The 70,982-nt window shown below is 47.8% G+C and overlaps 2 protein-coding genes and 1 long non-coding RNA gene across 3 annotated transcripts; 1 reads left to right on the top strand and 2 right to left on the bottom strand.

Moving 5' to 3' along the window:
- Window positions 1-25,252: 25,252 nt before the first annotated feature.
- LOC115401783 (DNA repair protein RAD51 homolog A) lies at window positions 25,253-28,201 on the top strand. The gene is made up of 10 exons (XM_030110108.1): window positions 25,253-25,367; window positions 25,919-26,017; window positions 26,283-26,420; window positions 26,562-26,679; window positions 26,766-26,857; window positions 26,936-27,030; window positions 27,104-27,217; window positions 27,298-27,427; window positions 27,537-27,658; window positions 27,739-28,201. The coding sequence occupies exons 2-10, from the start codon at window positions 25,934-25,936 to the stop codon at window positions 27,860-27,862; spliced, it is 1,017 nt and encodes a 338-aa protein (XP_029965968.1). The 5' UTR covers window positions 25,253-25,367; window positions 25,919-25,933; the 3' UTR covers window positions 27,863-28,201.
- Window positions 28,202-28,383: 182 nt separating this feature from the next.
- On the bottom strand, window positions 28,384-35,150 carry LOC115401782 (regulator of microtubule dynamics protein 3-like). Its single transcript, XM_030110107.1, has 12 exons — window positions 32,364-35,150; window positions 31,914-32,103; window positions 31,679-31,822; window positions 30,496-30,832; window positions 30,138-30,240; window positions 29,976-30,036; window positions 29,827-29,902; window positions 29,676-29,753; window positions 29,497-29,595; window positions 29,353-29,406; window positions 29,186-29,266; window positions 28,384-28,943 (listed from the first exon to the last, which is right to left on the bottom strand). Exons 1-12 carry the CDS (start codon window positions 32,602-32,604, stop codon window positions 28,887-28,889), a joined length of 1,521 nt encoding a protein of 506 aa, XP_029965967.1. The 5' UTR covers window positions 32,605-35,150; the 3' UTR covers window positions 28,384-28,886.
- Window positions 35,151-43,069: 7,919 nt separating this feature from the next.
- LOC115401784 (uncharacterized) lies at window positions 43,070-44,203 on the bottom strand. The gene is made up of 2 exons (XR_003933001.1): window positions 44,151-44,203; window positions 43,070-43,948 (listed from the first exon to the last, which is right to left on the bottom strand). It is a non-coding gene; the product is annotated as an uncharacterized LOC115401784 (long non-coding RNA).
- Between the last annotated feature and the right edge of the window lie 26,779 nt (window positions 44,204-70,982).

Raw genomic sequence — 70,982 nt, 5'->3', positions numbered from 1 at the left:
CAGCTTTAAAAATCTTCTAAAGAGCAGCTTTGGTTTCATCAGAACAAAATAGTATTATATAACTACCTGTTAAATAATCTGAGGCGATTGATTCGTATCTGCTGCCGCTGACACCAACACGTCTTCACCAACGTCAGGCCGACACATCCTGTCTGCTGAGTTCATCCTGATAAACGTCTTTTTTGACCTTCCAGATGCCTGATCCCGGTTCAGGAGCTGCCAGACGTTATGTCCTTCAGATGAATACAGTCAAAGAAAAGTAATCAATGTGTCTTGATTTACAAAAGTTCTGACGTGTCGCCAGGTGAAGCATCGATTCAGAGTAGAGCTGGATGGAGGTGACAGAGGTCCTGGACCCAGCAGTCTCTGCTCCTTTGTGCCGGTGGAACAGGACTGGTGGGCGGGCCTGAGGGCCACTTCCTCTCATAGGGCCGTCTCAATGTTCAGCTCCTTGGAGCTCGACTGGAATTTAGCATGAAGTACAATTACAATGGCGCTCTGGAATCTTTGGAGTCATTTTCAAAAGATTTCCACCAACATATCAGGAGTTGTCCAAACAGGCTCCTCCAGGCTCCGCAGTGTTTCTGTGAACAGCGATCACAGGCAGCCTGGTGCTTGGGTGGCTGGCGCTGCCTTCTCACAGCAGGACCTCTTTGTTTGAGTCTTGGCCCCGGGCCTTAAAGTGAGGGGGTCTGCGTGGTTTGGGCCCAGTCAGTGCCAGGTTCTGCTGCCACACCGAAGCATGCTGCCTGTTTCCACGGTTTTCATGGCAGTGGTACAATCGCTGGCCGACGGGCTGGAGAGGCTGAATGGTCCGAGGAGACGCACAGCATCAGACAAAAGGCTTTGGGAGGAAAGGCTGGCAAACATAAAGAAGTCATCCACAAACATGTGGAGAAAACCAACACTTTCCTGGTCCAGTCTTTGAGACAGTAGATTCTGTGGTTTCTCCAGAAAAGCCGAATTGCGAATGTGAATTTACAAGCACTTCAAGTCTCTTCTGACATCTTAAAGCTTAAATCTGACGTGAATCTCACTATGAAACAGTCCCATGGATGCCAACTCACCAAACACAAGCAGGGCTAAACACTAATTGAATTGAAAAGTCTTTTACTAATATAGGTCAGATCAAATCTGGATTCTTACTGTAATCAAAAAATGCATCTCATACACAATTTATGATCAAATATATCATTTTAATGAGTGATAATGACATTGTTCAGTTACTGTAAAAACACAGCGATGTCTAGCTGTGATAGATGTAACAGTGGTGTAGAAGATCTCTGTCTCAGCCAGTGGTGACTGCCCTTCGTCTTCTTGGCAGCAGGCAGTCTGAGGGTGGTTCAGCAGAAACAGACGTACAGTGCTGGTGTTTATTAGCCCGACAGTCACCATATATCAGCGGCTCTCCTTGCCATGACACATGTGATCAATCACAGCCGACACCGTATGAAATCCACTCGACTGCCCGGCGTCTCTGGACCTTCTGAGGTCACAGATATTCCAGGACAAGCGGCGCATGCAGCAACATAAACAGGGTCTCTGCGGGCTGCAGGGCTGCTCTGAGCCGTGTCCACAGATCCAGACGGGGCGGAGCGCGGCCCAGCCGAGGGATGATGGGAAAGGCTTTCATTTGCTCTCATTGTGGAGCTCAGACGTTTCCCTGCAGATATAAGTGGATTAAAACAGAGGCTTCGCTCAGCGTGAAGCAGCAGCAGGTAGATAATAAGATACAGCAGCACTTAGCATCTGCTTTGCAGGTCTGGCGTTAGCCGCTGATCCCCTCCTTCACTCTGTTTAGACTCACCGTGTGGAAGCCACGCGTCCTGAAGGGGGAGTGGCGGCCAGCAGGTGGCGGCTTCGCTTCCAGCCAACTGCTCGGCCTAACCCGAGAGTCTGGACGAGGGGAACGGTGAGCAGCTTGCTCCGGCTGATGAAGCGATGCTGCAGAGCCGAGATACATAATGAGTCCACGGGATGCTGCCGGGCCTGGGAACAGAGCCGGATCCTGACGGCCTGCGACGTGTCCGACTGCACATTTTCCTTATCCTCATCATCCAGTCATTAAAGTTTCAGTGATTAAAACAATACAGCCATGTTGAGGATCTTTAGGTATGAAAATATCTGTAAAAAGTATTGAGTGACGCTGCACATTGTACCTGAGGAATCTGTTATATGTACTCCTGACAGCAGAGATGTGAAAATACCCCCCTTCATCAGAGATGGAAATTAACCACATTCCATTTCATGTCCATCCACATTTCATTCTGATTTCTGCTCCAGAGGGCCTTTAATTCAATGAAAAATCCCATTAAATCGTTTAACCATAAACCCTTTCAGCATCATAGGCTTGACAATAATTTGCTTGTAGGAGGTGAGGAGTATATGGTTTATTTCATAATAATAAAATAGCAATATGACATCCCACAAATACACACTGGAGCAGCTTTGCTTTTTGTAGCAAGTAAAAAACAATAGTTTGTTTCTTTGGCATCGTTTTCCTTTGTGTTCAACTCTTTGTGACAGTGTTGTACTGTTCAGATTATCACACTGAAAGAAGCAGAACATGTAGGTCATTGATGGTGGAGTCTCTAAACCAGAAGAATTACTAACAAAAGGCTTTTAGCTTGCTTTGGTCACACAGATTGACTAAATTAGATTATTTTAGATGCAATATTGATTCATCTGGTTGTGTCAGTGGTTGTAGAGAGACACTGTTCCATTACATAACTGCTTTATCTATCCATGCTTATCTGTTCCTCCAGTAATCCGTCCAGACGCCAGGAGCCTTGACATGAAGACCCGTCAAACAGGAAAGGAAACTCCAGCCGCCGGGGCTGGAGGCGTGTGACAGTCTGTCAGGCGGCTAATGAAAGCTAATGGACTTGTTTGAGGAGCTTCACAGGAAGCAGCTGAGGACGGCGGCAGCAGGTGGCCCGGGCCACAAATACTGATGGTAATTTGACTCAACAGACCACAAGTGAACCTCAGAGAGAAGAAAGCCTGCTCCTTTTATTCATTTCACATGAAATCGCCGTCAGTGTGAAATAAAGGGACAGGAGCCGGAGCGTATGTCTGCCATAAACCCTGCACTCCAACCGGCGCTCGGCATCACCAGCAGCACTTCCTGCTGGAGGCGGAGTCTGTCTGGCTCCCTCACCTGCCTGGCTCTCTCACCTGCCTGCCTCTGAAAGGCCGGTACCTGCGGTGGGTGGGGTCCACTGGGCGGGTACAGGGTACCCACTGCCTCATCCAGGGCATGGTGGGGTGGACTACTGGGCTGCTGACCTCTGATTGGTCAAAGTGTGATTGCAGACATTCTGAACGTCTCCCTGTCAACCTGGGGACAGAGTGTGTTGTCTCCTGGTCAGGCTCGTGGACCGGGCCTTGCTTCATTGCTAAAATTCCAGGAGCAATTCTGTTTCCCAGAAGTCCGAGTGGTGGACAGGCTGGATCCAGCCATCGTGTGTCAGAGTCAGGGTCGCAGTGGCCGGACGCTTCATTTCTTCATCTGCAGCGCCATGCTTTGGAACCCACTGCCATGGGACAGCCTTCTCCAGTAGCGTGGAGTGACTCCTATCGTGGGGTGAACCTTGCGTCTTTTCTCCTTCACGGGTTTCTCTCACACTCTGGACTCTTTCTACTCTCTTTCTCTTTTCTTTCAGACATTTTTCTTTGAGAAGACATTTTCTGTTTGGAGGCATTTTTCTTACCCTGTCAGTTCTGTGTTCAGGTTTTTTCTGTGGTTCTTTAGCAGCTTTCTGTTGTCACATAGTGACATCTACTGGTCATAACTGGTACATACAGTTTATTTTAACGTATAAGTGGCTTCTAACATAAGTCACATGACCAGTCAAACAGCAACAAAAACATTAGTTATCATCCAGAAAACATGGTGTCTTTTCTTCTAAATTTAAATAATCTGAAATATTTCTTAGATTGAGAGATGAGGAATAAAAATAAATTTAAGAAAACGTTTGACTTGTCATCACCAGGCAAGGTCTTCTTGTTTTTGCAGTCTCAAAAGGGAAAATGTGAGGTTGCAGATGTGTGTGAAGCAAATGTTTTAATTCACAGTGGATTATATTGTTGAGTTTTGGTGTATATATGAATCAAGAGAAATATGAAAATATGGGCGACAGGAACAGCCAGGTCATTTGAACAAAGTGGAAAAGTATAAAATACAAACAGTTCAGGAGAAAAATTCTAAGACTCAGAAGAACCCGGAGAGCTCATCTCACATGAGATGAATTTCATGTTTCAAACATTTGCTACAGCTATGAAACTGTTTCCCAAAAAGAAAACTGACTCTCCAGAGGAACAGCTGCTGTGAATCTGAAATCATTTAGAAACTCCTCTCCTGATTTATCAGGCTTCCTCCATGCTGGTGTTTTGCAGTTATCTGAATTTTTGTTAGACGTGTTAAACTTTACGTCTATCCTGGTGTTTCGTCTTCATCTGGCAGCAGTTAAGAGCAGGAGTGTGTGTCGGTGTGTGTTACTGGTGGTCCACACTCATCCAGATCAGCATCACCGTCGGCTTCTCCCAACATCTGCATTTCCCTCACGTCTCAGATAAATTTTGGTACTTTGCACTTTGATGAGTTTCATAGCCTCGCTTGCTTTCCTGCCAAGAAGAGTTTCACAATCTCCATCTGCAACTTGAGACTGTTATCCAACAAGTGGCGGCTCTGGGATTTCTCACCTTGACCTCACATTCTGAGAGAGCAGCAGCAGCGAGGACTGGCTGTGCATGACAAGCAGCTCCGCCGTGCTCTCCAGCTGTGCCCGCTCACCCGCTCACGTGTTTCTGCGCAGTGCTTCTCCTGATCACGGCCATGCAGCGCCGATCACCGAGGCTTTCCCTCACGATGTGAAACTACGGGTTCTTTCCTCCTAACTCATCAGTCTGCAGCTTCAAGTCCGACTCCGCCGCTCTAACTAACCTGGAAAACACATTCAGCCTTCTATAAGGGAGTCAAATTGATCATAAAGCTGCATTTTTATTCTTGCAATACATATAAAACCTGCATCCTATGATGCATTTTTAACTGTCATCATTTTGAACAGTGGAGGTCCGGACACATTTTCAGAATTTTCGGGTTTGGAGCCATTTTTCGTGGCCTTGAGGTTTGATTTTTTTAATGGATTTAGTCATTTTATCCATTCTAGCAACTCTTTCATTTGTAAAAACATGTATTCTAAAACCTTCAGACATTCAAAGAAGTCTTGTCATTCTGCAGGACGAGTGAGACTGTCTCTGGGATTTTAAATCTTTTAGCAAATAACGAGGCGCAGAGTTGAATCTGTTTTTGCTTTGTTGTTTTAATAAAATTCTGAAGATGCTTTGTGGACATTTTACTGTTGAAATGAAACGTTGAAACCACTCAAACATTTCCTGAACCATTCCTGCTTTTTCAGGTTTTAATGAAAAGGTTTTTTAATCCAATTTGTTTTAAAGAGTCATGCTTCTTCACTCTAAAACAAATTTGAACCTTTGGAGTTGATGTTGTGTTTCGGCTCTCTGGAGATCAGATGACCTCTGCACTGACACCAGTTTGATCCACATCCTGATGAAAGTCTTCAGAAACGCCCGGTAAACCAGTCCGGTCGTCTCAGGTCTCGTTCACAGCGATGGGCGGAGGGATCCTGAGACCAGCTGAAGGTTAGAATCCAGTCCTGAACCGGAGAAGTCTGAGGCTCTGAGGTCCCTGCAGGACCCCTCTCTCAGAACCTCGGTCCCAGTTCACCTGACTGATGAACGGACTCTCCAGGAAGTGGGAATACTTCACAGAAGAGGTGAAAGGTCACGGGGCCGGCAGGAGAGCGGTCCTCACAGCAGCTCCGGCTCACGGAGCGCGATCGATAAATCTGACCGTGGAGGTCAGAGGTGTGCGTGTTCGTGACTCAGGCTGTGATTCGGCGGCCGTGGCGTGCCCAGTGAGCGCTCGGCGGGGCGTCGCACGGCGGCCGCCCCTCGCTGTTCACATGCAACCCCCTGCGCTCCTCCGATCGCCGGCACAAATGGAAAGCGGTCATTATGAGGCGAGATGGAAAAATCCATCGGTGCTGGGGGAGCGCGGTCCGCCGCTCAGAGCATCTCGCCCGCCGTCATTACAATTCGCTGGATTTCCCAGGGAGAACTGCTGAGTAGTTACGCTCCTTCTGGAACTCAGTGAAAAGCAATCATCCGTTTTTTGGTTGAAAATGAGGATAAATCCCTAATGTAAGCTCCAGCAGGCTGAAATGTATTTTTATCTGTACAACCCGAGTCTACACGCTGTAAAATGTCTGTTTAGCTGGTGGAGCCCATTCTACTCACTTTGTACCGCTCAACTGAACTTTATTTGCCTCCTTGGGGCAATAATCCAAAATGAGATATTCAAAAAACTCTCATTATGGAAGGTTATGTTATTTTACTTCATTGCAGGAAAGCTAATTACTTGCAAATGATTATATTCAGAATCACACAGTTCTGGTGTGATGTGAGTGATGAAGATCAGAGCGCTGCGAGGAAAACGTGTGAAGGCATGAAAACAAGACTCACACTCCTCATGGACACCGGTCAGGTGTGACGTACTGCGACGGCAGGAACTTCTGCTGCGGCAGGCGATCAAGGTTCTCCGTAGCAGGAGGGACTCCACCCATCACACCACATGACCAGCTGACTGGTGGAGGGATGGGCTCCGGTCGGCCCGGTACCCGGTACCTGGTCCCGGTACCAGGATGTCAGCAGCCGTTAACCCTTCAGCTCCTGTTGATACGGTTAAATTTGGTCTGGAAGCTTCCAGCAAGAAGTGTCGACTAGCAGTGAGCAGAGCTACAAATCCTCAGCCGGGTATCACGTTAAAAACAAACACAGGAACATTTGATGCATAAAATCAAGTTTTGAAAAAGATGTTGGAAATATTGTATACTGAGTGTTTATTTATGGGCATAAAAGCTAAAACTGTGTTGGAACCTGAACTAAAGACTTTAGGCCTGGGACTCCAAATGGGTCAGCGCACCACATGTTGCCAACATCTGCTGCCCAGGGTCCAGTAACTTCAAATCTGGCTGCGGAAACCGCCTTCCAAAGAGATGTCTGCAACTGATGGTTGATCCAAGGTGCTGGTTTCTGTGCATCCATCTCCTCCTGCGATCCCTGCAGGACGACCCTGAGGTCTTGGTCCAGGATGCTGCAGGACGACCCTGAGGTCTTGGTCCAGGATGCTGCAGGACGACCCTGAGGTCTTGGTCCAGGATGCTGCAGGACTCTGAGCAGCTGCTTAATGTGAGAATCCCTTTGAAATGGTAAAAAGGGATTTCCCGTTGGGCAGCTGTTCATAATGTTGTGGCTGATTCGTGACTCTTGTTGAGGCGAATGAAGCTGGATTAGCGTGTCTCGCGGCTGACCTCTAAGCGTGCAGCGGTCTGGACGGTGGATGCTGACCAGCAGCAGGCGGTCCTCATCTCCCATCATGCAGCGCTGCTCCCTGGCAGGCTGCTGGGCAGCCGGAGACTCTGGCAGGGCTTCACAGTCCGGCTTTGGAACGAGCTCCGACGCCCCGGCGCTCCCGGGCTGCGCTGAACTTTTGACCCGGTCTGTCTTGGAGAGCAGTGTGACGGCGCTGTAATCCTCTTCATCCTTCTCCTCCCAGAATTCATGCTAATAGAAAACAGGTACGGCTGGATTCTTGAGTCTTGATCCTGCTGTCAGTCGTTGTCTGGTTCCTCCACCTGCCTCCCCTCTCCTGGTCCGCCAGGTATTTATAGAATCTCTTTCATAGGTTGAGGAGGCAGAGCAGAGATTACGACGGTTGCTGTGAGGACCGTCCTCCGTGCCAGGCTTCTCCGCCGCCGCCGCCGCCGCCGCCTCCTCCTTCCTCCCCGGTGAGGCTGTCAGGATTTCTTCCTCCAGACGTCTCAATTTGTAAACATCTGAAAGCGTTTCCATCTCACGCTGCGACATTCTCGCAGCAGATGCAACCCGACGCCGCGAATGAAAGCGGCGCAGCATCACAGGATGAGAGGAGCGAGCGCCTGGCCTCGGATGATCAGCACTTGCAAATGGAAATTGGTAAATGGGAGCGAGACGAGTGTTTGTGTGTTTTTCTCTGGTTTGACTCTCTGCATTAATCGCTGTTGATTGCAGTTTGGTTTGGAAATCAGTGGGATGAAAACACGGCGTGCCGCAGACAGCGCCGCCTCTGAACGCTGCCCTAATTAGCACTTTGCTGCACACGGCCACGGATCTGACTGCTCGACTGCCGCTGCCCCAGTTCAGTGCTGTAGATGCTGTCAGAGCAGAGAGAGGCAGCGGGGGCCGGGGAGGGACACACATGGAGTTATCACCAACACAGAAAAACCCTAACACCCCATAATAATCTAACTGAGCGAGGTCATTCCAGTGTTTGTCATGCTATTGAACTTTGACCCCCGTGTATGTTTCTCGCCGAACGTCCCAGCAGTCAGAGTATGTTGAGGTCAGGGGTGACGTTTAACCCTCATCCTAACCTGAACCATGTGACCGAGCCAACAGCCCGTCGGCTGCACCTGGAAGAGCAGTTCCACTGGATTATGTGTGCAAATCTGGGAAAAATTAAATAAATGCCAATTAAAGCGAAACGTCAAAGTCAGAATTGAACTGAGCTGATGTTCCTGTCGCCCGGCTCAGACGTCTCTCCAGAAAAACTCCAGATGTTTGCTCCTGAAAGACGAGCTCCGTGTGAGAAAGAAGAATTCTCATCAAATGCTATCTGTGTGTAAAGTGCTAATCTTTCTAATCCGCCGGTCGGATCGCCCTTTCAGCAGAGTGACAAACACATCGGGTGGATTAGGAGGAGAAAAGGGCAGCCTGGTTCCACCGGAGGAGACGTGAAGTGAGCTGTCCCCGGAATCAACAGGCTTCTTTTGTAAAACCTGGAGACCGTGAGATTGTCCAAACAGAGAATAACAACGTATTCATGGCAGGATCTCCAATGAAAACAGTGAAAGCAGTAGAATTCCTCTGCAGCGGAACGTTTCAGGATCAAACGGATTCATTCAGGAATCTCTCCGGCTCCACAGCGTCCTCCGACTGAACGCTCACTCCAGTCGCTCCAGAAACAAAGTTCAGTCACATCCGTGTTACAGCGAGAAGCGACACTAAACACCCCTGAAGCTGCAGCGTGACAGTGACTGAAGCGCCGACCTTTAGGAAACAGAATCTGAATATTTAACATTTTCGTCACGGCTTCACAGCAGCCATGTTTGGTTTGACTTAAACATCAAAACCAATGGAACAGATATTCAAACGTCCTTTTTAATAAGAAATCATGGGAAATAAGGAAAAAAGTAAGGTAAATAGTGTTTATTAAATTGCAGTAATAAAATAACTGAAGTGTGCATAAATGTGTTTTTTTAAATCACATTTATTTTACTGGGATTAGGTACTGAGCTGACTTAGGAGCCTGAAACAAATTATCCTTAAAGTACAAAATGTAAATCATTTTAATGTTTAAGAGAAGTTAATTAGATGCTTGATGAAAGGCACACACCCTGTCCTGCTCCTTCATCCTCTCATCCCTCCAGACGTCCAGCGTTTCTTCTCCATGAAGGATCCGTGAAGGCAACCTAAATCTCTCTTTTTGGTTGTTCTGTGAATCGACATTCCACAGTTTAAAGCTCAAAGCGTGACGTGTGTCAAAGGTCACGGCCTCAGCTCGATGTTTTCTTCAGGCAGCAGTGGTGCTGAGGAGCAGGACCAGGAGAGACCCTCCCGGGGGGGCGGAGCCTGCACTGCAGATGGAACATATTCAGTAGATTCATTCCATCTCAGTGTGGAATAAAGCAGGCTTCAGAGTTTTCTCTCCAGGAGTCTGCAGATCTGTGCGCTGAGCTCTGAACGGAGGATCTGCTGAAGGGTTCCTGACCCTGATTCGCGGGTCTGAGCTTTGATGAAGGCTCCGTCTCCCCGTGGAGAAGCCTCAGATGCAGACGGGCTGCAGCTCCCCGGGCTCTCCGGAGCCACCCGGCCCTCCCTTTGGATGTAGGGATAGAAATTACAGTCTGCTGCTAATTGCGGCGGCTCAAAGGGCCGGCCGGCCACGGGCCGAGCGCCGCCCGGCCGTCCAGACTCTCTGATTAAAAAATAATGACTGTGACGGCTGCTCTTCACATCGCTCCAGAGAAAGAACCACGTTAGACTGAAGTAGTCTGAGAACCACAGATCAGCCGAACCGGAACACTGAGCACATTCAGAAACAGTTTTAAACACAAAAAAATAAATGTGCAATAAAAACTTGATGAATGAAGAACTCTGCTGTTTCCCTCCAGTTGTTTTCACCTGCCTTCCTCCGCCTGGTGTTACATCAAACCAGGTCCTCCAGAAACCACATGGGAGCAGCAGTTCTGGCTGCTTTCAGCAGAGTTTCCTGTCAGAGTGAGATAAAGCCACCCCTGGTCTGAGTTTCAGTCCTGAGTGCTGCTCGGCTACTGGAGAACCCGTTCTGGTTTTATGGTGTTTGAAGAACGGTTCGGTTTAATTGGGACTGAGACGCAAATCAGATCTCATTTAATGACCACATTATTTTGAAAACTAAAACGTTTCAGCGGTTTCTGGGATGTGAGCCTGTCACATTATGTGTGTGTGGAGTGATTTCCTAGTTTTTAAACACACACACAGAGTCGGGGGACACGTGGAGACGTCCTTCGCCGGGTCTTGATGAATGACTGTTCCCAGCTCCGCTCGCTTCACTCTGAAGGTCAATTATTTCCTGTGATATTACAGGCATAAATTAAAGCCTTGTTCATTTTCTTCAGTCTCACGGAGGAGGGGGGCGGCCGTCTTCGGGATATTAGGACTTGATTTAGAAGGACCAGGTGAGTGTGCGTCCGGCCGGTGAGGAGAGGAGAGCGGGTATCGATACCCGGCTCGGGTTGATCAGGGAGAAAAATGAGCAGATAATGTTGACGGTGCGGATAATTAGCCGGGTCATTAGCCGTGTTAGAGGCTGCTCAGGTCGCACCCTGAAGCCGCTCTGAGGCCGTGAAGGGGGGGTCGGGGGCGGAAATCAATACTATATTACCTCATTACAGGATCCCCCCCCCGGGCTCCGCCTCCACCTCTTGCAGACGCTCCAGGAGGGAATCCATGCCTTTAAAGTACCGGCAGCTGCGGCGTTTGGGATGCGTGGCGTTAAAAGTTACTGGAGATGAAAAACGTAAGGCGAGCTCGACGTTTGAGCACCGAGCGTCCCTCCTGGAGAAGGAGCAGGAGCTTCCCCACTTTGAGGAACACGAGGCTCTCTTTAGAGCTAATTACAGCCGATTAATCAGCGTGATTGATGACTAAACGGCCACCGACGCTGCAATAACATTCATCCAAGGCCCATCTATTTTTCTAAATATGTGTTCATTAGTAACGGCTCCGTTCTGACTCCGCTCCTCACCTGACGTTCCTCCGCTTGACAACGCCGTCCGGCCCACACCGGCGTGATGGACGAGCGGCGCCCGGCGGAATGATACGTGCTCCAGATTGCTTCGCCTGGAAACGCGGCGCCGCTATTACTTTTTAATTTGATTTATTGCGCTTTACTCTGAGCATATGCGAGGGCTGAAGGAATCCACGCCCACGCAGAGGAGCACCTGCTACACACACCCGGACGCCTCCTCACACCACACACACTGAGCAAACACGCCGGCGAACAGGAGGAGCCGGGCGCCGCTCCAAACCCCCGTGTGGTCGTCAAACGGCGTCAATCACGCTCTAAATGTTGGGAGAGCAGGCCGAGCGTGGGGCGTGAGGCAGGGGAGGCGTCTTCCTCAACGCGTCGCCGTCTCGCTCGCTGCTGGCTCATCAGGATGTCCTCCGGGGTCGGGAGGTCAGGAGGTCGGGGTGGCCTGTAGAAGCGTGAGGCCTGCAGGCTGCAGAGCGGCAGCTGACCACCAGAGAGCTCTCCGCCGCTCCGGCTCGCTTTGATACCAGCACTGATGGAGCTTGTAATTTGCATATTTGAAAGAGGCCATCGCTGACTTTTGATGTACAGACCTTCATGCAAATGAGGCAGAAGATCCAGGCCCCAGCAGGGACCACATCCCTTTATTCTTCACTCTGTTTTTTTTCTCCCTCTTTTTAATAAATCGAAATGAACTCTTCACACTCCCAGTGAGAGCCCTTCTCTCCACAGTCCAGCTCTCCTGCCTCCACATGGTGAGAGAGAACAGCGGATCCAGGAGGACTTGGCAGCCGATGCAGGATGTGTGGCCCAGAAAGGCCCACTGGACCGGCGGCCATGAGGCCAATCGTGCACGGCGTCTTGGGACTAATCGGCATGAGCTGCTCAGTTACCCTGATATTACTCAAAGGGACGCTGTAGTTTGACTCCTGCTTGCTCCCAAAGACGAGCAATTAACACAAAGCATTAAATGCAGCCAGACTGAGCTACTGGCTTCATCAACCTCTGTAGCCTCTGAATGGACGATCAGGCGGAACCAAGCCCTCCATGAGAGCCCAGAACTGAGCAGCAGGTGAAAACTAGCATCAGGCTTCACTGTGAACAACAGCTTTCAGCTGCACTGAAACTCAGGGAAAGAGACTGGATTTGCTTTTAATTATAGTTTGAATGCTTGATCTCAGGGGTTAAAGTTCAACGCCTAGCTATAGCACCACCCACTGGCTCATTCAGTATTTATCTCTACACACTTGCAGACCTCAGCTGCAGAGTTTATGTCTTGCAAAGAGATTATTTTTCTATCATCTCTTACAGAGGTGACCGCCTCTTCTACTTGAGAGAATCTTTTAAAATCTGGATAACTAGTCCACCAGTGGCTAAGCTAACAGTGGCTCATTCAATATTTATCAATATTTATCAATATTTATCTTCAACTGGACAGAAGGTCACTCCACCTCCGACAGAACTGAGGCTAAATGAAACTTCTCTGTGTTGCATGCTTAAAATCAACCTTTATGTTTGATGCGTAAACCAGGAAGTATTGCTTTGTCGTAGACCACCACCAAAAATCTACCAATTCTGTTTATTGTGAAGACACATTTTTAGATGAAACATTTTCAGTTTGGATGTTTTCCTGAGTGCACCTTGGCTCAGGCCTCTTGGAGATGCTGTAAGAGAACCCGTCTGTCGCACTTTATAAATTTCTACTGGGCAGAAAGTACGCAGTTGGCAGCCACTTCAGCTCTGCTCTAAAGATGAGTGTGTTCCCCTGCAGATATTATCCAATAGATTTCCATAATCCTCACGCTGAGGACGCTGAATGTGAATAAGCTCCTGTATTTCATAATAAATGGCAGCTTCATTGCCAGTCTATCCCCCGATGAAGCAGCTATGAAAAATAGATACAGGCCGAGTGGACGACCAAAGATAATGGCTTTAATGTGAATCAGGTGTACTGGCAGGACATTTCGTTTAGCCTGACATTCTTTCTCGGGTTCACCAACTTCCAGCGGCCCTCCCACACAGGACGGGCAGCAGTCTATTTACAGGCCGTGGAACCGCAGGCCCGGGCTCGCTCATGCATAAACATGAATCCTGCAAAGTATTGCCACATTTTGATGTATTGATACAAGGCTTGTGGAGAAACAAAGCGCCTCTGAGAGCTGACCCCTCGTTTTCTGACAGTTAGCCTGCAGCGCTACATGTCAAACACACTGCAGGTTAGCATGGAGAGCAGCCTGACGTGAGCGCGCTCGCCGCTGCAGAGCCTCCAGGGTGGAGAGGGCTTCTGAAGCCGAACCCACTCGCTCTGAACTGTGTGAACCTTCTGCACGTATGAATTTGCATAAGTCAGTGTGAGTTCACGTGTCACGGCTTGGTGGTAAAATAATATCACAGCCTTTTCAAAAATGATCCTGAAATTAAAAACCTGACCCTCGATTATGGAGGGCTCTGAAATGCTCCACATTCCTGCTTGATTTCTTTTCTGCTCCCACACCGTGCAAAGCTTGAAAATGCTCAGAAACGGCTCCTTCGAACTGCAGGGCCACGAGTCAAAAGCAGCACAGTGAGAGTAATTACAGGTATTGATTCACAGCTTCAATTATAAAAGGGAAATCTGACCCCGGCAGACTTTGCAAGTTTCCCATTAATTCCCCTTCAGTGGATCCTTTTATGCAACGCCAGTGATCCACAGAGAGGTCTGGTAGCTTTGAGGAGATGCTTATTTTTTATTCTGTGGCAGGTCTGAACGAGACACATCTTTGTCTCATAAAGTGTCTCGACCGCAGAGATGTCTTTTGGCTACATGGTGAAAAAATAACAAAGGAACACAAATGTGTAAATGACCCCCACAGTGGTGTGTGCGATCAGGACAGAGGGGGGCGGTGTGAACTGGTAACAGGACTCTGATTTCACTGTATTCAGCATGTTAACCACCTGAGCCATCCAGTGTGTCCCCAGAGAACAGCAGATACCACACTGCTTTCATCGTCTATGAAGTTCAAAAGCTAATATGGTAACTCCATTTCCTTTTAATGAATGTGTTTTTTATCTGGTTGAATGGCTGGTTGGTTGACTGGTTGGTTGTCAGTTACTTTATTGGCTGGTGGTTGGTTGGTTGGTTGGTTGGTTGGTTGGTTGGCTGGTTGGTTGGTTGGTTGGTTGGTTGGTTGGTTGGTTGGTTGATTGGTTGGTTGGTTGGTTGGTTGGTTGGTTGTTTGATTGGTTGGTTGGTTGGTTGGTTGGCTGGCTGGTAGTTGGTTGGTGGGTTTGGTGGTTGGTTGGTTGGTTGATTGGTTGGTTGTTTGGTTGGCTGGTTGGTTGGCTGGTAGTTGGTTGGTGGGTTTGGTGGTTGGTTGGTTGGTTGGTTGGTTGGTTGTTTGGTTGACTGGTTGGGTGGTTGGTTGGTTGGTTGGTTGGTTGGCTGATAGTTGGTTGGTGGGCTTGGTGGTTGGTTGGTTGGTTGGTTGGTTGTTTGTTTGGTTGGTTGGTTGGTTGGTTGGTTGGTTGGTTGATTGGCTGGTTGTTTGGTTGGTTGGCTGGTTGGTTGGTTGGTTGGTTGGTTGGTTGGTTGGCTGGTGGTTGGTGGGTTGGTTGGTTGGTTGGTTGGTTGGTTGGCTGGTAGTTGATTTGTGGGTTGGGTGGTTGGTTGGTTGGTTGGTTGGTTTGTTGTTTGGTGGGTTGGTTGGTTGGTTGGTAGTCGGTTGGTTGGTTGGTTGGTTGGTTGGTTGGTTGGCTGGTAGTTGGTTGGTGGGTTGCGTGGTTGGTTGGTTGGTTGTTTGGTTGGTTGGTTGGTTGGCTGGCTGGTAGTCGGTCGGTTGGTTGGTTGGTTGGTTGTTTGCTTGCTTGATCTTTTGTGATGGTTACGTTTTTAACATTTGGATTTTTTTCTCACATTTACTCAATATAGTCTGATTACACTGATGGTGACTCCTTGTAACTCTCCTTGTTTGATGTCACTTTTCCTGTTGAGGTCAGTTTTTTGGGAACATGTTTGATGTATATTAGCCAGATTCCCTCTCATTTTGTAACTTTTGAATAACTGTTTCTGACTCTTGGTTACTTTCAGGTCACTTCCGGGATAGTTTTTGTCATATTTAAACTTTTGGGGTAGTATCTGGTTACTTTTGATCATTTTCGGTCCTATTTGTTTAGCTGAGGTACATTTTGAGAAAGAACAGTGTCTTGAGTTCTGTTTTGTTTTTCCGATGGCAATAATTACAAAGAAACTGCTTCAACTCTTTCTCCCACCACATAAGATTAAGTTACAGCCACACATCAGTCTCTTATGAAGTATCACTGTCATATGGGTGTCGAGTTGGTTTCACTTGGCTCTGGACTGGAAAGAAGATCAGTGGTATCACACATCCGCCGGCTCTGGGAGGTACGACGACTCTGTGTACGGCTGAGCCGCAGAACAACAGAAAACCCTGAGATGTGGGAATTCTGGAGCCTTCTCGGGCTAAAGCAGTTCTCCAACCCCGCCTTCTTGCTCCAGTTGGTTGCTAGAGAACACTCCGTCTCCTCCAAATGACTTTTCCTGGTTTGTACATGTCTGTGATGATTTTTCTTTTTTTTTTATCTTATGCATAAGTCTGGGTTTCACTGTGGTCATAACTTGTCTGAATAATTTGAAAACGATCTTTTTTGCAGTTCCTATCCTGCTCTGCCCTTTAATTTTTGTTTTGTGTATTCCTTCTTGCCTTCTTGTCCTTTTGCATGTCAGTGAATTCTTATTGTAGCTTTCACTGGTCAGATTGCATCTCTTCATGACAGCATGATGAACTTCCCAACAGGCGACGCTTCATACAGGAGCCACAGAGCTCTGAGCCGGCGCCCAGCACTCCGGCTCGGTAATGCATGTGTGCTGTCAAGCCACAGATCCACATGACTTAAACATGAAGACCCAGCGGTGGGCAGGCGCAGGGTGCGCACCGCCACCTTAACAGGCGTAAAAATAGTGCTGTCTGTCAGGGAAGTAGCCTCGGACGGACTCTCCGGCTGCTCACATGGCCGGTCAAGAGAAACCTTCAGCAAGTAGCTCAGGAGCGGCGATGACATGCTGGGACGGAGGCAGCGGCGTCGTCACCGGAGGGCGCCGGCCAAGCTTCTGAAGTTAAAGTGCCACAAAAACTGGACCCCAGTGGCTGTGCCAAGTGATGCGTGTGTGTGTTTCTGTAAGCTCAGAAACTGAAACCAATCAGCTGGCCCTTTAAGCAGCTCTCTCTGGTCTTGATTAGGTCTCACTGCTTTTGTAATCTCATAGTTTGATGATACTTTCAAGGCGGCGTCAACAACAGGGAAATCTTCTGGGAGCTCTGTGGCTCCATTAAGCTGAAGTAAAATAAAAAATCCAAACAGGACAAGGACTCTGGACAAGGCCGTGATCTGCCCCGCCGTCATCCGGAGCACAATTGATGAGCCTCTGAGCGCAAATTCATTCCACGTAATTGCACACCAATAAAAAGTGAGTGTGACAGCAGCTAGCTGCAGCTCTGGGTGTATCAGTGTTGGTGAGGTTAGAGCTCAGAGCATGCTCTCTTCTCTCTGCTGTCAGTCTATGGGAGGATAACAAGCAGCTCAGACACTGCTGTGCGGGAAATTCATTCTCTCCTCAGTAAGCATCTTAATCATCCATCTTCTACGCTGTGTCGCAGGTTCAGTAGCCAATCCCACTTCACCACATACCCAGAGGAAACATGCAAACTCCCCACAGAAAAGCCAATAAGTCCAGTCTCATATTTAACATTTCATTATGTGGCAACAAAGCTGTCCGTTAGTCCACCATGAAGTGTCCATGAAGTCCACCATCTTGAGTCTGCTGTCTTTGTGCCCTTGGGCAGTAAAAACGTGGAACCATGATTGTTTTAGATCAGATGATTCGTCCCTCCTCAGGTACATTTCCATGAACCATTCCCCCAAAAAGCAGAGCTGCTGAAAGGAGGCTCTTGACTTTGCAGGTGTGATGTATCGGCACATCTCTAATCATCCAGAGGGTCGTTCACAGAAGCAGTCTTGAGGGCTGCAAGTGGAAAACATGGTGATTTGTTAATAACACCTGTAAATGGCTGCATTGTGTGTTTATTTACATCCTCCTCACTGACCGGGCTTTTTCAGAGTCGGGTTTATAAATAACAAGATTGACAAATCTGCACATGTACAACATCCCAGCCTGTTCACAGTCTGCTGCAGCACCAGGACAAGCCCCTCAGAGTTCTCCGTCTGCAGCCACATAAAGTTTTACAGGAAAAGATGATTTGAAGTGCTACACTTACAGGAGTTTTCCCTCAAACGGCTAATTCATTAAACCCTCCGATGTGTTATTCAAGCAGAATAAATGTGGAGTTCCTCCAAACAAAGAGTGAGGCCGATCAGTCCTTTAAGATAACAGCTTATTGATCCGGGAGAGGAAGATCAATCGCTGCAGGAGCAGCAGGATAAGGGGGAGCTTTTGGCTCTAATTCCAACCCGTCATCAGCAGCAGGCGGTGAGAGCTTCAGCCCAGCCTGAGTGAACCGACCAGGCATCCCTCACATCGCGACGCTGTCTGCTTCACCTTCCAACGGGAACAAGAGGAGCATCTCCAACAAACCAATCCGCACAAACAGCAGCGTTTTGCTGGACAACTGACATGATGGAACTGGAATAGTCACAAAACGATTTCAGTAAGAGGCACCGATATACACTGATTTCATACACACACACACACACACACACACACACACACACACAGCAACAATATACATGAATAACATGAAATTAAACTGACCAGTGCTGTTTAGTGGCTGAGGTTTGGGTGAATTTAAGTTCGTCCATCAGACACCCTTCTTCTGAGTATCGGATCTGAGAAAGCAGTTTAGTTATCTCTGAATGTACTTTTGTGGAGGCAGGTTTCTTCTTTTTATGTGTGAAACATGTATTTGTTTCTGACACGTGATGGATTTATTTCATCGGTTTGTTCACTATGCATTCGTTTGTGACTGATTTTCATTTGTAAATCACACTGAGTTTGTTTGTGAATCGCTGGGTCTGAGTAAATCGTGTTTTGTGTGTTTCCTGAGGTTTGGGCAGGATTTTAACTCCGTACACTCATACCTAAATATATATGTCAGTGAAATTGCTTGTCTATATGTACTAAAAGTTAGCTTTATTCAACCAGAAAAGGTTTTCTTTGACCAGAAATGACACAATGTGTCTCCCAAAAGACAACACAGCCATGTACAACTAGCATTATTATGGAAAAAACACCTCAGCTTTTATTATATTTCAATAAAAAGTGTTAAATTCAAAATTATTGATTAATTACTTTTTGAAACCTTTTACAATCTCTGGAAAAATCCAAAGTTCTAAAACATTCCTGATAGTCCAAGCAGTTCTAAAGCATCCTAATTCCCCTGATTCATTGGGAATCATTTTCATCAAGTCGACAGGTGAAAGTAGCAGTTAGTTACTGGACCTGCAGCTGCACGATGGGCTGCTCACACGTCAGGACAGGGTCACAAGGTCACATCAATTCAGTGCAAAGTCTTACCAAAATTAGGCGTTCAGCTCTGAGGAAAACCTCAGAGGACTTGGTCAGAAGCCAAACCTGACACCTGCGACGCACAGGAGGAAAGTGAGAGACGTGAAGAAGAATCCGAGGATCAGCGCCAAGACCGTCCTGGAAAATCTGGACTCTGTTGGCTTCAGCAGAACTCCTGATACTGGCAGCAGACAACTGACCACATTTAAAGGAGAAGTACTGACTCCAGTCTGATGGTTCATATAATGTCAAGTAAACCCTCTCAGGTTTACAACACACACATCTATTTTCCCGTGAAATAAAAATCGAATCAAGAGCTGAAAAACTCAACTTTGCAACGATGAAGTACCTAAAAAAGAGTGTGGTCTGCATCGGTTTGACAGGAGACTGTGTTGCTCCATCGTCTGAGACAGGAGCAGCCTGGAGATCCTGAATAGAAGTGGCACCAGAACAGAGCCTTGAGGAACCCCGCTGGAACTCAATGAAAAGATTATTTAGCTTCATAAAACTGAGAATTTGTTGAGAAACAAGACTTGAGATTTTTTTTCCTCTCATGCAGGCATAATTCTCCCTGCATCCCTCAACTTCCCTCACCTCTCGCTCCATCTTCTCCTCAATCAAAGTCCAAAATGGCGAGCGTCCAGGTTCGCTCTACGCGGACTGAAGACGTGTTCTGCGGTGCTGATTGGCCGCTGACAGGCTGCAGAGGCAGGCAGAAGGACAGCAGGGAGGATGTCAGGAGGCAGAGGTGGAGGAAGTCCTGAAGCAGCTCCGCCCTCCGTGAACAGCTGCTGTTATAGCCAGCAGGAGGCGCTGTGGCTTCAATCCGTCTGCAACACCACCCAGCTCTGCTGCCTCAGCTGAGTGGACAGTGAAGGAGTGTGTCTCACAGCCTCCACCGACACTCAGGGAATCCATCCGTGTTGAACGTGAAGGTTGTGACTCTGACTCTGCCTGCCGTAAACAACCTTCAGTGAAGAGTGTCGACGGCGTGCCGGATCCCTCGTCCCCGGCCGGCGTTCCTCATCGCTCCCACCTCCACGATCCAGATGTCATGTCTGCTTCTAGAAACTGAAAGCTCATTTTTCTGAGCTCTCTGTTGGATCCTGCAGGACTTGAGCTCCTCACGGCTCAGCTGGTGATTCACACATATGAGTTTAAATAAAGCACATTAGAAATCATGACATTTAATGAAGAACTGGTTCTCTCTGCTCTGCAGGAGGCACTGAGACCTCATAGTCCAGGAAATGTCAGCACAGAACCCGTCAGCAGTCAATCCAAATGACAGTAAGACACTGGAAGCACAGCACACACACACACACACACACACACACACACACACACACACACACAGCAACAATATACATGAATAACATGAAATGAAATGAAACTGACCAGTGCTGTTTCATGGCTGAGGTTTGGGTGATTTAAGTTCACCCTGAGTTCAGAAGAGCCGGAGAGGAAGTCAATGCGTTGTCCAGAAAACTTTTTTTCATTTTTCACACTAAAACTAAAGTATTAATGGGATTTGAAAAACGGTTCAATGACAGATCAGCATCTGACACGCTGAAGGTCAAACCACAGCAGACGTCCCTGAGTCCAGGCCCTGGTGTGACCTGTGGCTGACCCCTGCGGACCGGCGGGTCGGCTGGCCCGCCTCCACTCCGCTCACTGGGGAGCTTCAGATTATCGGGTCAGCAGGTCGGCGTGGAGACAGCCGGACCTGAAGCGGTGCCAGCGGGAAGTGTTGACAAACCAGGGGAAACTTTCTGCGTTCTCAGGAAGAAATCCATCTCTGCTCCAAATATGAAGAATGCTGCAGCCTTCACCACAGCCTCAGTGCCTCATCCTGCAGAGGGAATACACTCAGCGCCGCTGACCGGTCCATCACTGGAGGACAAAAGCTCCATTCTCCTCCCAGAGAAAAGCTCCTCGGTGTCCTGTCCTCGGCCTTTTGTTCGCTTTCTGTCGAGTCAACAGAAAAAAGACATTCTGTGAAATGTAATCTGGAGATGTTAGACCCAGGTTCTTTAACAGGAAAGCGTCTCCTCTTTATCGTCCAGAGATCAGGTCATCCAGATGTCGGCGCTGCAGGGTGACCTTCACTGGACGCCAGCAGAGCTCGCCGTGCCGCGGCGGCGAGGGTTTCCTTCAGTCGCTGAGAGGTTTGAGGAGGTTTGGAGTCTTCATCAGTCTCTTCATCAGTGATGGAGAGCTACTGATCAGTGGTGAACCTGTGGTGTGCTGGAGCTCAGCGGGGGGCGGGGCCTCGGGGGTTAATCAAACACTGATCAGCAGCTGGTTTATTTTCCGCCCTGTTGTTTTTCCTTTCAGGTCCTGTTTGCATTTTTGGCTCATTTTCTACTAATCATTGAAGGATCTTCAACCAAACAGTGGCCCAGCCAGCCTCTCTCCACAGTGAGTGATACCCATGAATATCCACAGCGCAAAATATCGTCACTGCAGGAAATCAGCTCTGAAATCAAAACTTTGACACCATTCACCACAGTATAGTAATATGAAGACTGGCGAGGTGTGGTGTCAGTGGGCGGGTTTAAAAGGTATTTAGGAAAGAAGTGGCAGTGTGTTCAAATGGGAGAGCACAAATCAGCCTGCGGTGTACCTCAGGGGTCAGTGTTGGGCCCACAACTGTTTATTTCACACATAAATGAGACAAGTCAAGTTTTGAGAATGTTGAGATCTGTTTTGTTGTTGTTGTTGTTGCTGGTGACAGAAACATTTTCGGGTCTGGGGAGAGTTTACAGCTGTTTTTGAAATAAATCACTGGTTCAACTGAAGACGTGGTTTGATAAAAAAAAAAAAAAAAAAAGTCACGAAATTTGAAGAAAACTAAATTTGTGTAATTTTTTGAAAACCAGCAGAAGGTGTGAAAGCTTCAGCGTCTGAAGTGTTTCGCTGGACTCTCACGTCATTCTGTAAACAGGAGCGGCAGCTCTCTTCCCGCTCTGACGGCTTCGCTCTGGAACCAACCAGCTGGAATAGCGTTAAAATAAGGAGGCTTCTCTTGATATATGTGCCGACCTTATCACACCTCTTTATATTGCAATCAGCGCGTGAGCCCGAGGCGAGAGGCTCTCTGAGGCGGCTCTCAGCACTCTGACCTGCCGGGGCCTCCTCGCCGTGGGCGAGCAAACACTTTTCACGGCTGACTCCTGAAATGGGTCTGAAAGGACCTAAATTGAACTTGGAGGAGAGCGCAGCCTTTCATTAAAACGCTGAAGGAAGGATTCACTGTTTCCTGCTAGTTTGTTTCTACACAGCGTCAGTGGATTCTACCTCCATCCCCGAATCCTGCGGCGGCTGTCAGAGAGCCGCCTCCGCCCACGTCCACCTGGAGGGACGCGACGGAGACGAGGACGGCGGCGTCGGCGGCACCGGAGGCTTCAGAGCTGCCGGGTGTCAGAACCGGGCCTCGCCGCTCTGCTGCTATTTTCAGCCCCGGGAGACGGAGACGGAGTGAGTCACAGCTGGACCAGACGACAGCGGAGACGTCCTGGATCCACCTCGCCTCAGATCACCTCGCCTCGCCTCGCCTCGGGTCCATACAGCGACAAATACCACACCGCCATTTCCAGAGAAAACCCAACGATTACACACAAGTTCTTAATGAGTGTATTAACCATTCTGATTCCTGAACGCCATGTGAAACGCTTCACATCGGGACACGGATCGCGGCTGGCGGCCATTACTGCCTCAGTCCTGCCAGATCTTTTAGGAACAGCGTGGGGAGACAGACATCTGAGAGCTGCTTGATCACATTGAAAAAGTTATTCATTAAAGACAGAAACGGTGAAATGAAGGAGCGCTGAGACAACAGCTACTCAACTGACCTGAAGATGTTTGGAAACATTTCAAGGTTCCGGGTCCTGAAACGCTGCGGCGTCTCTGAACGGCTGCTGGCTGTAAACACTTCACAGCGCCGTTCAAAAGAAGGAATCTGAGACTCAAAAACACTCAAACTGAAAGAAACGAGGAATTCAGGAGGCAGATCTGCATGAATGGAGGGATGATTGAATGAAAATCTGCAGATTTTAATGCATGTGAACATCTCCACTTGTTTCTCCTCTTTCATGGACTCTTAAGAAAACAAGCAGGATTCTTATTGAGCGGCGTCTTCAAAGCTTCACGCCGAGGAGAGAAGAGACAAACGTGTTTACTCCCAGACCTCGGCTTGATTACAATTCAAAGCCTCCAGTGTAGAAACACGACCTACATTCTGTCAGGAACTTTTATTCTTCCTTATCAAACGCTCTCCTCTCCGGTTTAATTCCTTTTGGAGGACTCAATTAGCTCCGTCTTGTCATGAAGCTGCTTAAGTCTGAGATTGAATGGAGGGAGAAGACGGCTCTGGCGTATAAACCGGCTGCTGGAGCCGTTCCTCTGGTATATTTCAGGTATATTAAAGCGTGTTTTAGGCATAACAGCTCAGAGAATGAGGGCGTTCAGCATCACAGGGCCATCATGCAGAGATATAAACCCGCCGGCATCTGCTGCTTCAGGAAGGCAGAGTCACACTCTTCTCCGCTCCAGGAAGCATCAACCAGCAGAGCCTCATATCAACAACCATTTCTGCTCCACGGCTTTAAATGAAAAACATCAACAACAAAAGTGAAGGATGTTCTGAAGAGAGAGTTTGACAAATGTCTATTTTTCTTTATTTATGAGTGTAAAATCCTGAAGTGCATTCATCCAGAAGAGAGCAGCAATTAGTTTGTTAAAATGCTTCAACACAGATGAAAATATTACAATTTCTGCCTTTAAAAAAAAAACATTTTGAGAAATAACAGCAATGTCTGTGCTGCTTGAGCACTGAGGCGACCATCGTCATCTTCATCTTCCTCCGAGTCCAGACGCTCCTCTCCAGTTTTTACTTTCTTCTGGAAGGTTCTCCGCCCACATGTTCCAGTGTAAACCAGTCCTCAGTAACGTTCTTTAATCTGATGGTTTCCTTTCCCTCCATTCAAACAGCAGCTTCAAGACACTAATTACATGCAGCCAGGTTCATATAATACGTCCCTGAGTTTCAACAAATCTATTTACAACTTTCCTCCTGATTGTCAGACTTGGCTCCGGGGTGCTGATTCGCTTTGTCTTTTCTCTCACGGAGAGTGTGAGTTTCCAGCCGTCTCCAGACCGCGATGGCGAGCGGTGAGGCCCGGCCACTTTCCACGCTCAGATTGTGCTTTTTTAAAAATTAACTTGCAATTAATTAGCACGCGGGCCTGCGGTGCCTGTGAACATGACATATAATTAGAGCGTTTCAGTGGCTCTTTGCTGACATGATGGAGCGTTTTATTCAGCACCATCTGCTCCAGACCTGCAGGCCCATGTGCGGTGGTCTGCTGCCCCCTGGAGGTGCAGCCCTCACACTGCAGCCTGGAGGAATAACAATCACCATGACACATTCAGAGTGTGAAAACACCAGGAGCAGTGAGTTATCTATCTATCTATCTATCTATCTATCTATCTATCTATCTATCTATCTATTTGTTAAAATGATCTATGATCAGAATCAGAAATTGCCAAATATAATGATGCCTTGTTATTATAATTAATACATCTGTTAAAAGAGATTTTCTTTGGTTTGAAAGACTTTTTTTCATGTAATTTAACATGTTTTGTGTCGAGTCTTTTTCTAACCACATAAATAAACTTTTAGCTAACTTCCTGAAACATTCACTGAAGTTTATACTGGTGGCTCTCGGGATCCTGATTCAGGAAAAGCTGGTTTTGCAGTGTGACAGAGCCAAAGGTGTATTAATTCAGAAGAGCATCAGATAATTTATCAGTTTATACAGTGAGACTGTTGTGATCAATACAGGACAGCGAAGGTTTAGAGGCCTCAAGAGAGGGAAGAGCAATAATATGTTAAGATTAGGATTAGTTAATATTTTAACCCGGCTCAGGGTCGCTCATACAAACCTTGACAAGACATTAAACTGACTGAATAAACACCGGTCAGGGTGATGTGAGCAGTGTCATATTGAAGAGTCAGAGGAACGACCACTTTTAATAAATCCACCAGGGAAAGGTGGCCATGAAAGAGGAGAGTTTCCTTGAGCAGAGAGGAAATGGAGCTTAAAGGCGTTTTAACTAACGAGAGCCGCAATTTCCTCAAATATTTAAGAGATACTGGCTTCATCAAAACAACTATTTTAAAGGTGAGCGCTGAACTGTGAGCACACTCCAGCGCAGACGGTGGCAGCAATTCACCTCACCCGCCAGCAAACTGAAGAAGAAGAAGACGCTCACTTCCTGTTTTGATCCGCAACGTGCTGACGTCAGACGTCTTTACATCCGGTCGATCGCAGCAGCCCGGGAGATTTAGTTTCCTCCCGCAGCGCTGTGGACAGAAAGAGGACAAGACAGGACAAACCCCGATAAAACAGGACATCGGAGGACAGCAGACAGGTAAAGACCGAGCTGTTTCCGCCACGCGCGTGCACTCTGTGGACAGACGTTAAGGTTAGACCGCCGCGAGGCCGCTTTTCTTCTGAGCCGAGGGTTAGCTCCGCAATGCTAACGAGCTAACGAAAAGTTACGAAATAGAAAAAAAATTACACGAAAGTTAAGGTATAAAAGCCAGAAGCGAACTCTCTGACTGCCAGACTCCCCCGGTGAGAGCCCGGCGGGGTTTAAGCTCCAGACCTTCTCAGTTTGAACCGTTTAAACTCTGTTTCTAAAAACTTAAAACACTTTAAAGCAAAGTGTCATTATGGGACGGATTGACTTCATTTTCAGCTGCTGTTTGAGAACAGCCCAGGTGTGTATTATACTCATTTGTAGTACTCTTTACTTTGCTAATATTGGATAATCTCAGCTGTTGGATTACTCGGATAAAGGATACGTCCTTTACCTGTCAGTCCAGATCCAGTCTGCTGGCCCGTCCAGGGTCCCGGACTGTGAGGGGGGTCTGCTGTGTGCATCCCAGAGGGTTCCCAGCTGCCTCTCTGTCTGTGCAGGTTCACCCTCACGCCATGGCCATGAGGAGCGAGGCCAGAGTGGAGGCCGAGGTGGAGGAGGAGGAGAACTTCGGGCCACAGCCGCTCAGCAGACTGGAGGTGAGTTTCATGGTTGAAGCAGGCTCTCATCAGTACAGATCCACTGCAGGGAGGGGGAGGGGGGATGTACTGCAGTGCAGATGCTATCTAAAGAGGTCTACTTTAGAAGGTCGTCTTTCCGGGTCTCCCAGCTGTTGCTTCAGTTGCTCTCACCTTCCGGCTCCTCTTGTAAAGCCTGAAAACACTGAATTCCTCCACATGACCTTAAACCGCAGCTGGAGTCTACGTGAAGAGTGTGACGGGCTGTTTGTGTGGCTCTCTGCAGCAGTGTGGAATCAGCGCCAGCGACATCAAGAAGCTGGAGGACGCCAGCTTCCACACCATCGAGGCCGTGGCCTACGCTCCCAAGAAGGAGCTGCTCAACATCAAGGGCATCAGCGAGGCCAAAGCTGACAAGATCCTGGTAAGAGACGCCGCCCAGCCCTCCAGCTGTTCCCCACCCAGCGTTTGCTCCGGCGCAGCAGCTCTGGGAGTCTTCAGGAGGCTGCTGCTGTGGATGTGGTGCATGACGTGGTAGAAAGCTGCTTTGGGTGTTTGCTCCCAGACAGAAGCTGCCAAGCTGGTGCCGATGGGCTTCACCACGGCCACCGAGTTCCACCAGAGGAGGGCGGAGATCATCCAGATCTCCACCGGCTCCAAGGAGCTGGACAAGCTGCTGCAGGGTAAGATATCCGACGGCGCTCAGAATCCCGGACCGGACCGAGCGCCCCCTTATGTGTGAACCCCCCTCCCCCCCTCCCCCCTGCAGGCGGCATCGAGACGGGCTCCATCACGGAGATGTTCGGGGAGTTCCGGACGGGGAAGACTCAGCTGTGCCACACGCTGGCCGTCACCTGTCAGGTGAGTCCGCCCACCTCTGCGGCACTGTCCCGGGACTGAAGACGCAGAGTCTGGAGGGTCTGTTCCTTCTGCCCGCAGCTGCCCATCGACCTGGGAGGGGGGGAGGGGAAGGCCATGTACATCGACACGGAGGGCACCTTCCGACCGGAGAGGCTGCTGGCCGTGGCTCAGAGGTCCGTCTCCGTCCCCACACCGTTCTGGGTTCTGGGGTCCTCGTGGTCCCTGATGGCCCCCCTCTGTGTTCAGGTACGGGCTGGAAGGTGGAGACGTCCTGGACAACGTGGCGTACGCTCGAGCCTTCAACACGGACCACCAGACTCAGCTGCTCTACCAGGCTTCAGCCATGATGGCCGAGTCCAGGTCTGGACGCACCTTCAGGCTCTACTGTGTGGAGCTGCACACACACACACACACACTCACACACCTCTCCTCTGTTCCAGGTACGCTCTGCTGATCGTGGACAGCGCCACCGCCCTGTACAGAACGGACTACTCGGGCCGTGGCGAGCTGTCGGCCCGGCAGTGCCACCTGGGCCGCTTCCTGCGGATGCTGCTGCGCCTGGCGGACGAGGTGCGGCGCTCTGCTGCCACACGCTGACACCTGGTGGCTCCAGGTGGTATCACACTCCAGTCTGAACCCTCTCTCTAACATTATGGTCTGTCCGGCTCTGGCGCTGCAGTTTGGCGTTGCCGTGGTGATCACCAACCAGGTGGTGGCTCAGGTGGACGGAGCCGCCATGTTTTCTGCCGATCCCAAGAAGCCCATCGGAGGAAACATCATGGCTCACGCCTCGACCACACGGTGGGTGTGTCCTTCACCTCCACCACACCGCCACCTCTTCCTCCTCCTCCTCCTCCTCATCATCATCACTCTGTCTCCAGGCTGTACCTGAGGAAGGGTCGAGGAGAGACCCGGATCTGTAAGATCTACGACTCCCCCTGTCTGCCCGAAGCCGAGGCCATGTTCGCCATCAACGCCGACGGAGTGGGCGACGCCAAGGACTGAGCCGGTCCCAGTCCCAGTCCCCCTGTCCGGATCAGGAGGTCAGAGGGCAGGAAGCTTCATCCCTTTTTAAAAACCCTCCGACACGACTCCAGAGAAGAAAACCGAGTCGTCCAAACTAGAAACTTGGTCTTTCTGTCTTCATTCCAGCAGGAGGATTTTAAAAAGCTTTGGAGCTGATTTCTGACTTCCTCCTCAGGGCTGTTTTTTTTTTCTCCCCTCGGTCCACGTGATGAACATGAGTGAATGACTAAATGTTTAGTTCTCAGTAGTGATTTCCTGTGTCTCCTTTCTGTTCGGTGTCTCTGTATATACACAAAGATAAATTAAATTTGTTTTTCTATTAAAGCCACGCCTCATTGGAATCATTTAAACCGAGTGAGGGATGCTGGGTTTCCATTGTTCTTCTGCAGCGTTCTGACTGCAGGACAGTGTTGAGGTCCAGTGCGTCGTTCTTCAGCCTGCTGAGCAGCGTCTCCACTGAACCAGCAGGTGATCGATCAACCAGGCACGATCGCCACGGGAGCAAAGATTTTATTAAGAAAAATATTAAATACGTATATGTGATATCTCACTTCTGCTTCACTGCAAAATGAACCAAAAACACAAACTGAAGTTAGAAAAGGATCACAGAGCAGGTCAATAAATATCAAAGTCTTCACAGCTCAAATCAAATCAATCCATCGGTGACTCACTACAGCTACGGTAATCGAGTGTCTTCACAAAACAAACACTGAAGGACATCTGAGGCGGAACTCCGCAGCTTCTAAACAACTTGTGCTGTTGAAGCTCCGGAAACGGTGTGTGAGCCAGCTGGACCGGGCCCTGGACTGACCCCTGGATTGACCCCTGGACCGGCCCCTGGACCGGCCCTGAAACGACTGCTGTATCCGGTGCTGATATGAATAAAGTTAATTGAAGTGAAGGTTCCTCAGTTCAGGTAATGATCTCAAACACAGGTTAAACACCACAGACGGCACTCAGAACGCTACGAGGGAACCAGGAAGCGTGGTTCTGCAGGACGTGGTCACGGCTTCTTCTCCGAGGGCCGAAGCTGAGTCAGCAGCTCCAGAGTCTCTTCGTCCTGAGGAAGAGGAGAGCTCATCAGCAGACCGCAGAGGCTTTCTGTCACAGTAAAGCATCATCAGTACGGTTCAAATGTAATCAGAATGTCTCAAATTATACAATCTGGATCTAAAATGGTGAAAAAAAATGAAAAACAAACATTCCTGAATCCAGATGGAGTGAATGTGTCAATAATAAAAAAAGAAAGTGGAGTAAAGTGAGCTGAAGCTGAAGCAGGTGAGGTGTCCAGAGTGTCCTCACATCCTCCGTGCTGCTGCTGGTCCTCAGAGCCAGCTCGGTCCAGCGAGAGCTCTCGTACTGGTCGTCCAGCTCCTTGTAGCACTACGGGTCAAACAGGTTAACTAGTAACACGACCAGTCAGTCGGATTAACTCGTAGCAGTAGCAGTCACTGCATCCAGCTGGTTACCTTGGCGATGTAGAGGCGGAGCTTCCTGCAGAACCCGGGGCTGAGCTCCTCGGCCTGCACAGGTTACAGAGAGACCAGAGATGAGAGGCTGCCTGGGGGGTGGAGCTGGCGGTTCGGAGCTGTTCCGGTGAGAACCGGCTTCACCTTGTGGAAGTTGCGCAGGGCGTCGTGCAGCGTGGCGCTGGGGGGGCTCTGGTAGACGGTGCTGGCCCCCATCCTCTCCAGCCAGTCCATGGTGGCGACCTGCAGAGGGGCAGAGAGACGCTGAGGCGGCGGCGCCGTGCCGGCGGCGGCGGCCGGGAGGCGGCGGGCCGACGTCTCACCACGTAGCACCAGCGGCCCAGCAGGTAGAAGACCACCGGGTCGTCGTCTCGGAGGGCCAGGGCTCGGTCCAGGTGCTCCTGGGGGGCACAGTCATGGAGTCGAGTCACTCTGCGGCGGGGCGTGAAGCCCGGCCGCCGGTCTGAACGCTACCTTCAGGATTTTGGTGCTCTTCATTTTGCCGTGTAAGCTCTCGTGCTGCGTGGTCAGGCCGGTCGCCAGCGCGAACCTGCAGCACAGGGGGACACCTTCCTGTCTGTCTGCACGCGGTTAAGACGCGAGCGGCGTTTCCGTCTCGTTACCATTTGTGACACTCTGCAGTCAAACCGTTCTTCTGCAGGGCCTTCTCCGCCTCCTCTCGACCTGCAACGCCACCACAGAAGAAGAAGCTCAGCCTCGTCACATCACAGCCGGGCCCTGCTGCAGCGCCCCCTGCTGGCAGTGTGTGTGTGTGTGTGTGTTACCTAGCTGTCCGTACATGACCTTGTCCTGGGGTCCCTCTGCACACTCGTACATGTCTCTGTAGGCTCGAGCCAGCCGCCACAGGAACTCCCTGCTCTCCCCGTACTGGAACACAAACAGCAGCAGGACCGTTTGAACCGACGCTCCAGAAATAAAGCTCAACTCAACTCAAAACCGAACTCTTAAAAACATCACTTCTAAAGAAATCAAATTGGTCATACAATTTCAATTTACATCCAACACACCGCCACAGGCGGAGACAGGTTTATATGCGCCACCTAGTGGCAGGAAGTAGACTGACAGTGTATTCCTGTGTTTGTTCTTCATCGACAGCAGTTGCAGCCGGAGCTGCAGACTGACCTCCTCCCTGTTCTCCAGCAGCAGCCGGTAGCCTTCCGCCTTTAAGCTGGCGTCTCCAGTGTGGAGGACGTCGCTCTGAGCCAGCAGCAGGGCCAGCTCCCCGCTGGGACCCGGGCTCCGCGGCGGCTTGGCTTCTTCATATCCCTGCTCCTCCTCCTGATCCTCCAGGCCTCGCTCCTCCTCCTCCTCCTCCTCCTCCTCTCCCAGACGCAGCGTGACGACGGTCGCACAGCTCTGGTCCTCCTCCTCGTCAGAATCCTGCTCGTTCTCCTGCTCTCCCTCCTCTCTGTCCGTCTCTCGATCCGTGTAGTCCGACTCCGCGTAGGCCGTGGAGTATCTGAGGACACAGACCCAAGACCCTCCAGTCTGCAGAACCAAGACCCTTCAGTCCACAGAACCAAGACCCTTCAGTCCGCAGAACCAAGACCCTTCAGTCTGCAGAACCAAGACCCTCCAGTCCACAGAACCAAGACCCTTCAGTCTGCAGAACCAAGACCCTCCAGTCCGCAGAACCAAGACCCTTCAGTCTGCAGAACCAAGACCCTCCAGTCCGCAGAACCAAGACCCTTCAGTCTGCAGATCTAAGACCCTCCAGTCTGGATCAGCTGGTCTGCAGAGATGCTGCACACAGACTAGTAATCCAAGGTCAGAATGTTGGCTGATGTTCAAAATGTGCAAGACTCATTAAAAAATTCATTTAAAAACCTCTGAGCCGTCAACGTTTACTACCCAGACAGAAAATGAGGACAGGAAGGTCGAGGAGTGAAACTGAGATTTAAAGGATTAAACTCCTGAACATAATGACGCCGGGCGACTTTCTCCTCAATGACTGAATGAGGTTATAGATTAAACTGATTAAACTGAGTCTGTGTTGCTCAATTGAAATTCTTTTTTGAACTAATTGTGTTCTCCAAATAAATAAGTGGATGGTTTTCATTCACCTCCAAGTCTGAGAGGTTACAGTAGTTTGTTCAGCAAGTGAAAGTGAAACAGAAACCGATACTGACCCACAGCGTTCACACACCGACCATTTCAAATGCACTGAAGTCAACATTGAGCCAATATGGCGTGCACCATGAAGACCCGGTCTGGGAGCTAAAACTCTGACTGCTGCCATCCAGATGTGAAACATCAGTGACTGACTGACAGACTGCAAACAGCCGACACGGCAGAGAGAACACACCCCCCCTCGCTGGTCTCCTCGTACGCGCTGGCGGCTCCCTGGCTGGCCGTGAAGTAGATGGAGCTGGAGCTGGTGGAGTCGGTGCGCTCCCTGTGGAGGACGTGACGGCGCCGGCGCAGCCGCTGGCTGTCCTCCACCCCCTTCCTGCAGGACGGAGACGGAGGGGGACGGACGGCGTCAGTCTCTCAGCGGCAGCCCCTCCTCCCCCCACCCCGGGCTCGGCAGCCGCACTCACTTCACGTCCTGGATGATCTGCAGGGCGATGTCCTGCAGGCCTCCCCTCAGCTCGGCCACCTCGGAGCGCAGCGAGGACACGCAGCTCAGGACCTGGTCCAGCTGGTTCCGGAGCTCCAGCTGGTGCTCCGGGGACAGACCCTGCACCGCCGCCTCCACCGCGGCCAGAGCCTGGGCCTGGGCCTCGCCCTCTGCAGGGGGTCACAGGTCAACAACAGCACTTCAGTCATGCTCCCACCTCTGTCTTCCTCATCGGGGGAAGGTGTGGTGGGGACTTGTGATCAACTCAAACACGTGATGGGGTTGGGGTGCATCATGTTAATGTCTGAGCGCTTTCAGAACCGTTTCTCCTACTGAGCATGATGATGACAGCCGGAGACTGGATCACCTTCTGGATCAGGATCAGGATTAGATCTGTCACACCTGGAGGACACATCGGGACCAGACTCACCCTGAGCGTCCAGCACGTCGCGGAGGAGCGCCGCTCCGTCCGCCGCCTCCAGCCTCCGGAGCGCGGCGGGACGCGGGGTCCCCTCCCCGGCCGGCCTCGCGGCCTCTGTCCCGGCCAGCCGCAGGCGTCTCCTCCGGCTGACCGCCCGGTAAATGATGAACGTGATGAAGCTCAGGCCGGCCGCGGCTCCCAGTCCCACCGCCAGCCCGACGAGGCCCCTCCTCCCGAGCGGCGCGTTCATGTCTCCCCCGCGGAGCGGCGCGGCGTCAGTCCGAGGCCCGGGCCGCCCTCACATGCCCCCCGCCCGGCCGCTGGTGGGGCGGTTATCAGCCGTCAGATGGCTCGGCTGGCCCGCGTTCAGCCGTCCGGCCCCGGAGATAAGGACGCGAGTCCGGCTCCAGAAGCTTCTCTCGGCTTCACTCAGCAGGCTGCTCGCGCCGCCCGGCGCCGGTAAAACGACGAAATGATAGAACGAGAAGGTAAAACTCACGAGCTCCGCTCCATCCGCCGGAGCGGCTAACAGCTGGGATGCTACCGCGACGTCACTGCATCAGCACCGCGTGCCAAGCCCCGGGAAAACCACACTACTTCCGGTCAGAACCTACAAAATAAAGACACCGGAAGCTGCGTGTCTTCTCCACAAAAATATTAAATAAGATATAAAAGCAATCAACACACAATCAAAACCTGCCATTCTGGGGAGCTTCTTTGACACCTGCATTAAATATCAACGTTTTACTTAATTTTGTATTTAAATTATATATAATTTATATCTGTTAGTGTATATCTGTTTTTCATTTAATAATTTATTTAATTATGCTTCTCTTAGATTTATATGTAAATTATACTTAACTGATATCTGTTAGTTTATATCTGTTATTTAATTATATCTGTCCTAAATTTACATTTAAATTATATTTCATTGTGTCTGTTAATTTATATATGTTACTTAATTATAGCTGTCCTACATTTATATTTAAATTATATTTAATTTTTTTGTGTATGATTGGGCTTTGTAAATTTTCACATTTCGGTTAACAATACATTTACTGATGCTCAGACTTGGACACATCACCAGTGTTGTATTGTAGATTCATCGGGTGTTTCGGGTCTTGCAACAGACACCCTCCTCTAGGCGACCCGACCGAGGTGATCAATTCTCAGCCTGTGTCCAAGTGGCATGCTACCCCCACTACAACCACTGTAGGCTTTGCTCAGGGAGTAGCTCGCAAACCCCCGACAGCCTGCCTCCACTGGCATACACCTGGTCTTCCACCCGTTCCTCCGACAGTCCTCCACCAACTCCTGGTACTTCTCCCTCTTTCTTTCCTGGGCCTCCTCCATTCTCTCCTCTCATGGAACCGTAAGTTCCAGGAGGAAGAGTTGTTTTGTGGCTGAGATCAAGATGATATCTGGTCTCAATTTGGACTGGGTGATTTGTGGTGGAATCTTCAGCTGCCTCTCTAGGTCAACTGTCATCCCCCAGTCTCGGGCCGTGGAGAGCAAACCCGCCGAGCAGTCCTTAGGTACTCTCTCCAGTCTCTGTCCTTCCCTGAAAAAGCAGATGGTATTGGCTGTAGCTTGGGTTTATCTGCTGTCCTTGATCCCCTTGTTAATTGCCTCCGCGATGGATTTGAGGACCTGGTCATGCCTCCATCGATACTGACCCTCGCTCAGCGCCTTGGAGCAGCTGCTCAGGATGTGTTCCAGCGTGCCTGTTTTGGAACACAGGGGGCATGCAGATGTCTCTATTTTGCCCCATGTGTGGAGGTTGGATGGGCTTGAGAGGACATCATATAACCCCTGGATCAAGAACTTGATCCTCTGAGCATTCCACTGCCAGAGGTTCTTCCAGGTGAGTCTTCGCTCCATCGCCTGCTCCCACTTCATCCAGGCACCCTGCTTTCGCATGGCCACTGCTATGCTGGTTCACTCTTACTTGACTGTGGCTCGCACCTCTTCCTGCACCAACCTCTGCCTCTCTCTTCCACTGGCACAGTTGAAACGACTCACTGGTTGGCTCCCAAGTCCAGCCCTGCCATGTGCCACTGACCCCAAGATAGCCTTGTGCTTTAGCCATGACTCTGCTTGCTCGACCGCATCGGATGCCCTCCACTTTCTCCCTGTCCTCACGACAATCTCTGCCCCGGACACTTTGGCATCTCTGGATCTAGAGTACTGCAGGTGTTCCTGTGCCCGTGTTACAATAAACTCCTCCCTGACTGAGTGGAAGGGGAGCCTGAGTTTGTTGGTGTTGCCATACTGTAACGACCACGGAGGTCCCTACATGTTTCACCCAGCAGGGGTGATAAAATGTGTTCCTGTGCTGTCATTCTAATATTTAAAACTTGGTTCGCTGGGGATGTTTAATCTGGGGCTTGGTTTGGGTTGGAAAAAACACATGGGCGCTGTCACCTGGACATTGGTATCTGGGTTTAAGGAAGACAGTGCACCTGCGGCGGGAGGGGAGTGATGTCACACACCATCCTGAGCAAATAACCTGCCGGAGGAGCGAGGCCGTAGAGTGTTTGCCAGGTTGGATCTGCACCAGTGTGGAATATAACTTGGTGTTCTTTTGTGGGATCTACTGGATTAATCTGTCTTTTCACCACGGAGCTACCGGACTGGTGAGGAGGAGCTACGAGGATCAGTGGACTGAGGATTGTACTGGCGTGAGTAATTAACGGCCGCCGGCCAGTCTTGACTTCCCACGTTGTGCGGCGTTTTCTGTTTAATTTATAAGGAGGAGCGCCCGAGCGGCGGGTTGCTTGTTTTCTGTTGGAGGGGGTTTTCCAGAATAAATGTTGGTTTTTGTTACCAATCTTAAGGTTGTCTTCTGCCTATTAATCACTCCTGCTGATTGGTGTTTTTCGCCCGTGACCTCTTTATGCGTAGTGGCAAGATCGCCTTGGAAATAATAGGTGAATTGTTACAATACAGTCCAATGCTGCTCAGACTGCGTGGCAATCCTAGCCATCTTCGCAGATATAACTGCTCACTCTCTGCTCAAAGGCTTCCACCACCGTCACGGGGACCTCGTAGATGAGGAGAGGCCAGAGGACTCTTGGGAGGATCCCGTGCTGGTAGACCCAGGCCTTAAATCTTCCTGGGAGCCCAGACTTATCCACTGCCCTTAGCCAGCTCTCTAGGTCTGTACTGTTGCCTTGATAGAATCTGCATCCTTTAGACTGCAGTTGAAGACCTTACCTCTTCACTGGCCTCTCGGTGACTGATGGAATCTGGTTTTCTCCCAGGCTGAAGCAGAATTTGTCTGTGACTCTGCCCTTCTTCATTACCAGGGACCTGGACTTTGCCGGTTTGAAGCTCATCCGTGCCCACTTCATGACACCAACCCCTGGAGGATCCACCTGGCTCCTGGTACAGCTGTTGTTGTGACCGTGAGGTCGTCCATGAAGGCTCTGATGGGAGGTTGCCACACTCCTGACTTGCTCAGAGGACCTCTACATTCTGGTTCAGCTGCCTTGACCAGTATGTTCATTGCCAGCGCAAAGAGGGTCCCTGAGATTGTGCACCCAGCGATTATTCCAACTTGAAGTTGGTGCCAGTCTGATGTCAACTCACCAGAGGAGTGAACTGAACTTGCTATAGTAGTCCAGGATGAGCTGCTTGACCTTCTGGGCTACATGATGTCTTTCTAGTGCTACTTCCACCAGCTTGTGGGGTATCGAGCCACAGGCATTGGCGAGGTCCAGCCACAGCACCGCCAGGTCCCCTTTCCCCTCTCTCGCTTCCCTGATGAGTTGCGTTACCACGTCTGTGTGTTCCAGACAACCAGAAGCTCCCGGTATTCCTCCCTTCTGTACTGACGTGTCGATGTAATTGTTGCTCAACAGGAAGTTGGAGAGTCTTTTGGCTACAATACTGAAGAAGATTTTGCTCTCAACACTGAGCAAGGAGATAACGCGGAACTGGTCGATGTTCTTGTCCTTCGGTATGTACACTCCCTCTGCATACCTCTATGAATGATCTATCTTCCCTCACCTCCAAATTACCTTCAGAGCCTTCCAAAGTCGATGTCTAAGCTTTGGGCATTTTTTATAGACCTTATATGGAACTCCGCTTGGGCCTGGGGCTGAGTTTGCCCGTGCCCTCCGCACCACCTCCTCTACTTCACTAAGGCAGGGCTCCTTGAGGTTGAACTCTGATGTGGGCTCTGGTGGTACTGCCAGTGCATCACATGGACCCAGATAGGGTCACTTTACATGGCCTTGAGGTGCTCGTTGATGGCATCCTTGGAGCAGATAAGGCAGCCAGACCTCTTTTGGCCAAGAAGCTGCTTGGTCAACTTGAAGGGATTGGCCAGGAAAGCACTTCCCTTCCTGGCCCACTCCCTCCGCCTCCTCCTGTGAAACTCTGCCCTCCGCAAGGTCAAGAGTTGTTGCCTTAGAATTGCTCTCAGGTCTGCTAGGCCAGCTCTCTCAACTTCCCCTGCTGACCTGAACCGCCTCTTTAGCAGCTTAAGCTCTTTCCTGAGATCCTGGATCTTTCTTACTCTGTCGTTAGAAGCATTAGCCGATGGCGTGGGCTTGGGACCACAGTCCACAGTTCCGAAACGCTCAGCCACGATGTTTACAATGAGAGTGGCCATTGTTTCTGGTCGACAGTCCATGTCCCCTTTGGCTGTCACTCCCAAGACATGATCTACATCCTCATCGAACTGCTGCCACTTGGATCTCTTTGACGATTGGGGCCACTGGATCCTCTGCCTGGCTGAAGGTGGCAGGCCAGTTGTCCTGGTTGAAGTTTGCTGGTTTTGGAAGCTCTGTGGGTTGCCTAAGGATGATGCTGTATCTTGGGAGTTTAGCGTGGCATGATGACACTGGGAGGCTCAGGGCACTGTGGGTTGCCTCCGGGCCTAGCTCCTCCTGCATCTGACCAGACGTATCTTCTGTGCGTTGTGTCATCGTTGTCACTGACAAACATTCTCATTTGTATTCCATTTCTGTTTCTTTTCTCTGTGCTGCTGGCACACTGCAATTTCCCTCTGTGGGGTAAATAAAGGACTTTCAATTCAATTCAACACATCCACAGGATAGAAATATGATGAGAAATGTTCATTCTTTCTTTCTCAATTCATCCAAAGGTCTCACTCCCTCCCCACCCTCCATTGCAGGCTGCTTCATGGATCCAACCCCATCAGAAAGTGTGCAGAAAAGAGAATTCCCTTTCAGTAATGATGAGCACCGTGCCGAGTCCCAGGAGAACACAACTTCCAATCACAACCTACAAAATAAAGACACCGGAAGCTGCTGTCATCTCCACAGAAATATGAAATAAGATATAAACCCAATTCATACACAGTCAAAACGTGTCCCTGTGGGGAGCTTCTTTGATTTCAGCGTTACATATCAGTGTTTTCATCAACACATCCTCGGGCTAGAAATATGATGACATATGTTCATTCTTTCTTTATCAATTCATCCAAAAGGCTCTCAGATGTAAAGAAACTGTCTGAGTTTGATTTATTAAGATGCTTCTGGAGAGGACTCCTCTTTTTATGTCCAGGTCAGTCATTTTGTCCTCAAACCAGTCATCATTTTTTCACCATTCATCTTTAACTACACTGAATTTTCAGTCTTGGTTTCTTGTCTGCACTGATAAAAATCAACAAGTACATAAAGGAGTGGAGCATCTTTTCTAATCCCTCTGTACTGTATCCAGCATGTTCTGACCTGTTCCTCTACTCCCTCTTCAGACTCCACTGCAAACCTGTACAGGGATCCAACTCCATCATCAAGTCTGCGGACGACACAACGGTGATCGGCCTCATCAGCAACAACCATGAGACAGCCTACAGGGAGGAGGTACAGCACCTGGCCACGTGGTGCGCTGACAACCCGCTGCTCCTGAACACCAGCAAGACCACGGACCTCATGGTGGACTTCAGGAGAGGAGGAGACACGACCAACCAGGTCCACATCAACAGGGTGGCTGTTGAACGTGTCTCCAGCTTGAAGTTCCTGAGCAGACTGAGGAACAGCTTGTTCCCCAGAGCTGAACTCTGATCCCACTGACCCCTCTGCCCCTAAATGTCACCTCACACCTGTCACCCCTGATCTGTCACATTTTTTTGATCATTCATTTATATATAATCAATATATAATCATATGCTTACTGGTAGCATGTTACTGTAACAGACAGTGTGAAAAGACGCATATGCTGCTGCAGAGCTGCTTCAGACCAGCAGGAGGCACTGCTTTTCAGCCCCGAAAAGGTGTGTGACTTTATTTTGGCCTCATCAGTTTTACACAATATCGTACTGGCCGACTTTAGGTGCACACGAGGATCCAATGTGGTAGCCTGGCATGCCAGACAGACTTTATTTATGTGTTCCACACATATAAAGACAGACTGGTACCGCGCCATTGGGGCAGCATTTCAAACAGGCTGACGAGAGGTGGGACTATTGAGCGGAGAGAACCAATCCAAGAAACAAGGCTGTGACGTAACGACAACGCGATGTACGCAGCCCTCCGTTGTAGCTGTTTTGTAGTCCAAAACATGGGATTGTGGCATGGAGTTTTACGCCCGTTTTACCCCCAAATTCCACCGGATGCCAAAGCGCTGCACCGCGCCGCGCCGCGCTGGCGTCTTGTTCCTGAAGTCAATCCACACTGGGAGCGCGGCTCAGCGCTGCGCCGTTTAGAAGCGGCGGCGCAGAAGCGAATCACCAGCGCTGTGGCGCATGCCTCCGTTCTGGTGATCTGTCGTAACACCGGCGCTTCTGGGATGCAGCGCGGCGCTTTCACGTCCGGTGGAATTTGGGGGTTAGAAAGAAAAGCCTCCAGAGCAGATTCTTGCTGTTCGTTCAAAACTTCAGACAAAGCAGTGATAAAATCTCGTTAAGTTGCAGCCGCTATCATGATTGTTTTTTTGGGGGGGAGGGGAGTATAATAAGACGCATCGCTAACTCCCGCCTCTTGTGGGCTATGATTGGCTCGGTAGAAGTCTGCCGGGCAAAAGCCAGATTCAAACGGCGCGATCCCAGACTGTTTCCCCATGTATCCCTGAGCATGGAGAAACCGTCTGGCGTGCCAGGCTACCGATGTAGGACCCAGCAGATGATGAACCGCTGCTGAAATGTAAATATACTCTAAAGTTGATCAAATGCTCTGTTTAATCAGTGATTTGAAGCCAGCAGCCTAGAAATAACGTCTTAGCTGAAGGGAGATTAAATCCGGACAGTGGACGTTTAGTCCAACCTTTTATTCAGACTTCTAGAAACTGTCTTTAATTTTGTTCAGTCTATTATTGGTTATTGGTTATTGATTCCCTCCAGCGTGGTCACTACTGCGGCCAATAAAAAGCTGATTTCTGTTTATCTTTCTCTGTCATGATGACGGCCAGCATCTGAAAGAAGAGTTCTGAAAGTGCCTGCGAGCGGTGGGTGTGAGCACAGATCAGAGACCCCGTTCTTTTCCTGTTCAGCTTTCTGGACGGTTGGTTTCACGAAGAGACTAGGATCAGAACCCAGAGCCCTGTACTACTCTGTTTCCTCAGTACTGATTAAAAATGTGGACTGCCCACACAGAAGATCGGTTGGTGCGTCGTATCCCTTCAGTCAGCTGAGACTAAAGAATCTATGATTAGGAGTGAATTCACCTCAACACTCTGAATAGAACCTGGTGAGGCTCCGGGTTCTGAGTCCATCAGAATCACTCACTAATGTATTCCACCAGCAGAGAAAATAACTCGCTGTTTGATTAGCAACAGCTAAAGAGTTATTTTCCAGATCTCACATAAACATTCTTTACAAATAGAGAGAGAATCATTTATTGAAGGTGAGGAGAGAGTCCACCCTGGGCAGGAGAGGACAGGGAGATGAGGACAGGGTCGTTTTTTAACATTTTTTAAAACATTTGAGATTTTGCCTCACCTGCCTCCACTGATGAGAGGCCACCGGTGTGGAATCCAATATGGCGGCGTTACGGGCGCCGCCACGTTAGACACACAAACACTTTCACGAGCTCTACGCCATCAACATATTTGAGACACCAGAGGCCCGAGGTCAAGACCATGAGGAGACCAAATCACTCTCTGCTCACTCCAAGTCTTCAGGAAGGCTGACAGTTAGATCATGGGCAGGATCTTCAGGAAGGTCATCTACATCTTCTCCAGCCAGTATGGAAGCAGCACGAGCACAAGCTGAAGCACAGGCTGCGGAAGTCAGAAGAGCCTACGCTGAGAGAGAAATACACACCAAGACTGAAAGGGCACGCTGAGAAGCAACTCTTGATGAGCTTCAACTGCAGGAAGCAGCTGATGCTGCCATGGCCAAAGCACAAGTCATGGAGTCTGCTGCTGACTGTTTGAAAATGCTCAGCAGAGCAAAGAGGTGGAGTTCTGACCCATTCAAGTAACGCCAGAGCAAAGAGTGAGTGAATACATGAATAAACACAACTACACTGAGCTTAATCAGGGACAGAGAGACAGTTCAGTCCAGCGTGATGATGCTGTGTGTCAGCACAAACAAATATAATCTTCACCAAAGCCTGGATGGATCGGAAAGAAGAACCGAGGTGGAAGTTCAGAGTTTCTTCAGAAACATTCATTCATTAGGACCCATAGTTTAGGACAGAAATGAGACAGGAACCTCACAGAACAACCAGATTCTCATCAGATTGCGTTGAACATCATAGTAAATAACATTTTTCTGTCTATTATGTCCACAAATGGTGCAGCAGATAACTGTAAAAATACTTCAAATAGTGATACAAGCAACAGATTCGGCACAAATGCTCACTAGAACCTACTTTTTCAGAGAAGGGCGTTAGCCATGCAGAAATTCAAGATGGCGACCATTTTTCAAGATGGCCACCATCCACAATTAAGATTTGTTGCATAATGGTCTAAATTCACTCAAATATGCACAAATGTTTGACATAGAACCCACTGATTGGGGACATACATTGCAGTGTACATTGTCATTTCTTCAGAGAATCCATATATGTGTAAAATTCAAGATGACATCCAAGATGGCCACCGCAAAATCTACAATATCTAATATTTCAGCAACTAATTGAGATGGAAACATTATTTTTGTCTGGTTTTTATGTTGAAAGTATTCAACAAAAATGCTTAATAAACTGCCATCAAATAAAATACTACCACAAGGAGTGTTAAACAGGAGTGAAAGAAGCCCATTCCATTCTGTCACTCAGTTAAATTTGACCCATTGCTCATACTTGATCTACAGTTCACATTCGCAAGTATACAAAGTGAAGTGTAGGGCTGCACGGTGGCGCAGTGGTTAGCACTCTTGCCTCACAGCAAGATGGTCCAGGGTTCAATTACCGGCCAAGGCTTGTGGAAAGACTTGATGGCAGTTTAATAAGTGGAGTTTGCATGTTCTTTCTGTGTGTGTGTGGGTTCACTCCGGGTTCTCTGGCTTCCTCCCACGGTACAAAAACATGCACGTCAGGTTAACTGATCACCCTAAACTGCCCCTAGGTGTGAGTGTGAGTGTAAATGGATGTTTGTCTATCTGTGTCAGCCCTGTGACAGACTGGAGACCTGTCCAGGGTCAACCCGCCCTTGCCCGCACAAGCTGGGATTGTGTGGCCGGGGGTTATGAAACGGAGATAGGCACCCAAGGCGCTTGTGCATAGGGAGACTTTGATGGATGGATTTAAGCCTGGAACACTTATATCTGCCACTTGCACCACATTTGGTCAGTTGCTGTCCAGAAGACCTGCGAGTGTCCACCTGACACTTCTGCCATCCCCAGTCAGCAGGGCTCTCTGCTTCAGGCTGACTGGGTTGCCTGGCCCCACACAAAACCAGCCTGGTAGGCAGCACACTTGGCATGTTGGAGAAGAGCGGCTTTGGTTGGTGGTATTTCATAGGGCCGCTGTTTCCTGGCAAAGAATTCCAGCCTGGCCTCATCCAAAGTGCTGGATCTGGCAGACCTCTCCAGGATGTCCATGTCACCATGCCATATTGTTTTTTTGCTTGGCTCATGCCCTTTCTGCAAAAACAGGACTATGAAGAATATGTGTGCCAAATCTGTTGCTTGTATCATCAGTTGAAGTATTTTTATGATATATTTCAATTACCCCCTGCACGAAAACATCAAGAAGTCACAGGCAAGAGCAGAACACACTATGGCACATGTTCAATCCAGGAAAGTTTATTCATCAATTCAACAAAAGATTATTTTTCACCCTGAGAAACACTTGTTCATATCCCCACAACGATCCTGATATCAAACAGAACGGTCACATGATCATAAAGAGAAGCAGTGAACTGAACTCTGGGAACCATCATGGAGCAGTTCATTCAAGCTGCTCTTCAGACTTTTGGCCACCAGGTGGCACCAAACAGGACGGTGTAGAAAAGCTTCCATCCAGCATCAGAGCTTCAGAAAGCTTCATTTGTCCATCAGTGTTAAAAAGAGCTTCACTTCCAGCCTGTCAGCAGACTGACAGACTCAGACTCTCAGTCAGACTCTCCTTCAATCAGTCCAGCTGAGACCAGACTGGTCCAATCAGGACCGGCTGGGCTGAACCAAAACACAAGCACTGTTTGAAACACAGAAAATGAACCTTCACCACATTTTAACAGGTTAACTGGATATTCAAGTTAAAAGAAAATAATGTGGAAGTCGTCAAGGAGGAGACAGACGAGTGTCTTCTCCCACAGTGGACGCCACACCATGACATTACAAAGAAAGATCAAAGAACTTGTTGAGTTTTAACTTCAGGAACTCCTAAAGGAAATGAAATCAAGGATTGATTTTTGGTAACTTGCACAAGAACACTGATTCAGTTCACATTTACAATCCAACATCAACAACTCAAACGTCAAACTGTGATCAGAAGAGTCCTGTCCTCATCGTCTCCACTGTTGCTGACAAAGACTTGAGGAGGTTAGAAAACGTCCTGAAACTTAAACTGACCACATATTTACAAAGTGTTGGAGGCTCCGTCTGTGAACCCTGCTGAACTCCACTGATGTTCTCTGATCTCTGATTGGTGCTGACAGGACTGCTGTCAGAGACAGAGACCGTCCTTCCTACAGAGGACACAGACTCACTGAAGAACCGGAACCAGAGTTCCAGAGTGAAAATCCAGCACAAAGAGGTTGAGAGAATGTGGTGTTGAAGGTGTAGAGGAGGATCAGAGAGTCAGAGGAGACTGTGAAGAAGGACAGAGAGCCAGCAGGACAGTCCACATACACTGCTACTCTACCAGAGGAGGAGGAGGAGGAGGAGGAGGAGGAGATGGATGTTTCTCTTTTATTGTGCCAGACAGAGTAACCTTTATCAGAGCAGTTCAGATTCCAGGACTGATCATTCGCTCCAAACAAACACTCCTTCATGCCTCCTCTCCTCCTGATTCCTCTGTAACTCACTGATATATAAACCCATCCACTCCACTCGACCTCCCAGTAACATCGACCACTCAGATCATTTCTACACAGCAGCTGAGGAGTCCAGCCATCAAATCTGTGTGGATGATCAGGATACGGCTGCTCTTCCTCCACATGTGTCACCTTCCTGTTATTGTTGGACAGTTTGAGGAATCTGTTCATTGAGTTTTCATACAGTTCAAGTTGAGAGAAATCTGATGGAGAGAAAGAGAGAAAAGTCATCCTCTGACACGTGATGGATTTCTTCTCTCTGGACTTCCTGACATGTTGTTCATTCACAGAAAGTTTAAGAGGAAACTTGTTGTCAGACTTCTCTTGTCAGTAATGTTTGAATGAATCAAAACCTTTGATTGAAAGACAAACAGACACTGTTTGGTCCTCATCAGTCCAACTTACACTTCCTGGGACCAGGTTTTAACCTCTGCTCTCCACCATGGTCCACCCTGCAGGAAGAAACACAGTCAGAAGGGTTTTCTCTCCAACAGGAGTCCTAACTGCTGCTCAACATGAAGCAGAGCTCCTCAGAAACAGGCTGAAAGAGCTCTGAGTCCACACTCTGGGACTGTTTCACTCAGGACAGCAGTCAGCTCTGGATGGATGGATGAAGAAGATGAAGTGATGAATGAAGCCTCCTCTGATGTTTCAGCTCACACTGACTCATTTCAAAGGTTCAAACTTGGTTCAAAGTCTCTGTGGAGACGTTTGGAGGCTGAAAGTGTTTCTGCTGCTTTGGATCAGTGTGATGAAGATGAAACCTGTCGGCATGTTTCTGCTCCTCTCCTCCTAAAGACAGCTGGAAAAGGAGCTTTCAAAGGATCCTTCACACTTCTGGAGTTTTCACTGAAAGACTCCGTCTGCCAGAGAAGAAGAGAAGTTCTGTTTCTCTTCATCAACCAGCTCCAACACACACATGGAGAAAAGTCTCCATTCAGCCAAAACACACAGAAAACCCTGAAGATCATGTTGGAATGGAAAGTGGATGAATTCTCATCAGGATTTTAAGAGTGAAGAGAAAAGCAGCAGTTTGATCAAAGGATTCAAACTCCAGGTCCAGATGTCTGAACCACATCACAGAGGCTTCAAACTCTCATTTCTATCATCAGGGTTCAGCTTTTCTTGGTCCTTGTGTCATAAAAATCACTGTTAACAATCAGTGGAGACATTTTGTAGACCAGGAGTCTTTAACTAAAATGTTAAGAGGCTCAGTTTGATATTTCTTGAAGTAAAGGTCCAGAAGATCAGAATGTTGAACTATTTAGTGTGATATATATTTAAATTTCTGTCAACATCTGTATGTAATCAACACCTGAGTGTCAAATCTAATTCATTCAGTGAAATTCACAAAGTGTTTAATATTTATTGTCATGAAACATGGAACTGAAAATAAATGTTTGACTGTCAATATAATGTTCTGTCATTTACTAAATAAAAGTCAGGCTCATTTTCAAAATAAGACAAACTAATCAAATGTTCAGCAGCAGTGCTGGACTTCAGAACAATAAACCAGATCTGACAGATCATCAGTGTAAAGACAGGTTAACTCCTGGAGAAATGCTCTCTTTCCTCCTCAGGGAGAAATCGGAGCTCTTGCTTGACCTGCCAAGATGTTCCAGCTGGACTTCAGTGGAGTCAGAGTCTTTCTCAGACTCAGGTGGAGCTGCTCATTGGTGAGCCTGGAACCAGGTGGAGTTTAGTTTCCTGCTGGAGAAAGCTGCCTCTCAGCTGTGTTGGAGCCAAACATGGTCCAGAGGGAAGGAGGAAGAAAAACTCTTCATTCTGGATGAAATGTTCTGTTTTCACTGTCAGCTTTTCTTTTGAGTTCCATTTGGTAACTATTGTTCCTCAGCTTTCTCTGTCTCAGTGGACTTCCTCTTTCTCTCCACTCTTCTCATTTCCAGCATGAACTCTCACGTCTGTCTGAGCTGCAGAACCTTCATGTTTCACCCTGAAACACTCAGACTTGATGGTCTGCCTGGTTTCATGTGACGCTTCACTCACACACAGCTGGTGTGTGTGTTTCCTCCTCCACTGAATCACGACCATAAAGACTGTAAAAGCTGAGCTGCTTCAAAAAGAAGCTCCGTCAGCTTTGAAATCAGAACCTGCTGTTTTAGCTGTCAGTGCCGCGTCTGCAGGGCTGGACAGTAACCAAGGAGATTTACTTCAGTACATTTTTTTAAGGACCTGTACTTCACTTAAGTATTATTAATTCATTCATTTTCTGCCGCTGCTCCCTTTCGGGGTCGCAGGTGGCTGGAGCCCTGCCTTCTGCTATGGGCGAAGGCAGGGTATGCCCTGGACAGGTCGCCAGTCTGTCACAGGGCTGACATATATATATACACAGACATACAACCATTCACTCACACATTCATACCTAGCGACAATTTAGGGTGATCAATTAACCTGACATGCATGTTTTTGGACTGTGCGAGGAAGCCGGAGAACCCGGAGAGAATCCACGCACACACAGAGAGAACATGCAAACTCCACACAGAAAGGCCCGAGCCCCGGCCGGTACTTGAACCCAGGACCTTCTTGCTGTGAGGCAAGAATGCTAACCACTGCACTACTACTGCACGGCCTTTGAGTATTATTTTTTTGTGAAAATTTACGACTAATTTGAAATACGTTACTTTTAAGAATAGATTTGAAGTCAGAGGATAAAAGTTATTTTCTGATTCATCCAGGTGGAGTTGTGGTAAAAGACAGGAAGCGCAGAGCAAATGTTGGAAAGTTGGTCGTGGTAAAAATGGCGACAGCGACAAACTACAGTTTAACACGGGAGAACAAACCTCGAGTCAAGTCAAGTCAACTTTATTTATAGAGCACATTTACAAACGGCTTAGCCCGCATCAAAGTGCTTCACATCGTGCAAAAAAAAAAGACAATAAAAGTGCATAAAAATTCATAAAAACAATCAGAAAAGCAAACTAAGACCAAGTTGAAGGCCAGCGAAAAGTCTTCAGGTGAGATTTGAAAATCCCTACGGACTCGGCTGCTCGGATGTGGGGGGGAAGGGAGTTCCAGAGTCGAGGGGCCGCTATAGAAAAGCTCTGTCCCCCCTAGCTTTCAACCTCGACCTGGGGATGACAAGAAGGCGGTGGTCAGCCGACCGTAACGCTCTGGTTGGGGTGAAAGGGAGGAGAAGATCAGCCAGGTACGGTGGGGCAAGGTGGTGCAGAGATTTAAAGACTGTTAAGAGAATTTTAAAATCAATGCGGTAGTGGATGGGGAGCCAGTGGAGGGAAGCAAGAACCGGAGTAATGTGATCGTGTTTTCTAGTGCAGGTGGAGTCGAGCGGCCAAGTTCTGGACTAACTGCAGGCGGTGAAGTTGGGCTTTTCCTATGCCGGTGTATAGACTATTGCAGTAATTCAGGTGGGATGAAACCTCAAGTCCATGTTGGAGTTCTTTGAAATGAAGAATGATATGTATCGTTTTAAAAGCTGACTTTGTTTGCCACGCTGAAACTTAGAAAAACTCAGAAACATCTGATGGAAGCAATAATATCTTCAGCCTGGATGGAGGATTTCCTGGAGACTGCATGTTTCCTTCTGTCACTGAGGAATGAATGACCTCTGACCTCTTGAAAAGACACTGAGCATGGCCGACCTGAAGACAAACCCTGCTCCTCACTGCAGCAGTACAGCCACACAGCAGACTGAGGATAGAACAGAAATGTGTGTTAACACTGTCAGTCCGGCTCCTGCTGCTGCTGGACTGTAGAACTACTAGAGGAACACAGTCTGGACTGATGGAGCTGATCCTGAGTCAGACTGTCAGCAGGTTTAGAAGACGTCATGTTGTTGGTATTGATGGGGTCAGAGGTCAGAGTTCAACATGTATTGATAATCCTCAGAGCAGTGTGTGTTTGCTGTGTGTAAGAGTTACACTACACAGAGGACGACACACTGTATTGGTCTGAGTCTTCATTCTTATGTTTGCTGGTGAAGTAATCTAAAACTTACAAAGAGTAATGTTGCTGTTTATTGAAGTAGTAAGAGTATGTTATTGATTGCATTTTTTGAAAAGTAACTTGTAATTGTCCCAGACTCCATGTTTGAAGCAACCCTCCCATCCCTGATCACCTCCTACTAAACTCCCTGTCCAGCTGGAGAAAGCCTGTGGAGGTGAGATGACGAGTCAACATCTGTTTCATTCCAGATCAGTATTTTAAATGAAGCCTCCTGGACTCTGAGGAACTGCAGTTTGATGTCAAGGTCAGTGAAATGATATTTGATCCTCTACTTTGTCCCACTGGGGCCAGTCCTGTGTGGATTCATCACTTAGTTAACCAGATAGTGAACAAACCAAGTTAACTACAATACTTGACCAGTTAGAGAAGGTTTTCCAGCAGCAGTAATCCTGACAGACTGAGTAACTTTATTTCTTTACTCTTTTTTACTCAGTATTTCTCCCACTGTCTGATCTGCTGTAAAGCCTGATAATGGTACAAATCGGATTTTCTTTTGGAGTCGATCGGTGTTAATCTTCAATGTCTGAATTTTATGTTCGGTTGTGAATAAATAGAAAAAAATTCAAACGAACATAATAACTATCCTTTTGTTAATTCTGTTGTGTTTCAGCAGGAATCTCTCCAGGTGTAACGACCGGGTAGGTCCTCACCTGTTTCACCCAGCAGGGGTAATGAAATGTGTTCCTGTGCTGTCATCCTAATCTGTAAAACTTGGATCACTGTGGCTATTCAATATGGGGCACGGGTTTGTGTTTGGAAACCGTGTCAAAGACGTAATTATCTGGTCATTTGTAGCTGGGGGGGCGGATACTATTTAAGTGGAAGCAGCGCATGTGCCTAGGGAGGGGAGTGACGTCACACGACGTCCTGGGGAACTCACCTGCCGGAGGAGCGAGGCCATGGAGCGGTTGCCAGGGTGGATCTGGGCCAGAGTGGATTATAACTTGGTGTTTTCTTCTTTGGGATCGACTGGATTAAACCGTTTCTTTTCCACGGAGCCACCGGGCTGGAGATGAGGAGCATTGGAGACCAGCGGACTGAGGAGTGTCCCGGGTGTGAGTAATCCACAACGCCGACCCCTCAGTCGGTCACCTGCCGGGACGTGCGCCCCAAGCTGAGGAGGAATTTGGGGGGTAAAGGCTTGGACTTTGTGAATCTTTTGAGTTTATGTCTGGACTTCCCGTGTGGTGCGGCGTTTTCTGTATAATTTCTAAGGAGGAGCGCTTGAGCGTCGGGTTGCGTGTTTTCTGTTGGGGGGGGGGGGGGGGGGGGGTTCAGAATAAATGCGGGTTTTTGTTGTCAATCTAAAGTTTGTCATCTGCCTGTTAATCACCCCTGCTGATTGGTGTTTTCCGCCCATGACCTTTTTATGCAGAGTGGCAAGATCACCTTGGAAGTGACAGGGGGATTGTTACACAGGATCAGCAGCAGATTCTACCAGTTTTTATTCCACAGCTTCAATCAGCAGGTCGATGCATTCAGTAGATTGTTTCAGTGGTTTGGTTGTGTTCATTCATTCTGTAACGATGAAATAATGTTTGACATTCAGATGAAAATGTACTTTTATGACTAAAGTATTTTCTTAAAGCAGGTACTCCAGTACTTTAACTTAAACAATCTGACCTGACAACTTTCTCTTGTATTGGAGTAATATTTGACCAGGAGTATCAGAACTTTCACTCCAGTCATGGAGCTGAGGACTTTGTCCACCACTGAGGGTCTGTATGGATGGCGTCTTGGTTCAGACCTGGACCACAGTCCACCTATTGAGGACCACTGCTGTGGACAGTCTCAGTGTCCATGAGGAGCTCCTGCTGTGTGTCCATACCTGAGAGTGTCCAGACTGCACTGTGGATCCTCCACTGCAGCAAACAGCTTCTCCACTCCTGAGGCTCCTGGATGGTTGTAGCTCAGGTCCAGCTCTCTCAGATGGGAGGACTTGGAGCTCACAGCTGAGACCAGAGAAGCACAGCCTTCCTCTGAGACCAGACACCCTGACAGACTGGAGGCACAAACATGGCATCAAGTCAACCAGGAAGAAGGAAGATCCTCCACATGATCAAGCAGCAGCTGGATCCTGACCTGAGAGCTTCCAGTTTACAGTGAGGACTCTCCAGTCCAGAAGACAGTAGCTTCACTCCTGAGTCCTGCAGGTCGTTGTTACTCAGGTCCAGATGTGTCAGACTGGAGGACTGAGAGCTGAGAACTGAGGACAGAGCTCCACAGCTTCTCTCTGACAGACCACAGCAGCTCAACCTGGAGAAGAACCAACAATGAAAACCAGATCAGTGTTTCTCCTGGACTCAGTTCTACAGATTTGCTCTTAAACCACGTACAGAGCTTTGCTGGAGGCTTTGACCACTGGCAGCAGCTTCAGAAGAGCCTCCTCTGAAGCAGAGTATTTCTTCAGGTCAAACTCCTTCAGATCTTCTTCTGATGACAGTAAGATGAAGACCAGAGCTGACCACTGGGCAGGAGACAGTTCATCTGTGGACAGACGTCCTGATCTCAGGACTGTTGGATCTCCTCCACCAGAGAACCATCATTCAGTTCATTCAGACAGTGGAACAGATTGATGCTTCTCTCTGCAGACAGACTCTCACTCAGCTTCTCCTTGATGTACTGCACTGTTTCCTGACTGGTCTGTGAGCTACTTCCTGTCTGTGTCAGCAGACCTCGAAGGAGACTCTGATTGGCCGGCAGTGAAAGACCCAGGAGGAAGCGGAGGAACAAGTCCAGGTGTCCATTTGGACTCTTCAAGGCCTCATCCACTGCTCTCTGATGGAGAAGGTGGAGAGTAGGTTTCTGCTTCCTAATATTTGACCACCAGGAGGTTTTCTGTTGTTCTTCCAGCAGGTTGATTCCAGACTTGATGAAGGTCTGATGGACATGAAGAGCAGCCAGAAACTCCTGAAGGCTCAGATGGATGAAGGAGAACACCTTGTCCTGGTACAGGCCGCTCTCCTCTCTAAAGATCTGGGTCAACATTCCTGAGTACACTGAGGCTGCTCTGAGATCGATGCCACACTCTGTCAGGTCGGGTTCATAGAAGATCAGGTTTCCTTTCTGCAGCTCCTCAAAAGCCAGTTTTCCCAGAGACTCCATCATCTCCCTGCTCTCTGGACTCCAGTGTGGATCTGTGGCAGCTCCTCCATCATACTTGACCGTCTTGACTTTGGCCTGGACCACCAGGTGGTGGATGTACATCTGGGTCAGGGTCTTGGGCAGCTCTCCTCTCTCTCTGCTCTTCAACACCTTCTCCAGAACTGTAGCAGTGATCCAGCAGAAGACCGGGATGTGGCACATGATGTGGAGGCTTCGGGAGGTCTTGATGTGGGAGATGATCCTGCTGGCCTGCTCCTCCTCTCTGAACCTCCTCCTGAAGTACTCCTCCTTCTGGGGGTCGGTGAACCCTCGGACCTCTGTCACCCTGTCCACACAGTCAGCAGGGATCTGATTGGCTGCTGCAGGTCGTGTGGTGATCCAGAGGCGAGCAGAGGGAAGCAGTTTCCCCCTGATGAGGTTTGTCAGCAGAACATCCACTGAGGTGGACTCTGTAACTTCAGTCAGGAACTCAGTGTGCTGGAAGTCCAGAGGGAGTCGACACTCATCCAGACCGTCCAAGATGAAGACCACCTGGAGGTCTTCAAAGCTGTAGAGTCCTGCTTCTTTGGTTTCAGTGAAGAAGTGATGAACAAGTCCCACCAAGCTGAACTTCTTCTCCTTCAGCACATTCAGCTCTCTGAAGGTGAATGGAAATGTGAAGTGGATGTCCTGGTTGTCTTTGTCTTCAGCCCAGTCCAGAGTGAACTTCTGAGTCAGGACTGTTTTCCCAATGCCCAGCCACTCCCTTTGTCAGCACTGCTCTGATTGGTTGAGATCTTCCAGGTGAGGCTTTTAAAGATGCCTCCGGTCTGATGCTTGTTTCTGCTCTGTCTGCTGTCCTGGATGCTGCTTCAATCTGTCTGACCTCATGTTCCTCATGACCTCTGCAGCCCCTCCCTCTGTGATGTGGAGCTCTGTGTAGATCTGGTTCAGGAAGGTGGACTCTCCTGCTTTAGAGACTCCTTCAAACACACACTGGAACCTCTTCTTCAGCCCACATTTCAGCTTCTGTTGGCAGATTGGAGCAGAAGTTCCTGGAATAAAAAGAAATAAAAGGGTTGAGTGTATTAGACACTGAAAGTGAAGATGAAAGTGTGTTGTTGATGTTTCTCCTCCATCAGATCATCCAGCTCTTCAGTAGAGACCAAACAGCCTCTGATCTGATGGAGATGTTTGCATGATATGAACAGCAGAGCTCAGGAAGAGACATGAGACCATTGTTGTCTCCATGTTTGATGATTGGGGATGTGGACTTGTGGGAGCTGGCCTCCCTTCCTGTTTCCTGTGCTCCCTGTACTGGTTGGTATCAGCTGCTCTGAGTGGAGCTCTTCAGCTCTCAGCTTCTCCTTTTCCACTGAGCTGCTTTCAGGACTCATTCAGAGTCAGAGACTGACTTAGCACCAGTTCTTTGTTTCCATCAGCACCAAGTCCAGACCCTCAAAACTGGTCATCAACAAGCACCAGCTCCTTGGTGGACCAGAGCCAAGCACAGAGTACGTCAGAGAGAGCAATTATTGTGACCAACCAGGACTGGTGGAAACACAGAACCTCCAGTTTTATAACAGCCTAGAGGGAAGATACATTTTAAACTATCTCAGCATGGATGCTAAATAAAACAGCAGTGGACTGAAGATGAGACCCAGAGCTTCCTGCACTGTGGTGCTTGTCCATTACACAGTTCAAGCACTATTCCACTCGCCTGGATTCAGTCTTGGTGATTTTCATTCCACTAGAGTACCGGGTTGGCATAGGTCCAGTTATTACAACTCGATCCAAACCTCATGTAAACATCATTTGTTCTGTGGCACATTGTGGGTACCTCCCACTGAATCCTCTCAACAGCCACCAGACAAAGAAATGTCTGCCCTCTGTCATCACGCCAGTACCTGGAGTCAGCAGTGGCGTTTCTACGTGAAAATACTTGGTGGAGCAAAGATGTAGTCATGGGTGCTGTCATAGGCATATGTGTGTGTGTTTACTATCAATGTGTGCATGCATGCATCACACTAACTGTATGCATCAGCTTTAACAGCGACACAGAGTTCAATCCATTGACTGTATATTAACAACACCACTGTAAAGCACTAAGAAGGACAGAACAGTCTTACTCACCAAAGCTGAGGCTCACTTTAAAAGAAAGGTGGCTCAGCGGTTCTTCTTTTGGATACACTTTTCAATGACATGAATTCATTTTGATTTCCATTTGTTAGCTTTAGCTTTAGCAGAGCTGAACTGTCATGGCTCCCTCAATCCGTCAATCACTAATCAGTACCTGTCTACACTGGCAGCAGCCAATCAGCTCTCCATTTGAAATGACGTGATAGTGGGCTCCAAGCTTGAGGGAGCCTGTTGGACCAAATCTGTGTTTGATGGAATACAATGGGAGATGGCAGCAGGACACCAGCGGAGACTCGACCAGCTCCTCAACTCAATGACTAAGTTAAGGAAGAACTCCAGAAACAAAGACAGGGAGCTGGGACAAAGTGGCAGCTAACAGAATGACTGCTGTTGGGTAAACAGCTACATAAAGAGCCATGTACTGACACACAGTAGAGCTGCAACGATTACTTGAGGAAATTCAATCCTTTGATTATTAAAAAAAAAAGGCATTGTTTTTTGCCTTGAATTTTTGCCATTTAATATTAATCACTTGCATTGCACAGACTGTAAACAGTGATGCAGGTGATGAAAGTTGGCTCTGCTGCTGAGAGCAGAGGGATCAGAAGAGATTAATGTTGCACCAAGTGGAGTAAATATCCGTCTTATTCCACGAGCGACATCTCATTACAGTTTGAATGGCACACACAAAAATGATGACTCAATTAATTGCTGAATATTAACAGAATACCAGATTTCTTAAATAATTGACAGCTGCAGCCCAATACTGACACAATGACTTGGCTCTGCTTTAATCCTGGATCATGGAAACATTTCTGTGTCATCGCCATCCTGTGAAATGAGATCAAATCCTCTTACTGCTCCTCAGACGCTCAGCCAGCTCCTCCTGCTTCATCCTCCTCAGGAAGTCCAGAGTCATCCTCACTAATGACTCTCTGCTGCTCCTCTGCTCTTCATCCTCATCCTCTCTCTCACTCCCAAAGCATGCTGGGTAATCTGGACTCAGGAGCTTCTTCATCTTCTTCAGCTCCTCCTTCATTAAAGCCACCATGTTGTCCTCCAGCAGCTGGAACAGAGAAACATCTGGAGTGAGACAGATGGAGATGTGAGTTGTAAAATCCAGGATGACAACATGTGAAGCCGAGTCACTCTTCATGTGGATCTCCAGCAGAAACAGCTTCAGCATCAGTGAAGGCTGGAAGCTGGATGAAGGTTGGACTGTTTCACTCTGGACCTGAATGGATCTAAGAAGCTGAGAGTCTGCTTCATGTTTCAGCTGGAAGTCTCCACAACTTCTTCTGTCTCACTGATGTGACAGTAAAGTGTTGAATGGAGACTTGTTCTCACCATAAAGATGGAGTCCAGATGTGTTGATGCTGAGGGGGCGGACCTCCACGGAGAGCCTGGGAGCTCTGCTGGCTGACGCTGCAGAAACATGTTGACTTTGTTCAAGCTGCTGTAATGATGATGAATCCTGACACAAACACTGATTCTCACCCCTCATCAGCTCCTCCTGCTCCACATTTAAAGTCAGTGGGCTCTATCTTAGACCGGTCACTCTTCAGGACACACAGCTGGATGGAAACTCAGAGTCAGAGCTGAAAACAAACAACATCAGGAACAGACTGAGTGGAAACATGGAGGAAGACTGGAGGATAAGGGAAGAGTGAGAGTTTCAAACTTTGATGATTCTCTGAGTGAGAACTAATGAACAGTTAGAAACTTAGGAGGATTCCACCGTCAATAACGAGTCTGAATCATTTTCTCAAAGACATGAAATGCAGATGACAACAGGAAATAAAACTCACTGTGCTTTGAAGTCTATCAGTAAGTCCTTGGACCGGTCACTCTTCAGCGACACACAGCTGGGTTCAACTTCAGACTCTGACCTGATACAAGACAGAGGTTTTACACACAGAGACACAGAGACAGACACAGACACAGACTCACACAGTAACATGACGTGAAGAAGACTGGCGGACAGTTACAGATGGAGTCTCACCTCTGAGCTGTGGTCTGGTTCTCATGTTCTCCACACAGAGTCCTTTTAGAGGGAGGGACTCCCTCCTCTGTCCTCACACTGATCCATGGCAGAACACACACCTACACACACAGAGCAGCTGTGGTTCAGTGGGGGAGAGCAGTCACCTCTCAATCAGAAGGTTGTTAGTTTGATCCCGTCAACCCCTGTCTGCATAACAAAGTGTCCTTGGGCAAGACACTGAACCCTAAATTGCCCCAGTGGATGGACTGAGCGCCTTGCGTGGCAGACGCCTCCACTGGTGTGTGAGTGTGAATAGGTGAATATGATATTGCAGTGTAATGCGCTTTGGGCTCTGTCAGTGCAGGGTAAAAAGTGCTATATAAAAAAAAAGTGCATGCACACACAGTTAACATGACCATTTTGACGACCTGTCTGATCTTCAACTACTGATGAATAATGTTTGTTATGGAGACCTGATTTCTGTCCCCATTTCTGTGTGAAAACACATTTGTGTGTGTGTGTGTGTGTGTGTGTGTGTGTGTGTGGGGGGGGGGGGGGGTTGTCAAAGTTCATGAATTCATAAATCATCTTAAATTCTCAACAAATTGTCTTAAAATTCAGAAAACCTTCAGGATCAGCCTCACACCAAACTGACAGACCTCAGACTCTTTGTCCTTCTCAGTTTGTCTCCACAGAATGAGGCTCTGTTTAAATCAGTTCAGCTTAAACTGGTCCAATCAGGACAGACCGGGCTGAACCAAAACCTCAAGGGTCCATCTGGAAATGGATTCAGGGTTTTGACCGGCCGCTCCCAGAGGGTGAGAGTAGGACCCCAGCTGTCCTCAGCATGGAGGACCACCGGCTCTCCACAGGGCTGTGCTGAGTCCCCTCCTCTACACCCACAACTGCACCCCCACCCACCCAAGAAACTCCATCACCTCCTCTGTGGTGGGGCTCATCTCAGGAGGTGAGGCTGCTTCCAGGGTGGAGGTGCAGCGACTGTGGGTCTGGTGCTCCATCAACAACCTCATCCTGAACATCTCCAAGCTGAAGGAACTGATCATCAGGAGCAAAACCGGACCTTCAGCTCAGAACAATCAATGGGGACAGGGTGGAGATGGAGCCAGACTTCAGCTTCCTGGTCTCCTCCATCAGTAAGACCTGACCTGGACAGCTAGCTCCACCCTGATCCTGAAGAAGGCCAGCAGTGATTTCACTTCCAAAAGGACAAAGAGAAGAGCAACAGACTTTAATGAACAATAGTCATCAAAACAATGTCAGCAAAGTGGACAGTAAGTCCATGGTGTGTTGGGGAGGTTCAGACGCTCATGTGTTAAGTGAAGGATGAAAAGATCCAAGCTGGGGCTTGACGGTGCCACCCAAAATTAAAACTGTTTTTTAAGAGCAAATAGGGTTGATGGCAGAACACAGAACCCGGTGGACTTCTGTTCTTTACCGTCTCCTGATTTCCCCGCCCACCGACACCGGTATCCATGGAGACAAAAGGGCAATGGAAACCCAACCAAACCGAAGTCGAGTCGAGAAGAGTGGGGAAGAGCAGAGTAGGGTAGGTGGAAACAAGCTATTAATGGCTGTGCGGCCAGAGGGACCTCAGCAAGATGGCCGCCTCACAGGCACTTGACTCCAGTCAGGGCAGCTGAATGCTGCGTCGCGTCATGACATCTGTGGCCCCGCCCAAACCGCTATGGATGACGTCACATAGGTTTCGTCCCTTTTTTATAAACGTTCAATGATTTGGATCAGAAAGTGACTGTCCCTGTTCAGGCTCTGCCACTGATGAGTTGAGGAGCTGGACAAGAACAAACCTGAGACTGAAATCATTCACAGAAAAGAGACGAAAGAAAGAACTGAAGTGCTTCAGATCAGCTTTTTACTTTCACATTCCACACGAGTCTCATTTCTCAGTTAGAAAATAGAGATAAAATAAACCAAGCAAGGCAATTCAGAGCAGATATGAAGCAAGAAGCATGAAATCAGTCCATCCGTCCAGTTTCCAGCTCTAAATGACTCTAAAGCAGCTGAACCTTGTGACACTGGGAGACAGTGAGGCACATTAAAACTCACCGTTTGTCCTCTGGACCAGTCAGATGGAGCAGAGATCCAAGACACAGACGAGATTTGACTCTGATCTCTGCAGTCAGAACGGCGGCTTCATGTCAGAGTTGTGATGAAAAACCAAAAGAAAGCTGTAAAGTGACGGAGCACACTTCTCTTCAGTGGAACAGGAAGTGGTTTGAAAGGAAACGCAGCTCTGCTCTACTCCGGAAATGCAAACACGGATTGGCAGGTCTGACAGTAAATCAGCCCACAGTTCAAAACAAACACACCAAGTCCAACAGTGCTGCAAACACAGGTGTGTGTGTGTGTTGTGGTGTGAATCTGTCTGTCCAAATTGCGAGCTCTCAGTGAGTTAAATAATTTATCAAGGTGACCCACAGTCTTCAAAAGTCTTCTCAAAAGTGTTTGCAATAGGTTTTCAATGAGTAAAATAAAAGAAAAAATCAGCCATGTAATTAGTAAAATTGATTAATGTAATCAGACTTATCAACACATCCAAGATATTCAGAGTTGAAAAATGGACACATTCCAATTCGACAGCTCAAACAGCATGTTTAGAAGGTTGCTGCTGAGCCAGGTTTCTACCTGGACGATGGGAGACAAGTGTCCCGATGACCACCGAAGCCAAAGACCTGCTTTTTTCCAGCCCTCTGGTGTCAGGAGTCAAGGGGAACCCAGAGGCAGAGTGGACACCAGGTCGCTGAAAAGAAGAGGGATTACCAGGCAAGTCAGGCAGCGGGAATCTAAGCAGAGTCCAAAACCAGGATGAGATGAGGGAGACCGAGGTCCATGCATTTTACCGTTAAGTAGGCACCACAGCCACATCACATCACCGACACGGTCTAGACCTGTGTCTTCTTCCACAATCAGCCACACCTGACAGCCTCACCTGCCTGATTAGAACACCTCTCAGCAGCTCTCAGCAGGGAAGCCCCAGTGGAGGGAAGGTCTCAGTACAACACATCAACAGAAGTAAAAATAAAACACATTACCCAGAAATGGCTCCTCCACAGGATAAGTGACCTCCTCCAGGCCCTGGAGACCCCCTACCTGCCCTGAACCCCCATGATGAAGAAAACTTCTGCTCAAACCAGCTTGATTGTGTTTTTAGTTTGTAATTATTACAATGAATTTCATTCAACGCAGCTTTATTTATACATCTCCAGGTACAACAAGTCATTGGAGCTGATCAACCAGACAACACGGTTTGCTTCAGAGTGAGGATCACAAAACATAATTCCTTCCTTGAGGTGACAATCTTGAAATAAAGACGCCATGTTTTCAATTGACATGTCGCACAGAGGACAGCATCACCTGAGCAATATGCTCCATTTGTTGAATGCTGGAAGAAAAAAAAACACTCAGGCATCAATCTTTCCTATAACATCATGAAACACTCTGGACAGGAAACGTCTGAGGAAACCACATTGTACCTCCCTCTGGCGTGATGAAACGCCAGCACAACTGTTCCATCTACTGCTCAGGGTTTATTCATCTCAACACCCAAACCCCAACGGAGAACTGAAACATACAAACATACATATTAATAAACAGAAACTTATACAGTAAACATACACATTGCACAAAACAACTTTAACCTTGAAACAGACACTATAATCCTTGTACACAGTGAAATGTTTTTCTGAAAGCATTGTTATTATAGAGTAAATTGCTTGTCTTTGTCTTTTAAATCTTTTGACTTTTCCATTTACAGCATGTGATCTTAAGTCCTTTAACCTGCAATCACACAACCCATATTTACAACCTCAAACAGGCACATGAAACCGACATTGCAACACAAACATTCACCCAAGAATGCACATGAGAAACATGAGACACACCAGCACCCCAGCTGCAAAGCATATTATACTTACCATCAAAATAATGATCGACACAAACACCAAGCAAAAACGGAAATATACACACCTCTTGGCTGCACCACCCTATAAGAGAGGTAAAGGCCTATTCATACTCCACAAGAACAAGAACAAAGTTCGGCAAGGAGGCGGTGCGAGAACAAAATGACGTCATTTTGTTCTCGCACCGCCTCCTTGCCGAACAAAATTTCGGCAACCTCGCGCCCTCCTCGTGTAAGAACTTTGTTCGGCTGGTGATTGAGAAGTCGTCTGTGATGGTCAGATTTTTATGAGCGGTGTCCGCATTCTGGCAGGAAGCAATCAATTAGCGGCATATATGATCTGTTAAAATGGATGCGATCGAAGAGCAGCTGGCGGAGCTGGTGCGCTGCTACGAGCACCTTTATAACCCTACATCTGCTGGCCATAAAGACACAAGAATGTGTAACAATTCGTGGGCAGAAATTGCCCAAAAAATGAGGATGAATGACAACGAATGTCGGAGGAGGTGGAGGAGTCTCCGCGATAAATTCGCCAAGGCTAAACGCCGCGTCACCCACAAGAAAAGTGGAGCGGCCGGCGGTACAAAAGCACAACCAGCCCTATTCACCAGTCTGCAGTGGCTGGAAAAATACATAAAACAACGACCGACAGCCACAAATAGACTATTCTGCAGGATGAGGTAAGCACAGAATCTCCAAACGAATGTCGCTATAATTATGTCGACATGATCACTTCGAGGCCGCTGCTCCCCGTCTGTGGAACGCTCTTCCAGACCACCTCAGGGCCCCACGGACAGTGGAAGCTTTTATGAAAGGACTGAAAACTCATCTTATCATAAAGTCTTTTATTGTTAAGCAATAATTTCTATCTTATTTTTAACTGATGTACTGTATTTTATCTTTTATCTGTAGCACTTTGAGATGTGGAGTCAAATGTAAAGTGCATTATAAATAAAACGAATTATTGCCATCATATGAGCAAAATTACAATACTCATAATTAGGGTTATAACTTCATTTTAATTTTATATAACATAACGTCTAAACCTTTATTTTATGAGTATGTGGGTTTAGCAAGTGCAAACATACATGTCCCATGTGAGTATTTCTGTATTTTGGAGGTCATTGATGATCCCGGTGAAGGTCCGTCCGTTAGCCAGGCTCCATCCACCGCCAGCCAGTTTCCCACTATATGCCTGGAAGACTTTGGCAGCAGTCTCGTGTCTCCATCGCCATCAGGGCCACCTCCATCTCCTGCTGAAGGAGAAATTTCAACCACTCCACCACCTGCACCACCCACTCCCAGGTCCAGGAAGAGGAAGCGGGCCTCTTCTGATTTCAATTTTGAAGCTGCCCTCGCTGCCCTGGACAAACGACGGGCCGAGCGAGAGGCAGCAATGGAGGCTGTGCGGGAGAGACGGGAGAATGTCCTGCAGCTTCCTAACGACCCCTGTGGGAGATGTCCTGCATGTGGCCGATGATGCGGTCTCTCCCACCTCATCTGCTGCCAGAGTGCAAATTAAAAATCAGCACTGTACTCTATGAAATGGAACAGAAAGCTGCCGAATTTTCACAACAACCATAAAGGCAGCAGCTTGTGTACATTTGTAAATAGTAGTTGTAGTTCTCCTTTGTCAATATTTAATTTCTATCAATAACTCCCACCTGTTTGTCCAATTAAATTTTGTTGCTGTTCACACAAGAATGGTCACTTCTGTTTATCCATACATTTAATTCTGGACTGTGTTCGTGCTTGCGATGTGATGTTGCTGACTGATCAAAACAAAAAAAGTGAAATGTGTCTTAAAGATGTGACTTCTATATTGGCAACGTACCAAAAAACAGAAAAAATAAGACAAAAGAACGACTTTCTTAATCCTCAGAAAATTAACGGACCAGGATTAAACTACAAGAACATTCCGAAGTGACATTACAGAGCAAGACAAAGTATTTACGTTGAAAACCATATTTACTTGATTCTTCATTATTTAATCAAGACAGCCCCTTCTCACAATTCCCTCCTGCCACGGTACAATGCCTTGCGGTGTCTGGAAAAACTCCATAAAGTCATTTCTCGTGGCCCGGGCCGCCTGAGATGCGCGGACTGTTGATAGTCTCCCTGGGTCCTGGAGGTTGCTGTGTCCCTCCACCTGTCTCCTCCACTCTCCAGGCTGCAACTCGCCAGAAGCAGCTGTGGAGTCGGGGAAGTTTGGCGGGATGTATCTGGAGGCCGGTGCGTTTGCAGCATCCGTACAGGCGAGGTAATTATGGAGCGCAACGCAGGCCTTCACCGTGTCTCCGACCTTGTCCGGCAAACACTCCATCGGCCTGCCAAGGATCCTCCACCTTGCTGCCAGGATGCCGAAGGCATTTTCAATCACTCGCCGGGCACGAGAGTGGCCGTAATTGAAGACCCGCTCCTTCACCAAAAGATTCCGATCTAGACAGGTATAAACACAATGTGTGGGTTAATTGAATGCCCTTTATTTGTCCCACAGAGGGAAATTGCGAGGTAAAGCAGGACAGACAAAAAGAAATATGAATACAAAAGAAGTGCGAAATGTGGGAATTTACAAGACCCACCCATACATAGGAAAAATGTACTATACATGTAGGATAGCTTTTTTAAATAACAGTTACAAACTAAACGACATAATTTAAATATAGTTTGATTATAAATTTGAGACAGACATAATTCATTAATTTTAAATCAAACTGAAGTGCTGTGCCTACATATGTCTACATTGATTATTTTATTCATATAATATTTGCGCAAATTGTAGAGACATAATTCAACGAATATGGCCAGAATAATGTAAGGATGTGAGGTAATACTGGACCGACATACTTTATAATTCTGCATGCTAATTTGGAGGGACAATATTTGTCAGCATGGCCTTCTGTCCACAAAAATAACGTGGACAATAGTGAATGATGGTCAGTTTGACATGACAATATTAAATACGTGAATATACACTCAAGATTGGATAAAGGAATTTGGAGTAAGCTCAATTCTGCACCCGTCAGATGTATTTACCAACCGGCCTTGCTTGTAGCCATAAAAAATAAATAAGTCATTTACAGATGTCGCACAGTAAAAATGGGGAACCCCAACGTCCCTTTGCTTATTTGTCTGTACTTTTGTATAGATTAATATTTTAATATACATTAATCGACAACATACCTGAATAAGGACGTATGAGGTTTGTGTGAAGGGGGAAAGCTGCGTCTCCCACAAACACATGAGGAGCCTGGGTGGAGGTGCCAGGGAGTGGAGCTGGAGGAGGCAAAGCCAGCCGGCCGTTCTTCAGAGCTGAACCAAAAGAGCTCTGCTCAAACACTCCTCCATCACTCTGCCTGCCGTAGGCCCCGACATCCACCATGGTGAAGCGGTACCTGGCATCACACACAGCCATCAGGACAATGGAGTGCTGGCCTTTATAATTGAAAAAGTCACTTCCAGCTCTCGGTGGTGCTCTGATAGTGACGTGCTTGCCATCGATGGCACCGACACAGTTGGGGAAGTTCCACAGTCTCCAGAAATCCCGGGCAATGTCCACCATCTGTGCCGGTGATGGGAAGGAGACAAACTCATCCTTCAGAGCTGCCCAGATAGCATCAGTTACTTCAGAGACGATGGAGCAGACAGTGGAGAGTCCCATTTTACAGCTCGCTGCCACACTGTTCTGAGAGCTACCAGAAGCTAATATGCGAAGTGTGACGGCCAGCCTCTCCTGGATGGAGATGGGGCTGCGGTGTGTCTGCGCATGCTGGATGAACGGCTGGTCGCACGTTCCACCTTCGTCGCCTTTTCTTCTTTTGATGGTGTATGGCGAACATCAATAACAAATCCTCCTCTTCGGCTTGAAACATGTGTTCTTCCATGTCTTCATCCAATTCCTCAATCCATTCACCACAGACGCCATTGTGACACTGAGCTGCGCATGTACTGACAAGGCCAGCTTGAGGGGTGCGGCTTCGGGGGGGCGTGCCTCGGAGTTCTCGCTTCGGCTGGAGTATGAAATGTCATCCGGCAGCCGAACTTTCTTCGGCAGCTTGATGACGTCATCCTGCCGAACTTTGTTCTTGTTCTTGTGGAGTATGTAGGGGCCTTAAGCCTGTTAGGGGTGAAACAGAGGCTCTGATGTAGATAGGCAAACCAACACAGGTGGTCGGGGTTAACAGGTTTATTAACTTGGCCAGGGGTCTATTTCACCAAGCAGGTTGAAAAAACTCTGAGTGAAATCCTCAACTCTGTGTTGATCTAACCAGAAATAGAAAACGCTGGGTTTTCGGTTTCACAAAGTTGATTTGAGTTGGGTTACTCGACTTCAAGTAGTTTCACCTGGAGTTTAGCACGTGCACAACAACTATAAAAAGCCAGCATTAATGGAGCGCAGATTCGACGAGTCACCATGGCAACAGAGACAGAGAGCGATATATGGTGAGCTGGAACCATAGATCATTGATATAATGGATATAGCTTTCGTGACGTCACCCATTGCGTTCCTAAATGCGTTCTGAAGACTTCAGCGAGTCCAGCAGGACGTCTCCATAATTGAACATTTGAAACCGGATGTAAATGTGACTGGTCCAGCCCGTCACGTGACCGCATCACATGGACAGAGGAGGCGCTGTGATAGGGCGATTTATGCAAAACTTTAACTAGTAATATAAAATCAACTGATGATTTATGTGAAAATCAGTCTGGTGAAGCAGCAGGTTGTAGAAACTAGTGATAGAGACCAAAATATGTCCTGAAACCGGAGATTCATATGTTTATTTTCACTGTGAAAATCGGCATTTTTGAATGAGTTCCAATGAGACCGGGGCTCTTTTTGAAACCAGCATCATCGCCCCCTGCTGGAATTTCCCCGGAATTACAGCTTTTTTGCACTTCTGCATTATCTTCATGTTTTATGAGCGGAGGTTGGCGCTTGGCTGTAACACATTTTTAGAAAAAAAATGCAACACCGCTGCAGCAGCGAGGGAGATGCCATGGCAGAAAATTGCTGCCCGTGTCAATGCGTAAGTTTAAATGTAGTCCTTTATATCAGAATATTATTGAATATTAAATATTACAGGGAAATTGTTCGACTGGTCACCAACTAAGGTATTTCATTTAGTTGTAATCCGGCGGGGGAGAAGCGCACATGGCAGCAGCTAAAGATGAAATATAGAAACATTGCTCAAACAGTAAGACCTCGGCATAATCTCATTGAGGTTCATCATTTTAAGCATGTTTAACATTGTAAAGTAGCATAATATTAAAGGTGGAATACAACATTTTCTCGAAAAGACGAAGCCCCACGTCTGTTACTGACTTTTTGAACAACGCGCATGCGCCAGACCATCCGCCCTCTCCTGCTTCTCCCAGAAAACGCGGAAGTGTACGAGCGCGATCTCCTCTTCTCCAGCGTGCACGGCTCTGTACAGTTTCTGCGATCCGCCTCGCTCATAAATAAAGCTTTTTTTTTCCGAAACAGTACAGTTTCATTATGTCAGACTCGCCATCGGTACGTACTAGCTCAGAAGCTCACCGGCTACATAAACACTCTGAATGCGCAAAAGGGAGAAGCTGATTGGGCGCAAGCACGGAGAATCGCCTTACGAAAGCAGCTGTCAGAATGATTGACAAACAGACCCACCAATTATTTAGGTGATCCACCCGGAAATCAAAATGTTGTATTACACCTTTAAGTGGCTGATGGACTGTGCAGTTGTTTTATGTCACAAATCTATATCACATTATGTTAAATAATTAATCCTATTTAATCTAATATTATTATCTATTATTTCAGTACAATATTTTAAAAATGTTATTGATACAAAATTCATTTTGTCTTTCATATCTTTTTCTTCTTTTGGCCCCATAGATTGTGAAGGTTCTGTCTGTCTGCCTGCTGGAGCTCCTTCATGCTACAACCAACCTGAAACTGTCAGGAGGAAATACTCAGAATATTTTTGCCAAATGTTAGTTTGGAAAAATATACGCAAATATACTGAAAGATGTCATTTATCCAGGATGAGGAGGATGAAACCGTGTCTGCTGCCTTCACAGAGGATCCAGAAAGTCATATAGAGGTACGTTACTGATTGTTCTCTTCCCATTAAAACTCTGAATACTCCTGTGGAACATAGAGCTTGACATTTAGCCGACACTGAAATATTCAACATTCTCATCCTTTTTAACAGATCATGGCTGGTCAGCAACAGGATGGTCCCTCAACTCCCACATCACAGATCAACACTCTGAGATGATGTTCAGTAAACACCAGAGGTTCATTTCATTCAATTCATGTGCAGCTGTATAATTTAATGTCCTTCCCAGTTACCAGTCAAAGAAATCTACAAAATCCACTTACTGAACAAGACAGAGAAATCCCTTAAAGAACAGATCTGGACCTCCAGATGAAGAAGACGAAATTGGAAATTGAGATACTGGAGCACAAGGTGCGGGTGGGTTCATGGTCACAGGTGAATTATGTTCACTATTGGAACATGAACTAAACCCTTTATTTATTTATTTATTTATTTTTTGTGGGAAATAAAGAAGACAAAATGAAATGTGTGTCATGTCTTTTATTGCTGTTCAATTCAATTCAAAAACTTTATTTGTCCCCAAGGGGCAATTCAGAAGGCGCACAGAGCAGTTAATGCAATAAATGGCATACTAAAATGTACAAATTTTCAAATAACTTTAAGTTTAAAGTGACAATACCATAATATCATACTATACCAGTGCAAATATACACTGTCGGCAATCCCAAACACAGTGTAATAAGGAAAGGTAGACATGCATATGTCAGTGCAGATATAGATTTCGAAGTGTAAGGTGGCAGGGACCAAAGGGTCCATGTTAAGTCCATGTAAAAAAGTCTGGGGGGGGTTTAGAGTTGAGGAGTAGGACTGCCTTGGGTATGAAGGCAGCCCTTCTCCTCTGTGTCCTGCATGCGGGGCAGCGAAGCCGACTCTATTAGATACACCAGCCTCATTAGTGTAGAGTCAATCTGTTATTTTCTGACAACTGGCACAGTTACTGTCAGTTACGAGTTGTTATCTGGTGCTTTAATGACACAGATTTAAGAAATGTTTTTCTGATACACATTACATTGGCTTACCTTGCATGTTGTCCCCAGAAAAGAGCTTCAAAATGCTGCTACGTGTCTTTTAACCGAGCATTTTATAGTGTGTGTGTGTGTGTGTGTGTGTGTGTGTGTTCCATTGCTAAAACCTCTGATAAAGCGGTCCATACGGTGTTTCAAATTAACTGGTTTCCTTGTTAAGTGGTGACTGACTTCCTTTAGCATTTCCTGCTGCTGCTGCTACTAGCAGCAGATGTTGAAATTAGACTCATAAAAGGTCTGACACGGCTCTGGTTGTTAACATCTATCAGCAACAAGGGACGTGAAAGAAATCCAGTCGCCAATTAAGGGAAACTAGTTTTCCAAAACCGGCTCCACTCCGGGTTCTACACACTTCTCCTCCGCTAGTTAGCTGCTGCGTTCAGGTGACTGGAGCGAGCTGCGGAAAACTGAAACTTGGTCATTCACATGAAGGCAGCGGTGACAGCTGGACTCAGGAGACACTCAGGAGACATGTGAAGGAAGCGTGGACTATTTGCACAAACGAACGGCTCTCAGACAGCTGTGAACCAGCTGTCCTTCACTTAAAAGAGCCATTCAAATGAACGACTCCTTCATTTAAAGGGGCACAGCGCAGTTTGCTCGTTTTATGCGAAACACCGACCCCTGCAGGCCTTAGGCGTAACGGTAGCTTAGTGAAAAGCTCGTGTCTGTGGCTTGTGCCCATGTACGTGCACAGAAGAGAGGAACTCCTTCCTCGCTCTTTTAGCAGCGCTCGAGTAAAATGTAAGTTTCTTTTGCCTGGTGGGGTCTGTGCTGGAGCTGTGGCAGTGCTCGAAGCCGGTCTTTTCTTACTTTCTGGAAGATCCATCCTCAGTACTGCTCAGCTGTTGCTGCTAAGCGCTGGCGGAGTAATGGCGGACAAATCGAAACTTAAGAATATCAGGCCAGCGGGAGCGCGCATTACGTCATGCTCAGAGCGATTTGTACCCGAATCACTGATACTGCTGTGCCTTCAGTGCCCTGCACAGGAAAATAGGAGCGACTGCGATCTTGCAAAAATAGCTCTTGCTGCCCATCAGGCAAAGGTGAAAACGTGTGTGGGTGTGAATAATTGAAAATGTAATATTTAAAACTGCGCTGTGCCCCTTTGAAGCTAGGGTTGGCGATCTTGAAAAACTAGCGTTAGCATGTAGCATCTCCCCAAGGCTCCGCCTAGCTAGCTCCGCCCAGCTCCCACCCCTTTGGAGGAGCTCCCGTTGGGAGCGGAGACCCTGAGACGCTCGCGGCGCGTGCGGTGCGCGTGGCACTTCCGTGCAGTGTGTTTTTGCCGTAACCTGTCCTCAGCGCTTTGTTTCTTCGTTTTTCTTTATCTGCACAATGCCAAAGGTATGGCGCACTGAACGGTGAGTGAACCCCCAAACATTGCTCTCCGCCATTCTGCAACGACGCTCCGTCCTTCTACGCGCACTGAACCAGGGTCAGTGCACGCTTACATATACGCGCAGGGGGCAGGTCGAACGGCAAAGGGATTTGATTGGTTTAAAAAAGGTGTCCCCTCAAGACTATTGGTTGCTGTTTGTCCCGTTTTACTCCTGCTGTAGATAGCGGATATTTTCCAAACTACTTTAAAAACACGCTATGAATTGTTTCCCATCGGGTTATAAAGATCATTTTAACCAGTATTTAAAAAATGTATCTCATTCAAATCGCCAACCCTAGCTTTAACGTCACAGCACTAATGCGCACCTTGCTATCCCCAAATCTTGGTATGCAAATGAGCGTTACAATGTTTCATCAGGTACGCATTTTTTAATTTGGTAGCGCATGCGCACCAGCGCACTGCTTATGTGCACCCCTGCACATAAAAAAATAGGACTACACTGAGCTTAATCAGTGACAGAGAGACAGTTCAGTCTGATTCAGATTCAGATTCAGATTTAGATTCAGAAAACTTTATTGATCCCATAGGGCAATTCGTTTGCAGCACATCTCGAGTCGTTTCACACGTAAATACAACATGAGACGGTCCAGTTTAACCACAAGTGGAACTCAGGTTGAACAATATTAAAACAAGCAATACAATAAACAATTTAGGAGCTGGAATTCAATAATTTGATTACAGAAGGCACAAAAGAGTTTGAAAAACGATTAGTTTTCCGAGCTGGAGCATAATACCGGCGTCCAGAAGGCATCAAGATAAACTCTGGAGTCAGAGGATGAAGAGGCTTTACTCAGCAGCTGCTGCTCCCACAGAGAATGCAAGTCTCTCAGTTTAACACCTGTGATTTTAGAGCAGGTCTTGACAATGTTCTGCAGTTTGTTTTTGTCCCTCACAGACAAGGATTGAAACCAACAGATAAAAGAAAATGTGAGTAAACTCTCAATAAACGAGCAGTAAAAATTATTTTAAAGAGTTTTGTTCACATTAAAAGAGTTCACCTTCTCAACAAGTAGGTCCGCTGCTGCCCACGTTTGACAATGTGCTCAGTGTTCATGTCAAATCTTAATTTGTCATCTATCACCGTGCCCAGATATTTATAACTATTGACAATTTCCACGTTTCTCCATGGATGACACTGACACTGTGGGAGGAAGTCCGTCTAAAATCAATGACCATATCCTTAGTTTTTAAAACATTTAAGTCAAGGTAATTTTCCTCGCACCACTTAACAAAATGGCCTAAAACAGGACCATGATTTCCCTCCTTTCGTGACAGTAGAGAAACCAGAACTGTGTCATCTGAAAATTTAATCAGAAATCTGTTCTCCTCAGCGGATCTGCAGTTGTTGGTGTAGAGAATAAACAGAAGAGGAGACAGGACACAGCTTGAGGAGAACCCGTGTTGGAGGGTGGGAGGAGACAAGCAACCATTGACCAGAACACGCTGGACCCCATCAGTGAGAAAATCTAAGATCAATGACAACAATTGGTCCGGAAGGTTAAAATCTGAAGCCAGCATGATGATGCCATGTGTCAGCAGAAACAAATACAATCTTCACCAAAACCTGGACGGATTGGAAAGAAGAACCCAGGTGGAAGTTCAGAGTTTCTTCAGAAACATTCATTCATCAGGACCCATAGTTTAGGACAGATATGAGACAGGAACTCCAAAGAACAACCAGGTTCTCATCAGATTGTTTTGAACATTATAGTAAATAACATTTCTCTGTGTGTTATATTCACAAACATCAAGAAGTCACAAGCAAGAGGAGACCACACTATGGCACATGTTCAGTCCAGGAAAGTTTATTCATCAATTCAATAAAACATTATTTATTCACCCTTCGAAACACTTGATCATACGATCCTGATATCAAATAGACTGGTCACATGATCATAAAGAGAAGCATGAACTGAACTCTGGGGAACCATCATTCAAGCTGCTCTTCAGACTTTTGGCCACCAGGTGGCGCCAAAGAGGACGTTGTAGAAAAGCTTCATCCATCCAGCATCAGAGCTTCAGAAAGCTTCATTTGTCCATCAGTGTTAAAAAGAGCTTCACTTCCAGCCTGTCAGCAGACTGACAGACTCAGACTCTCAGTCAGACTCTCCTTCAATCAGTCCAGCTGAGACCAGACTGGTCCAATCAGGACCGGCTGGCTGGACCAGAAGACAAACGTGTAACTGTGATCAGAAGAGTCCTGTCCTCATTGTCTCCATTGTTGCTGACAAAGACTTGAGGAGGTTAGAAAACGTCCTGAAACTTAAACTGACCACATATTAATAAGTGTTGGAGGCTCCGTCTGTGAACCCTGCTGAACTCCACTGATGTTCTCTGGAGGCTCTAATTTGACAATTCAATAAATCTGTTAAAAATAATTCCCCTGTTTTCTACAATTCTACAATTTCATTTAGCAGACGCTTTTGTCCAAAGCGACGTACAACACAAGCAAGAATACAGACATAAGAAAGAAAGAAACCACTAGTAAATGCTTCAATTGCTTCAAGTGCGATTGGTCAAGGGAGTTGCCATCAAGTTGCAGAAGAGGAGCCACTACCCCCCCCTTTTTTTTTTTTTTTGTTGTGTGTGTCAACTTAGTCAGTGGTCCATAAGTGCTGGGTTTTAGAACACCTGATCTATTCTTCCCCGAACATGGGGTCGGATTAAGACCCTAGGTGTTCTCTGAACAATTGAGTCTTCAATTGTCTTTTGAAAGTAAAAAGACTCGGCGGAACGCACCGAGTTAGGTAGTTCGTTCCACCATTTGGGAACAACAGAGGAGAAGAGTCTGGCTGGAGGTTCAGAGCCGAGCTGGACTGGAAGCTCCAGACGTCTCTCACATGCAGAGCGAAGAGGGCGTGAAGGAGAGTAGACCTGGATCAGGGAGTCCAGGTAGGCTGGAGCCGTTCTTGTAAGCTTTTGTAAGCCAGGAGGAGAGATTTGAATTTGATCCTGGCTGCAACTGGAAGCCAATGAAGGGAGATGAACAGAGGAGTGACATGAGCTCTTTTGGGCTGGTTGAAGACTAGACGTGCTGCTGCATTCTGGATCATCTGTAGAGGTTTGACTGTACATGCAGGGAGACCCGCCAGAAGAGAGTTGCAGTAGTCAATGCGTGATATCACGAGAGCCTGAACCAGAAGCTGTGTGGCCTGTTGGGTCAGGAGGGTCTGATCTTCCTGATGTTGTAGAGGGCATAACGACAAGACCGAGAAACTGAGGCCACGTGCACCTTAAAGGTCAGCTGGTCATCAATCATGACACCCAGGTTTCTGGCTGAGCACAAGTAGGCTCAAGTGAAGTTGGACACTGATCTGAGGCTGGACAGATGGACAAGCTAGAAAGACCATGAGTTCAGTCTTAGACAGATTAGTCTAATTAGACAGTCTAATTCTTTGACTTTTCCTAAATATGTGTCTTGTATGTTTTTCTGAAGCAAAGGTCCTAACAATGACACACATAATATTACAAAGCATTTATACCTCCAAAGGCCAACAGCGGTCTCACAGATACTGATAACAAAAAAGACGCACTTCGCGGGGCTTTTTTTTCTGCGATTTTTTTCTGATCACAGATGACCT

Source organism: Salarias fasciatus, chromosome 15 (assembly GCF_902148845.1).
Source record: "Salarias fasciatus chromosome 15, fSalaFa1.1, whole genome shotgun sequence".
Lineage (NCBI taxonomy): Eukaryota > Metazoa > Chordata > Actinopteri > Blenniiformes > Blenniidae > Salarias > Salarias fasciatus.
Note: the sequence above shows the minus strand (reverse complement) of the source record. Positions and strands in the feature narration are given on the sequence as shown.

What these genes read in the sequence shown, in the direction of transcription:
- LOC115401783 (XM_030110108.1), top strand. Translation starts at nt 25,934, where the DNA reads ATGGCCATGAGGAGCGAGGCCAGAGTGGAGGCCGAGGTGGAGGAGGAG. An exon ending in CTGCTGGCCGTGGCTCAGAG is followed by an intron (nt 27,031 to 27,103) that starts GTCCGTCTCCGT and finishes CTCTGTGTTCAG; the next exon opens with GTACGGGCTGGAAGGTGGAG. An exon ending in GCTCACGCCTCGACCACACG is followed by an intron (nt 27,659 to 27,738) that starts GTGGGTGTGTCC and finishes CTCTGTCTCCAG; the next exon opens with GCTGTACCTGAGGAAGGGTC.
- LOC115401782 (XM_030110107.1), bottom strand. Translation starts at nt 32,604, where the DNA reads ATGAACGCGCCGCTCGGGAGGAGGGGCCTCGTCGGGCTGGCGGTGGGA. An exon ending in GGTCATGTACGGACAGCTAG is followed by an intron (nt 30,037 to 30,137) that starts GTAACACACACA and finishes GTGGCGTTGCAG; the next exon opens with GTCGAGAGGAGGCGGAGAAG. An exon ending in ACTGCAGAGTGTCACAAATG is followed by an intron (nt 29,903 to 29,975) that starts GTAACGAGACGG and finishes CCTGTGCTGCAG; the next exon opens with GTTCGCGCTGGCGACCGGCC.